Source organism: Helicoverpa zea, chromosome 22 (assembly GCF_022581195.2).
Source record: "Helicoverpa zea isolate HzStark_Cry1AcR chromosome 22, ilHelZeax1.1, whole genome shotgun sequence".
In the NCBI taxonomy this organism is placed as follows: domain Eukaryota; kingdom Metazoa; phylum Arthropoda; class Insecta; order Lepidoptera; family Noctuidae; genus Helicoverpa; species Helicoverpa zea.
The window spans coordinates 1,397,098-1,469,186 of NC_061473.1; the positions used below are offsets into that span (position 1 = coordinate 1,397,098).

The 72,089-nt window shown below is 38.2% G+C and overlaps 2 protein-coding genes across 4 annotated transcripts; both read right to left on the reverse strand.

Annotated features, from left to right (window-relative positions):
• Positions 1 to 25,454: 25,454 nt before the first annotated feature.
• Positions 25,455 to 27,842, reverse strand: LOC124641597. The gene is made up of 3 exons (XM_047179740.1): positions 27,128 to 27,842; positions 26,810 to 26,960; positions 25,455 to 25,853 (listed from the first exon to the last, which is right to left on the reverse strand). The coding sequence occupies exons 1-3, from the start codon at positions 27,326 to 27,328 to the stop codon at positions 25,690 to 25,692; spliced, it is 516 nt and encodes a 171-aa protein (XP_047035696.1). The 5' UTR covers positions 27,329 to 27,842; the 3' UTR covers positions 25,455 to 25,689.
• Positions 27,843 to 28,532: 690 nt separating this feature from the next.
• Positions 28,533 to 33,970, reverse strand: LOC124641639. 3 transcript variants are annotated; one of them, XM_047179801.1, is made up of 9 exons: positions 33,803 to 33,970; positions 33,559 to 33,666; positions 32,534 to 33,071; positions 32,108 to 32,203; positions 31,883 to 32,033; positions 30,267 to 31,717; positions 29,858 to 29,953; positions 29,626 to 29,776; positions 28,533 to 29,041 (listed from the first exon to the last, which is right to left on the reverse strand). In XM_047179801.1, exons 6-9 carry the CDS (start codon positions 31,026 to 31,028, stop codon positions 28,878 to 28,880), a joined length of 1,173 nt encoding a protein of 390 aa, XP_047035757.1. In that variant the 5' UTR covers positions 31,029 to 31,717; positions 31,883 to 32,033; positions 32,108 to 32,203; positions 32,534 to 33,071; positions 33,559 to 33,666; positions 33,803 to 33,970; the 3' UTR covers positions 28,533 to 28,877. The 3 variants fall into 3 exon arrangements, with proteins under 3 accessions (XP_047035757.1, XP_047035758.1, XP_047035755.1); XM_047179802.1 differs by having other exon boundaries at positions 32,108 to 32,811; XM_047179799.1 differs by having other exon boundaries at positions 32,108 to 33,071.
• Positions 33,971 to 72,089: the final 38,119 nt, after the last annotated feature.

The window sequence follows — 72,089 nt, forward strand, 5'->3', positions numbered from 1 at the left end:
GTCATTAGCAATATCATCAAGCTAAGTAGTATCATAACTAACTTGGTGTCATTCAATAATAGCTATTATCTTGTTAATTTCCGCTCTAGTACATCGAGTTTTCTTACGTTATTCGTCGTTCATGTTCACTAATGTGGCGACCGTCCCTTTTAGCATCGGATGCATCATTAACTTTTTTATCAGCATCATCAAGACCCATGATTATATCATTTGCGTCCTCACTATTCAACGCATTTACAGATTTCTGGATAACACTACTATCTATTATTTAAACTTGGATTTATGTCAAATTACGGAATCAGGCGCTACTTTGCAAAAATCCATGACATTAAATTTAAGATAAAATATTTAGTTCTGCGATTCGTTACGGGTTCGATTCCCGGGTTGGGCTGCAGTCGCTTTCTTACATTTTTAGCCTTAGTTGGAAAAAGAAATAGCAAAGGAAGAGGAAATTAAACAAAATATAAAGCGAAAATCTCTGTTTTACAGTGCACACAATTATGATATTTTGGTCAAGAATAAAAAATCATAAACATTCTTGCATAAGATTAGCCAAAACTTTACGGGCAAATATAATATCTTATCACACATATTTACACGAACCTACCTATTTACCTACAATTAAAAGCAATAATAATTTCTTCTTCGCCATCATGAATACATATTATGAGTAGGGAAGTTTTGGTAGTTTTTTTTCCGGATTTTAGAAAGAAGACGGATCACAATCCATACAAAATTGCCCCACGTCCTATAACAATGTGACATATCTCAAAAAAAAGATAAAAATTTAAAAAAAAATATGGCATACTCTCTAATTTATTTTTTTCACACCTTCATACGAAAAAACTGCTTTAAAAATTGTTCAGGCGCTGTTATGAAAACGTCGTTCGTAGGACTATTAATGGACCATCTTATTAAATATTTTTTTTGTTTGATAGGGTATACCACACAGGTGGTCCCATAATCATCAGGTCAGGATCTGATGATGGAAACCCTGAGAAACCCAGGGCAACTTTTAAAAGTTGTAGGCATGCGCAGGATATAAACTTGACTATGAGGTGTATGTCTGGTAACACTATGCAACAGTGAAGGTTTGGAACTGTTTGGGCTTATATTATTCGAATTGATGAGAACCTTCTACTAAAACGAAAAAAATACTATTCTTAGGTGCATCGGCCTAGAAGTCAGTGTCTAAGTCCCCAGCGACTTCTAGGCCGATGCACCTAAGAATAGTTTTATCTTGATTTTAAGTGTTTTTGGGAGTCGGTTTTATTTTATTGTAAAAAGTTTTTTTTTTGGCTTTTCTGTGACAAGCATAGTTGTCACTATCCGGATTTGTAGAAAGTTCTCATCAATACGAATAATAAAAGACCAAATACGAAGTAGTTTATATATTCAGTTGTCGAGTTCCCTCGATCTTTTTTCGTCACCATCATCAGGTCAGTTCCAAACCTTCACTGTTGCATAGTGTTACCAGACATACACCTCATAGTCAAGTTTATATCCTGCGCATGCCTACAACTTTTAAAAGTTGCCCTGGGTTTCTCAGGGTTTCCATCATCAGATCCTGACCTGATGATTATGGGACCACCTGTGTGGTATACCCTATCAAACAAAAAAAATATTTAATAAGATGGTCCATTAATAGTCCTACGAACGACGTTTTCATAACAGCGCCTGAACAATTTTTAAAGCAGTTTTTTCGTATGAAGGTGTGAAAAAAATAAATTAGAGAGTATGCCATATTTTTTTTAAAATTTTTATCTTTTTTTGAGATATGTCACATTGTTATAGGACGTGGGGCAATTTTGATCCATCTTCTTTACAGGAAAGCGAATTGAAGTAAGACAATAGTATGCATTGTGAGGACCATACAAAAGTTAACCATCGTCAATGCATTTACAGTAAATAATCCACAGGCGCTCAGTTTTTGGAAATCTGTATCTATCACTCTTTGTATATTCTTCCAAATCCTTTTCGATGATGCTGAAAGAAAGGATGATTTATAACGACTGACTAAAACCTTTATGATATCACTTCTTAATCGTCTTCAATCGTTAATGAATTTTGTAGTATTGATAAAAATATTTTCAAAATCCATTCAGTGGCAGATCCAGGGATTACTCTCTACTTCATCACAAATTTCAACTACTTTTAATTTTAGTATAGAAGTTTGGATTGAACATAATGTGGATCTAAAGCCGCGTACGCACGTACGAACAAATTTGTTGCGTTACATGATATGCAACAACTTGGTTCGCACGTGCGTACCACTATCGAACATCGAACACTCTGTTCGTCAAACATGTTCGCGGCGATCCTTGTAGTGTGTTCTGTATGGACGGTGTTCGAAGCGCTTTAATAACTTCACAATCGACCACTTCCAACGGCGCCGTCATGGCTACTAAGATAGAGTTTACGACTGTTGTTCGCGAACTCGACTCGAACTATGTTTGCGTTCGTGTTCGAATATGCCGTCCATACGTACGAACCAAATGTTCGGGTCTGGTGTTTGTGTTCGCTATGTTCGTGTTCGTACGTGCGTACGCGCCTTAAGAATAGTCAAACAATAAAACCTCATATGCTAGATGCTTATGGCCTTACTACAAAAACTTTAACAACTGTTTTACACTTGTCTAAAAAAAAATGTCTCCAAAATGAACCTTATGTCAACGTCATAATTTGACATTTTTTTAGACAAGTCTTAAACTGACGTTAAAAAGTTTTTGTGCTAAGACGGTTAATGTTTTTACTTACAGTCATTTGATGCTTTCAATATGACAATGCACCTCGTTTGTGCGGTTACTTTGTAAAATGCCTCAGAGGCGAGGCATAGCGGTATTTCCACCACAAATATCTTGGATAGACACGTTATTGTTCCAAAAAAGTGACTGATTATTATGTAGCCGGACATCTGAAAGAAAATGGTAATTAGGACTGTTTCAAAATTAATATTATTTCCTATGCCATTGTGACATCCTAGCCTTTTCACAACTTTATTCTAAAGAGCTCGAGACACTAGTACATCAAGTTTATCCAGCTGAATAATTTTATATCGAGGATCTGCCTATTAGACCTGCTCAACTCCGTTTACTCGGGAAGCACTTTAGTAAGACTGGCTGTCAGACACTCTGGTTTCAATAGAAAATATATATTCAAATAGCCGAGTTGAGACTAGCAATTTAACCATTTGGGCCAAATATCGGCCAACAGTTTAGTTTAATAGCTTACTTGCTCATCATCCTCCGAGCCTTTTCCCAACTATGTTTTGGGCGGCTTCCAGTCTAACCCAGTCTAACCGGATGTAGCTGAGTATCAGTGCTTTACAAGGAGCGACTGCCCTATCTGACCCCCTCAACCCAGATACCCGGGCAACCCAATACCCCTTGGTTAGACTGGTTGGTTCGACTGGTACGACTGCCAAGGATGATAATAGCTTACTTACTACGAAGCTAAATATAACTTAATTACCTTATTAATATGTGCATGTATCAATACCATAGAAACGTATGTCAAGAACTGCACAAATGTTGCGATGAAATGAAACAGAATCTGGAAGCAAGTGGTCGGAAGCATATTAGATTGTACAAGTACTAATTCGGTCTTCTGTTATGTACCTATAGCTTTATATATGACAAAGTTGTTTACTTTGAGCTCAAAAATCGTATTTGTCATTTTCCAAATTTTGCCTATCGACGCAATCATGGCATACAAATCTTTCATTTTCCTCTCTTTGTCTACTACTATTCCACTATCTTCATTATCACCAGGATTAACCTTTTCTGCAATTATGTTCCACTTTTCCATTTTTCTACTCAGAATGTAAATAATGATTGTGACACGAGCCATTTCTAAGTCGCACAAAATAGTTACCGAAGCGAACACACATTTTTGCCAAGTCCAGTGCTTGTCGAAATAAAGTTTGCCCGCAACGTTGATAGCCCAATTATTTACAATAACAAAAAAGAACGTAAAAAATATGACTTTAAACCTTATTAAATCCCTGGAGCAGTAAAGAAATTGATTGAGTTTTTGGAGATTTCTCATCAAATATGTGTTTAGTGAACCCCAATATACGTTGATACAACATATAGCAACTAAGAATAAATAAAATATTAAATACAAACAAAAGTAAAACATTCGGAATTGTTGAGAATAGAAGGGGCTGAATTTCAGAGTCGCGTAAAGAAATACTGCATATACGCAAAACCCGATCAAAGAGAAGATAATTTTCCTTTTACTGATTAGTTTTTGCATCTTCTTATTCCCATTGAAGGAGTCATTGAATAGGATGAAACTAAGAAAAAAGTATGGAACGAAAACACTTATCAAGTCATGAAACTTGAATTTTTTTCTATTCATCTTTATCCTGTTAGCCAAACTACACGAACAACTAAACAACTAAACTAGACGACCTCATCAAAGAAAGTTTAATGTAATTATGTTTTTAATATATTTTAAGTGTCCCGTGAATTAATGGTGTCATCCTCAGTTTATATTACGTCGTATTTTGTAACAAATGTATTAAGTTCCGTAGTAAATACACCAACAAAATATGAGGCTTATTTATCATCACAATTATGGGCTACGAGGTAAATGGCCTCACTTATGTCTTGATCCCATGAATTTTAGATTACATTTGATTTCAAACGGCTGAACATTAACATACATCCTTGCTAATGTCTTCTTATATTGTATAATGTATTGTCTACAAAATTGAAGTCAATTATCGTTCCATCAAACAGTAGTTATGAATTTGAATATAAACACCTCGTTTACTTAAAATGATAAATTGTCGATGTATAAATAGCTGTCTTATTTAAAAGGTCTAAAGCAATAATTTTGTCTTATTAGTTTTATAATATGTATTCATCAATGTGTGGTAGACGTTATGAAATGAGAAATACAAGAAAAATAATTATTTCTAGAAAAATTACAGTACGCAATTCTAAAGACAAGCTAATTGATCAGGACATGAAATGGATGCTTTTTCCTCTGAATTTAATGCAAATGATAACATTCTTTCCAAAATACTTCATCAGGAGCAATATTATCAAGACAAATGGTCTCATATCGAACTTCGTTTCGTTAACTGCTACAATCTTATTCATTTCTGCTTTCATACATCGTCACTTTACCCTTCTTTCTAGTAGCAACATACATCGTTCGTCGTTACTATCCACTTATGCAGCGACTGTCGCTTTCTGCCTCTTATGTATTGTTAACTTTATCTTCAGCGTCATCAAGACCCGTGACCAGATAATTTTTGTCCTCACTATCCAACGCATTCACAGATTTCTGAACAACAGGAATATCTACAAGCATTTTGTTATTTGGAATTGGATTTATGTTATTGGCTTATTTACCTTCTACATTAGTGCTGTCACTTACTTCACTATAATGCTAAATTTACCTATTCACTCTATCTACTCCAGTGTTATTTTGATCTGCCATGATGTAAACCTGATCTGTGCCATCAGATTAATGAAGCTGTTGCAGGATAAAGCTATTCTTTATAATAATAAAATGTTGTTCCAAGATAATGAAAATCGACACCACAATAATGTTTGTAGAAGGTCATTCAAGGTGTATGTTGATATACTGAAAAGCTTTAATGTTTACAGGACAGTTTTTCAGATACCTGTAAGTTTATGTTGAATTTATGGGACTAGAAACTATTGGCCCGATGATTGGTGAACAGTTTTTTACGGTACCTAATCGTGAACACAATCAATCTTTTCAGATGGTAAACAATCAGCCGACTAAACGTTTACAGTCTCAGAAAAGTCCATATTCGCATACGTGTTTTCTTTTTCAGATATTAACCCTTTAAGACAAATTTTGCAAGTGAGAGTAACTTTCTCATATTGATATTCATAACTTTCAGATCCTGTACGGCCTTGTGCAATTTGTTTTCAATGCAATTTTTCAAATTCAAGGAGTGTTAGTGTTGTTATACAGGAGTCATACAAGCTTTGTAAGCATTTTTACTAATATGTTTATCTGACTAGACTTTTTATCTAGGCAACTAGATACCACTTAGTATGACTGATTGTTGGACTTTCTGATTATTCCAAACCAGAAAGGACCCACAAATTTAATGTGTTTTCCGAAGCACATTCACCATTATACGGACCGACCGCAATTACTGTTAATATATATTTTTGTGTTTTTGCAGTTCAACATGTTATTATTGCAATCTCTTTGTGTGTGGGTGTCAAAGAGTTTGATACTGCAGGTTATATTATACAGGGGTTGCGAGAACTTTTCCTCTGCCATGAACAGTATACAAGACTCCTGCAAGCTGCTGTTGGTAGCAGGATGTTCAGGTAATCACACTAATATTCATTATCACACTGGTCTGCACCCAAAGATGCCTATACATACACCAATGAATTTTATTCAGTGCGCAAACTTTGTCAACTTATAGTTAAATAAGTTTTATAGATACATACTTATATTTTTATTTTGTTCTGTTTTAGTACAAAAAGAATAGTTATTGATATCGAAATATATATGTTTATTTTGTAACCGATTGTACCGTCATAGTCGTCACAGTAGGCACGGCGGTAACGCGAAACCGGTTTACTGACGCGAGCGCTGCATGTCGATTCTATAAAATATCACAACTCACTTCGACATCACTCTCACTTCGACTTCGATCTAAAGGTAGAATTCCGTGGACGCGACAATAGTCAACCTTTGAAAATGTATGGCACCGTTGTCGAGGCCCGTGACAGTCGCGCGCGGCCGACGAATTTCGTAAGCTGCTCGCGGCATTGTCAAAAATTTAATTCTGGTTTTACTAAAATTCTATAGATGTTATTAAGCGCTAGACCATGTTGAGAAGCGTACGGCCGCGAGCGGCTCACGAAATTCGTCGTCCGCGCGCGACTGTCGCAGCCCTCGGCAGCGGTGCCATACATTTTCATAGGTTGACTTTTGTCGCGCGCGGCTGCGACAATCGCGACCCACGGAATTCTACCTTAAAGTTTCGTGATTGACATTGTCAAACTACACTAGCGCTTCACTATCGAGCGTGTTGACAAGTTGAACTAAATCAAAGTCGAGATTTTGACAGATTTGTCAAAATCTGTCTATCTATAGGGGAGGTAGGGGAGAGATGGGCAGTTGGGAGACATGATCAAATCAGAATAAAAGGGGGGTCCTTTTATTCTGATTTCTGATCATAGTTTTGTTTTTTTTTAATTGGGTAGTTTACGTTACCGACTGGTAACGGTGTTCATCCATAGACTATCTGTCATTTCTGTGAGTTGTCAAGAACAAACACTCGTAAAAGTACTTAAATATTTTGTTGCGGTTTCGGATCGTTATAAAGAGAAAACTAATGAAAGGTATGTGTATTTTCTATTATTAATTATTGATTGTCAAAATCTCCAGTTACAATTATAGTAAGTCGATGCAATCCACACCTATTATACCTTTAGAAGAGAGTACTACAGCAATAGTTAATGGGCCCCACGTTTTTATTTTAGTCTAATATGACCGGGACCACCTACGTAGGTTGACAGGTAAGTAACTATTTTTTATTTTCTAGTTTTCAGTGCACATAAGATAAAACCGTTTAACTTAAAAGTTTTTTTACCGATTTTTTTTTCATAAACTAAGTCAAAAGTGTCCAATGCTCTCTATGGTAGGGAGGCTTTTCTTCGTCAGTGAAAATTTGTGAGGTTATAAATCTGCGCGAAAAATCCTTTATAGAATCTTGTTTCAGGTACCGTTGCCAACTTGATCTAGAGACTATTATATTTAAAATAGTGTTTAAATAAAGTTCTAAGTGTTTTAAAGTGATTAAGTGCCTACATTTAACGATGGCTAGAATGTTTTTGCTTAAATCTTTATTAGAAGAAGCTCATGCTTTAGATAATTTAGAAAAGCGTCAACAATCTGCTAGAATTCGTAGTTTACCTTCATTAACTCGCGATGATGACTATGTGAGCATATATAGATTGTCAAAGGAGCTAATTGACCAACTGGAGTCTGATTTACTGCCCCTGATAAAGCCCACAAAACGTCGAGGCAAAGGACTTACAACTCGTGTAAAAGTAAGTATTGACACAGTTTATAGTTGAAAAATTGTAATCAAGCACACAATAATAAGAAAAACACTTAGTTCTTAATAAGGAGTATTCCCTTTATGTGGTTTCCCCGCCAGCTGATATGTTTTCAAAAGCCTCTGTACTTCAGTTATAATATTGGTATTCTCTTAAGCATGAAAATAACCAAATTGGTCTCAATTTTGTTTTCACTAAATCCAGATAAAGTAGGTATTACATTTTTTATTGATTTATTGTTTCACAGATACTATGTACTTTATCATTCTTGGCTAGTGGCAGTTACCAGAAGGTTATTAAAGAGGGCATCAGAACTTATTACAGAATGCAAAATCAAGGTCGTTCTGAATCGAATGCGAAGTGAGAGTGAATAGCGAAGTGAAATGCGAGTTGTTGTTCGAATTTTATAGAATCGACGTGCAGGCAGGCCTTGGCCCTGTTGCGCCCCGCTGGGGTTGCTGACAGTATTCTACTTGTGTAGCCCTTTCATTTGATACCCATATTGAGGGGGCTGTGCCATTTTGTGCCGGCGGCCATATTGGATTTAATTAAAGGTGTATACAAAATTTCAGACCAATCGGTTGACAGGAAGAGGGTGAAATTTGAATTACTAAATTTGATCCAAGAATAAATAATAAAACAAACGGGGTGAGCTAAATAAAACCGTTTAAATATCTCGTAATGTTGAAACTGATTGTAATTTTTAGGAAAGCTCTTTCATTATATCTAGCCGAATATAAGAAATGGCAATAAAAGTTGATAATGATCTGTAAAATCTGATTTTTTATGCAATAAATTGTGAAAAAGTGCCCATCCCTCCCCTACCTCCCCTAAAGTATGAAATGACATTACGAATCGAAGTGAAATGCGAGTTGTTGATCGAGTTTTATAGAATCCCAGTACTGCTCCAAGCGCGTAAGAATAGTTAGTATCCATATTTTGCTGATTTTAGGGCGGATAAAAAAAGTTTTTTTTTGTGATTATGCAGATGTTCTGTTAATATATATAAATAATTTATTTTATTGAAGCTACATAGGCTCACTTGTTAGTAATGCTTATACCTAAGGGTTAGTAAATTAAAATTATTTAGGGTTAATGATCCTGGACTACCAGTTTTTTTTGTGCACTGCTTAAAATTCATTCCTGTATATGTTTTCTGTAGGTGCTTTCCACGGGACGTGGATGAAACCACGGAAAACACTCTTTCACCGCAAACATTATGTACAGATTTGGATTTAAAAAAGTCCATATAAGACCTAAGAAATGGCTTTTTATCAGAGTACACAAATATCCTTGGGAGACAAGTGCAGGGGAAGCTATACTAAATAAAAAATTGTGTCTACTTTTTAGTTGAAGAGAAAAGATTCTACAAGAATATCCAGCGGCTTCACAGATCATCTTTCATCAAGATGAACATATTTCGTCTATTTAACGTGGACTTGAAGTTACTCTTAATGACGACCAGTCTGATTGCCCATTACACCATTATTCTGTTACAGTTTCAACTTTTGTAACTTATGAAATGATTTAGCGACAAGAGGCTTACACTACACGTCATCTTAATTAAGAAGCCTTATACAAGTAGACTCTACGATGAACCTTTTCACACTACGATATATTTATATATATATTCATTTTAGTCTTCATCTCAGCCGAAACGGTGCCGGGTGGGAAAACGCCTGACATTTGAGCTATGTAATGCCTAACCTTTAGTCTCAATTGGTATATATCAAATATCACTTTGTTTGCAGTCTGTGTAACTTATAAATAAACCTTGAGCTTACTTATTGAAATATTTTCCATTAACCAAATATGAAGGTATTCCCAGTTATTAATGTGATTACTTTTGGTTTGTGTCTCTTATACATGAAGTACTTACTTTACTTACATTGAAGTCGGTTATTTGCATTAGGTGGAAAACATAGTGAGGCTAAGGTTTCTTATAACATGTATCAAAGCATTTGAAATTCTTAACCTTCACGATTTTTTTAAATGATAGAATTCACTCAAGCCTTGATAAAGCTGTATACGACGGTTGTGTGATCACACAAGACTACTACTCACTAAGGAAAAATACTCCACTGGCTACTGCCTTACTTTCACATTTGTATAACATTAGCCTTATAGTCATTATCAAAAGGCCAGACACTACCCTTTGGTGACCATCATATCACTATTATGGAGCCCATGGGTCGTATTAAACGTATTTTCCGTAGCTACATAGACAAAGATATCCAAAAAATGATTCTGCCATTGAAAATGATGCAAACTATTTGTTTAAATCCAAAATTTTACTTAAAAAATAATTTTATAAAGCCAAATAATTTTACAAATAATCTTTTAGCGATAGTTGGAATTATTTTTTTTGTTTCTCTTTTGACTTATCGCATATGTGATATGATATTAGACGAAAACTTGCGGAGATACCAAACAGTGACTTTTCTGTATTTCGCTACTTGTGTTGACTCCTTCTTCTACGGTTGCGGTTTTATCATGAATTTCATCCTTCACTTTGTTCACACCAAGAACAGTGTTAACATGATCTTGATCTTCCAAGAGATACATAGACACATTAATGATAAGGCCAGTAGTAACATGGCCATCTTCAGAAACTATGTTATTGTATCAATGGTTTTCGCCTTCCAAACAGCTGCTAGTATTTACGTTTATATCGTTTATATGCATCCGCCATGGTACGTTGTTTGCTATGTTTTAGTTTTAATATCTCTTGATTCCAATATTGCTTATTCTGTATGCTTCATGAAGTTGATAGCAGATAAACTTGAATTGTGGAACGCGAAGCTCTTATGGTCGTTACAACATGGGAGTCATGTGATGCGATGTAAGAAAATGACAAGGGCCTATGTTCAAATTTTGAATTGCTTTGATGTTTACAAAAATATTTTTGAACTGCCTGTAAGTATTCTTCAAATATTTTTAGACATTTCCTTACTTAAAGATAAGGTGCCTAATGTAACTGAGTTAAATAATTTGTATAAAATATTTCAGATACTCCATCACACGGCTGAGACATTTCTTATTGGCTTGGTAAAAGTCCAGATATTAATTGATTTTCTGCACAACTTTTACGCAAAGAATCCTGAATTTGTAAGTTTATCCGTTAACTTAGTATTGGATCTGTTTCTTTAGCTTGATTGTTTCCTATGATGCTTTGTAAATTGGTAGGCGTAACTGTGCATGTGGATGGTATTTCTAAATTCTAATATCTATCTTATTTCATTTCAGCAATTGCCTATCGTACAGTTGATGCTGTACGCATTCATGATCAAGTGTTTGGTCACACACATCACTATTTGCTGTTATGCTGCTGGCTTCTACAATTCTGTGAGGAGAGCTCAGGATTTATGCGTTCTCATTTTGGCTTCTAATTCTACAGGTATAGATGATTCTATAATGTCTAATCTTGTAAAAGAATTGATAGAGATCAATAATTACACCTACGGTGAAGGCCAAGGCCTAATAGAAGTTCCAAATTGATTGTATCAGTAGAAGTTTTTGACTTTAACCTTGAAGGTGCTTATGATGAGCCATATTTGAACTTTTTATCATTTACAGCCAGTTTCTTCATCAAAAGTTAAAGCCAAAGTAAAAGTCAAAGTAATGTCTAAAGTAAAAGTAACGGTCAAATTCAATTTTTCTATTAGTTTTGCTGTCACTTTAGCCTTGAAAAAACGTATTTGACCGTTACTTTTACTTTAGACATTACTTTAACTTTAACTTTTGATGAAGAAACTGGCCGTTAGTCATATCTTAGATAGTAGGCAGCTATCATAGATACTAGACTGATGATAGACTGGAAAGAAAGATACTTTTGTCCACCAACGCGACAATTTAGAGAATGAACATAAAGGACCATGAGTCAAATTGGGCTCATTGTCCAACAGAGTTATAGCATATGCCATTGTGAAGGTTTTTGTTTGTACTAAAATTGTTACTATGGGCACTATCTTCAATTCCATGGCAAAAAAAAGATATGCACCTAAATAGGTTTTGTAGAAAAAGACAATTGTTAAGAGTCGTAGTGCGCTTGGTTATACATGACATAAAACCTAATTCGCAGGATTTGATTATGCTAGGATTATGGGACCACCTTCATCACCAGGCCAGGATCTGATGATGGAAACCCTGAGAAATCGAGGGCAACTTTCGAAAATTGTAGATATGCATAATCCACCGGCAGGATATTTAGACGACATTATTATTGGTATTGATTGAAATGTTAACAAAAATAATTTTAACTGCTAGCAGCTGTTTTATTGTTCATTAAACCTGGACTTAAAACTTGTTAAAGGTGTTCAATAACAAAACCTACAATGCCATAACAGCACTACTTTTTGCAGAATATTAGTTTATTTATGGTCGGAGAAAAATATTTATAGCAAAAGAACCCCATGGATTCTTCGCAAAAATTAGTTTAAATCTTTATATTTAGTGCTTTACAAGTATATTCAAAGTGGTCTCATCTCTGTTGGTGGGTGAGCCCAGGCTTCATACATTTTTGCCCATGGTCCTTTTGTCATGCGAATGTGTGTATTATATATATTTGACTGAATACGTGAGTGGAAATCTCATGAAACTTATTAAGATACAAAAATATTTTTCAGACGAAGAAAGAAAGCTATGTAAGAACATACAACGTTTACATCGGGCAACGTTCAGTGAGATGAATGTTTGCGGTTTATTCTATGTCGACGCCCGCCAACCAGTACTTTTGATGAAGCTGATAACGGAATATATTATTGTTTTATTGCAGTTTGCACTTTTGTAATGATTTGGGAAATAAATGATAGTATTGTCTCGAATGATTTTTATTGATCTTCAAGCGTTCCCTAAGTCCCTATTCGCTGGAGGGCAGGGATGTCTTCAATGAATTACTTTATTGTTATTTTCACAATTAAACGTATTGTATTGCAATTAAATTTACAATAAAGTTTGTTAAAACGACCGCACCGTCTTACAATTGTCAAGCGAAGTGAAGTTGTTAACGACAACGACAGGGAGCCGCCACTCGCGGTACGCACGATGTTCACGCCGTATGTTCGTTGTCGCCATTCGCCACTAGATGGCGGTGTAATAGTATTGAACATGCCGGCCGCCTTGGAAGCACCTGGATGTCTTCCAACATGAAGTAGCAGTTGTCGCTGAAGCCTCTTGATTATTGTGGATGTAAAGGGCAGATTTTAGCGAACGATCGCCGTATGATGCCGTGCGCTGTACGGATTTCAGCTACACGAGATATTTTATCAGCTCCCGGGAATACTTGCGTGACTCGACCCAACTTCCATTTGAGTGGTGGAACATTCTCCTCCTTTATAAGAACTAAGCTGTCTGGTGTTATGTTCCCACTGTTGACCTTCCACTTTGTTCGAGTTTGGAGCTCCGAAACATATTCCTTTGACCATGAGGACTATAAGGTGGTATAAACGTTAAACGAATTTGATTATTACTAAGGAAATCGCAAATATCATTAGTATTATTAAAAATTATTGACAACTCTTTTTCAGCACCAACGAAATTTTTCCGTTGTCTGAAAATATTTGATATGGCTTGCCACGACGCGCTATGAAACGTTTTAATGCTAAAATATAATCCTGTGTGCTTAAACTGCCTACTAATTCTAAGTGAATAGCTCTGGTCGTGAAACAAACAAATAAACAAATATATGCTTTAATAAGCTTGGCACCTCTGCCTTTGCGGTCCAATATGTTCAGTGGTCCGGCATAGTCTACTCCACACTGCATGTAAGGAAAACTAGGCTCTAATCTTTCAGAAGGTAAATTACCCATCAGAGGGGTCAACGTCTGCCCTCTCATGCGTTTACATATGACACAATTATGTACTACCTGTCTAGCTAAGTTGCGAGCTCCTAAAATCCACCACCTTTCACGCATGGAATACACTAAAAGTTGAGGTCCAGCATGCAGTAGTCGTTTGTGTTCATATTCACACAACAACCTTGAAAAACGATGTTTGCTACTTAACAATACGGGATGTTTTTTATCATAATTAAATTCAACCGCGTTAGATAGCCTACCACCTGTACGGATTATATTTGACTTACATATCTAAGAAAATATTTAAACCCGATATTTTATTGTACAATAATTTGTTTGTACTATTTTTATTAATATTTAACGGTATCTTATGTACTTATTTATAATATTGCTCACTAAATGATTCTTGTTGAACAAAACGCGTCAACGTATCGAGCGATCGCTGCAGCTCGTCCACTGATAACGGACCGGTTTTACGCATACGCGTGCCGCCGCGCGTCGCCGCTCGCGCATTATCTAAAAAGCGCAATAAATATGCACAAACTCTTTATAACTTAATAAATTCTTTATATAAATTCAAATATAAATTCTTTATAACTTAATTAATCGACTCAGATTTAGTTTCAGGTAAGTCAACGGATGATAATTCGTTATTGTTAGGTTTTGGCCACATAACGCTAGGTTCTCGTAAAAACGCAGGGCCACACCACCATCATCCTCCGAGCCTTTTTCCCAATCATGTTGGGGTCGGCTTCCAGTCTAACCGGATTCAGCTGAGTACCAGTGCTTTACAAGGAGCGACTGCCTATCTGACCTCCTCAACCCAGTTAACCGGGCAACCCGATACCCCTTGGTTAGACTGGTGTCAGACTTACTGGCTTCTGACTACCCGTAACGACTGCCAAGGATGTTCAATGACAGCCGGGACCTACAGTTTAACGTGCCATCCGAAACACAGTCAGTGGTGTCTAAGATATACTTAGAAAGTACATACAGACTTAGTAAAGTTGCATTGGTACTTGCCTGACCTGGGATCGAACCCGCGCCCTCATACTTGAGAGGTTGGTCCTATACCCACTAGGCCACCCCACACCACCAAGTATTATTATTACCATACTTTAAAGTGTCTAGCGTAGTACCTCGCGTTATAGTATCCGCGGGGTTCTCGGTACCCTTAACATGCCGCCAAATTGTATCACACGTTAATTCATTAATTTGTACAACGCGATTTTGTACAAAAGGTTTTAGTAGATGCGGTGACATACGCAACCACCCTTGAACGATAGTTGAGTCAGTCCAAAAATAAACTCTATTAAAATTTAAACGTAAAGACCTTTTTATTTTGATATATAGTTTTGCACCTAAAAAGGCTCCGCATAGCTCAAGCCTAGGGATGCTAACTGACTTTATCGGCGCCAATTTACTCTTCGCACATATTAAATGGACTGACGTAGGTGTAGTACTTTCACAATTATCATAACTCGACCTAACGTAGGCGCACGCTCCGTAGGCATTTTGCGACGCGTCTGTAAATATGTGAAGTTCTATGTAATTTCCACTAAACATGTAACGAGGTATTTTGATATCGCGTAAATGCTGTAAATCGGTAAGAAACTTATGCCATGTAATTGCAATGTTTTCGGGAACTTCATCGTCCCAATCTATTTTATGTAACCATAATTTTTGTAATAAATATTTAGCTCTAATTACTGCGGGAGCTAACAAACCTAAAGGATCGTATATTTGTGCGGTGGTTGATAACATTATACGTTTTGTAACTATTGTATCACTATGTGTAAATTTTGTTGTAAAATAAAACGTAATAAAACGTAAAGTTTTAGACAGATGATTATCACCGATGTTTATGTCTTTATAATTCTCAAGCGCCACGTCATGACTAAACGTCCATTTGTGTAACGGAAAACAACCCTGTTTTAATAAAGCGGAAATTTTATTACATAACAGCATTAATGAATTGAGGTCATTGCTCCCGGTGATAAGATCGTCGACGAAGAAGTCGTCATTGATCGTCCTAGCAACTAACAGCCTTACTTATAAAAATCAACTAATCATCTTCTAATCATTGTTTTAACTAATTACTACTTAAAGCCTTAAGTAATGATTTAATTATTTTGACCTATAAACTTTGCTTAAGCATGTCTTAAGTAGTGAACATACTAATTTCTCAACACTACCGGAATGTTGGTAGCTTAAAAACATATTTGTCATGAAAACGTTGTGTAAGGCAACAATGGCATCCGTAAAATATAAAATTAAAAAGTTAAGCTGTCAATAAACCGGAAATGAAAAATCAGCTGGTAAGAATCCAGCCATTTTGCTAATTAGCGGGTTAAACAAGGGTGTGAGGCTACTTAATTTGACAGCTCATTTAAGACATTGCTAAGAAAATGATTTATTTCAGCCACGTTTATAAGTAAGTTTTTTTCTTAAACACCCCTTAAGTATAACTTATTATTTAATTCACGTTTATAAGTAAGACTGTCTATCATCATCAGATTCTAACGCTAATTGTTTTAAGCATCGCATGCTGAGAAAAGGAGCCGACGCAGTACCATACGTCACTGTGTTTAAAATATACAATTGCAAAGGTAAGTCTCGATTTTCCCGCCATAATATTAACTGTAAGTTACGTTGATCCGGTTGTATTAAAATCTGTCGGTACATTTTTTGAATGTCCGCGCAAGCTACGTACGGAGGGGTCATTTGATGATTTTTGACGTCGTTAAAAAAAAAAAAAGCTACGTACTGATATTGCCTGAATCTAAGTAAAGTAGAAAAGATATCATTTTGTAACGGAGGTCCTACATACTGAATATTATTTAGCGATTTATTATTCGACGTACACGCGCTCGCGTCGAACACAACGCGTAATTTCGTAGTAACACTATCCTCTCGGTAAACACCGTGATGAGGTAGTATGTAATGCGGTTTACTTAAAATGTCAGGAATATCCTTTGATGCAACTGGGGTCATGTGACCAAGTGAATTTATTCGCGAATATGAGGATTCGCAAATAAATTCACAATAAAGTTTTTTATAGTTAGGTAAACGATCTAGCTTTCTTTCGAGCGATAAAAAACGATTTTTTGCCATAGTGTATGTATAACGAAATTGCATTGCACTTTTTTACATTTAAACGAATAATTATTACAAAGTGGGCCCGAGATAATCCATCCTATTTTCGAATCGTACAGATATGGACCACTGCTAAGCTTAATTTTATCATTATTCAACAGATCCCAAAATATGTCTGCTCCTAAAAGAACATCGATGTCCGAAGGAGCGCTACACGTGGGGTCCGCGAGCGAAATATGTTTAGGTATCTGTATGTGTTGACATTGAACGTCTAACGAAGGTAACTTTGATGTAATACGAGGCAGCACCCAACACTGTATGGTTGTATTAAAATCATTAACTTTAGAACGAAAGTTAACCCTGCAGGTGTGAGAACTATTCGAAACGCTTTGTCCTACACCCGTAATATGAAGCGTGGACTGTATCATAGATAATTGTAAACGGTTACATAACGATTCTGTGATAAAACAATTCTGACTACCGTTGTCAAGAAGTGCCTTAACTGTGTGATGATTATTACTCGAATCAGGAATCTCGATGAGTGCCGTCGACAACAAAACGGGTTGTACCGCGGCCGCGCTGCACGCGAGTACATTGCGCTCGGAATGTACTTGCGAATCAGCTGATTTGCTCGCGCTCGGCAACGGATACGAAATAGACGGGTTTACCGCACTGGAAGTATTATTTTTATGAAGTAACGTATTATGTTTATTTTTGCACAATTTACATGGACCATATGAACATTCAGTTGGCGAGTGATTATCAAAACGAATACAATTTTGACAAAGATTTTTATTTTGCACAATTACGTATCATCTTGCACGGATAAATTTAAAAATTTCGGACATGAATATAAATAATGATCTCCGCCGCACACGTTGTTTATTATTATTACCCGAGTTGTATTTATTGTGACTTGAATTACTTACGTATGAATGTATGACAGGTTGCGAATTTACATTGTTTGATTTATTAAAGAATCTTTTGTTTTGATTGGAATTCGACTTAATGGAATTATTATTATTGTGCTTAAACGAAGAAACACTTTTACTATTATTTGATTTTATCAATTCTAACATATCCGCACGGTTTCTGAGAAATTCTAATAGATCATCTAATTTAATGTTATTCGAATCGTTTTTAGATACGAGGGTACCCTTATGGGTTTCCCACTCGCGTTCCGTGGACTGATCGAGCTTAGAAACTATAAGATAAACGATTAACGTGTCCCAAGCATCGGTCGGTTCATTAAGAGATTTTAGTGCTCGTAAATAACGCAAAGTTGAATCTATTAGTTTTCTAATGTGAATATATGACTCGCTTTGAAGTGCTTGTATGGTAAATAATGCCTTAACGTGATTTTGTATTAATAAACGGTTGTTGTGATACCTATTCTCCAGTAAATCCCATGCGTGAGAGTAGTTCGGAGCAGTGAATTCTAATGCACTAATTACTTGAGAGGCAGAACCACCGAGAGACGATTTTAAATAATGAATCGTCTGTATATCGTTAAGATCTTCTCGAGTGTGTATCATAGTGAGGTACGAGTTTCTATACTCCAACCCCTGATCAAACGAACCGTCAAAGGCAGGAAGCTTTATTACTGGCAGCTTAATAGGTACAGGATTTATTTTAGGAGAAATAGATTCAGATTGATCATTAGTTTTAGGTTTCAAGCACTTCGCGTCAGCCATGATTGAAAAATATTGTTGTCAAAAGATTCGCGGTATTCTAATTGTTCAAATAAATTGGTTTCATCTACTAACTGCTCAATTTTATTTTGAATATCATTAAAATTTTGAAAAATAGTGCAAGTGGACTCTATTCGTAATTCTAATTCAGTTAAACTAGTTGAAGTTTACGATAATTTCTCTAATTTAGAAACATATTTCTCGAATAACGTAAGCCTGCCTTTCAACGTGCCTCGCTGCTTTTTCAAGTCAGCGATAACTTTATTTGCCTCATCGTTACTCATTTTGGACGGCTATGGAAAGCAAGAGTACTTACAGTTCCCGCTCAGCACCACCCCGGGCCGCGCCGCGCCGCGCCGCACAACACAACGACTAAAACACGAAAATAACGATATTGACGCAAACTGTTGGACAAGAAGTAGAAGGATGGGTTTTGCGATCTGACCGGATGCGACTTGCCGACAATCCTGGACAATCCTCTTCTCCAATGCCTTTTTCTACGACGCTCCACGTGGCCGCGTGGTTCTTCGCACATCCGACTCGTCAAGGATGAAAATCTTCAAGCGTTCCCTAAGTCCCTATTCGATGGAGGGCAGGGATGTCTTCAACCCCACCGAGGGGGTCCCCACGTTGTCGTCGTGGTGGGGCTTGCGTGCCTCAATGATCCTGAAGCTCTGCCGGTAGAGATACTCATGCCGGAAAGGTTCAGGGAGAGGCCAGACAAAGAGGGACCCAGGGAGGGGCCGCTCCTGACCAGTCGACGCTTGTGGACATGGCAAGGATGCGGCCATACCCGCGGAGGTGCAGGCGCACTAAGCGGTGCTCGTTTGCTCTTCGGACAACGAAGAGCAAACCTTTCGGCGGGTTTGCTGAGCCGGGATGGCTGGACAGCAGACGGAGGCATGTATAATGCCGCCGCCGAGGGCTTGGCTTAATCGCCCGGCCCAGAGGAAGGACACCTCTTAGATAAAAAACCACCCAATCCCAAGTTTCGGGAGCGCGGCGAGGGGATGAATGGCCGTGGGGGACACGGTCGTTAGCGCTCCCCCCTGTTGGGGCCAGCCGCCCCCAACAGTATGTAGGCTTGCCCCGGTATGAGGCCACTGCCGGGGTGGACGTATATTTGCTCTCTACTCGTGGGAACTATATGGAAACCGTAAATGAAAAAAACCAAAACAAAGATGAAAGGGAGTGGGATGAGGACTCGGCCTCCGAGTCTGCATCCAGTGATGGAGCAGCGGGAGACCTCAGGGCCCCTCAAAGCAAGAAGGACCACCGAGTCGACGCCTTCCTAAAGAGGAAGAAGGACGACTTGGGGTCTTCCTCCTGTGGCCGCGGGGCCCCGGCCAAAAAGGCCGACCGGAGGCCGGAGAAGGGGAGGGTCGCTGAGGCGCCCAAGGACAAGGGAGGAGCAGCTCAACAGAGCTCCTCCGAGGAGGACTCGGCGGCCGTCGGCTCTGACCAGGAGCGGAGGGCCAATTTCGCCAAGACGGTGGCGGCCGCGTTCAAGGGCGTGTCCCAAAAGCGCGTCAAGGCTAATAAACAGAGGGCGACTGACTCGGCCTCCGCCACAATCATTGCGGCAGCTGAAGAAAGCTTCGGCCAGGCTCCAAAGAGCGATCTGGCCAAGCTGCAAGAGGAAGTGGCTCGTCTCACGGCCGCCCTGAACTCGCTCCTGGAGGAGAACAGGAGTCTCCGGGCGGACCTTAGAAAGATGAGAGAGCAGGAGGCCGAACGCAGCGGGACCACTTCACAGCGGCCGCAGTCCTCCCCGGTGGAGAGCCAGGTCCTAGCCCTGGTTCGGCAGGAGATGGCGGCCTTCCAGGCCCGTTTCTCCGTCCTGGAGGGCAGGGTCCTACGGCCTCCCCTCGCGGCGCCGAAGCCCCCAGCGGCCCAAAGGGCCTCTTAAGCGGCTGCGGCTGCAGCGGCACCCCCGCCCAGAAGGGGACCGCCGAACAAGCCACCTGTGGCGGCACCGAGCGGGCCGCCTAGGAAGGCGGCTGCCCAGCCAAAGCCCAAGGCCGCAACAGCGGTCCAGGCGCAGAGGACCCCGGTGCCAACACCAGCACCGGTTCCGTCGTCGGCACCAGTAGCGAAACGCCCTCCGAAGCCGACTCCATCTGCGGCTCCTACCTCTCTTGCCACTCAGTCCGAGTGGCAGGTGGTGGGGGAAAAGAAAGAAAGACGGAGGGCGGCCAAGGCGGCCAGAAAGAAGGCCCAAAGGCAGCGTCGCAAGGAGCGAGCCGCCGCGGCGCAGCTCCGCGCCCCCAAGACCGCGGCTGTAGTAGTTACACTACAGCCGGACGCGGTCAAGAGGGGCGTGTCGTACCGCGACGTACTCGCCCAAGCTAAGGAGGCGGTGAACCTGCAGGAGCTAGGTATCACCTCCGGCCTCCGGCTCAGGGTGACCGCAACGGGCGCCCGAATGCTGGAGGTCCCAGGAGCGGCCAGTGGGCCCGCCGCAGACGCTCTAGCCGAGAGGCTCAGGGCGTCCATAAGTGCGGACGATGCCCGAGTCTCCAGGCCCCACAAGTGCGCGGATCTGCGCATCATGGGCCTGGACGACTCAGTTACTGCGGAGGAGGTGGTGGCCGCCGTCGCTAGGACGGGTGGGTGCTCCGCCGACGAAGTGAAGGCGGGCACCATACGTCCCGACTTCAGGGGCACGTGCACCATCACGGTGAGCTGCCCCGTGACGGCGGCCAAGAACATCGTCGACGGCCGAAGATTGCTGGTTGGCTGGGTGTCGGCGCAGGTCAAGCTGCTAGACCCCCGACCGCTGAGGTGCTTCCGATGCCACGTCGGGCATCATGTGGGTGTCCGTTGCACCTCGGAGGTCGATCGCAGCGCCCTCTGCTTCCGCTGCGGTCAGCCCGGTCACAAGGCCGTGGCTTGTAGTGCCGCGCCGCACTGCACTGCATGCGCGGCTGCTGGCAAGCCGGCCGAACACCGGGCAGGGAGCAAGTTCTGTGCCCCACCTGCCAAGACCAAGGGTAAGGGCAAGGGCCGGCCGTCCGTCGCCGCCACCGCCACCACCTCCGCAGTGGCCACCACCGCAGCTCCTGCGGCCGCCGCCGCCTCCAACGCTGCCGCCGCTGCCGACGCCGTCGCCACTGCTGCTGTCGCAGCGCCCGTCTCTGCGTCTCAAGAGGAGGAAGACGTGATGGAGTGCTAGTCTGGCTCCATTACGCTTCCTCCAGGCGAACATCAACCACTGCGCCCGTGCCCAGGATCTGTTGCTCCAAAGCATGGCACAGTGGTCGATCAACATCGCCGTGGTCGCTGAGCCGTACTTTGTCCTTCCCAGGGATGACTGGGTTAAGGACCTTAGCGGCTCAGTGACCATCATATCGTCGGTCGCCGCTGGTACTCCTTCCCTCGAAGGGGTGAAGAGTGGAAGGGGTTGCATCGCAGCACGGTTCGGGGAGATAGTCGTCGTGGGGGTGTACTTCTCCCCGAGCCGAACTCTCGCCGAGTTCCACAACTCCCTCCTGGAGTTGTCCGTCGTCGTCGGAAGTTATTCCCTCCCCGTGATAGTGTTAGGGGACTTCAACGCCAAGAACTTGGCCTGGGGTTCCCGACGCACAGATGCACGGGGTAGGATGGTGGAGGACTGGGCGCTGGAAGCAGGCCTGGTCGTCCTCAATCGGGGTTCTGTCCCCACGTGTGTACGGATGCGGGGCGAGTCAGTGGTGGACATCTCGTTCGCCAGCCCCGCTCTGCTGCCGCGTGTCTTTGACTGGCGTGTGGAGGAGAGGGTGGAGACCTACTCCGATCACCGGTACATCCGGTTTGACGTCTCCGCCCAGAACCCTAGCGCGCCGGTCCTGCAGACCCCGAGTGGTCCACGTTGGGCGCTGAGGCACCTTGACCGGGAGCTTCTCCTGGAAGCCTCAGTCGTGCAGGCCTGGGTGTCATCACCGGACAGGCCCGCCGACATCAACGACGAGGCGGAGTGGTTCCGGGAGACCATGTCCGAGATTTGTGACGTGGCCATGCCCCGAGCCCCGCCAGGACGCGCCCGACGCCAGGTGTACTGGTGGTCTTGCGAGATCGCCGCCCTTCGAGAGGCGTGCGTCGCTGCGAGGCACCTGTACACCAGACACCGCAGGCTGCGCATCCGCCCTCCGGATGCAGAAGCCAGGGAAGCAGAGCTGTACGAGGGATACAGAGCTGCGAAGACCGCCCTCCAATTGGCCATCATCCAGGCCAAGGAGGTGGCCAATGCGGAGTTGCTGGGGTCTCTGGACAGGGACCCGTGGGGGCGCCCGTACAAAATGGTGCGGGGCAAGCTCCGCCCATGGGCTCCCCCGCTGACCCAGAGCCTTCGGCCTCAGCTGGTGGAGGAGGTGGTGAGCGCTCTGTTCCCTTCGCGCGGGGAACACTCTCCCCCGCCCATGTCTCTGCAATCCACGGTGTCAAGTACGGACCACACTTCCGACGACGACGATGTCCCCGAGGTGACTGGGGTGGACCTGAGAGTGGTGGTGGCTAGGCTGAAAGCCAAAAACACCGCCCCAGGGCCTGATGGCCTGCCTGGCAAGGCCTGGGTCCTGGCCCTTGAGGCTCTCGGGCCTCGACTTAGAGGGCTTCTCAGCGCATGTTTGGAGAGGGGCCAGTTGCCACTTCGTTGGAAGACAGGGAAACTGGTCCTCATACGGAAGCCGGGGCGCCCTGCGGACTCTCCGTCCGCATACCGGCCCATCGTGTTGACGAGGCGGTGTGCGAGTTGTCGCACACCGCCTCGTCGCGCACCTTGGGGGGATAGGGCCGGACCTTGCGGACCACCAGTTCGGTTTCCGCAAGGGGCGCTCAACGGTGGACGCCATCATGCGCGTGAGAGCTCTCACGACGGGGGATGCTGTGTCCCGGGGGGGGGTCGTCTTGGCGGTGTCTCTTGACATCGCCAACGCCTTCAACACCCTTCCCTGGAGTTGCATTAGGGAGGCACTCCGGTATCACCGGGTGCCGACCTACCTTCGTCGCGTGGTCGAGGCCTATCTGTCGGATAGGTCCATCATCTATCCTGGTCACAACGGGGAATGGAACCGGCGAGAGATGTCGTGCGGTGTTCCGCAGGGGTCGGTTCTGGGGCCGCTCTTGTGGAACATCGGCTACGACTGGGTGCTGCGCGCCGACCTCCCTAGCGGCGTCAGCGTGGTCTGCTACGCTGACGACACGCTGGTTCTGGCACAAGGGAGGTCGCACCAGGAGGCGGCCGACATAATGACGCGCGGGGTTGCGACAGTCATCGAGAGGATCCAGCTGCTGGGCCTGGAGGTGGCCTTGCACAAATCCGAGGCCATGTGCTTTCATGGGCTTCGGAACGCGCCACCTTCAGGCTCCCAAGTCACGGTGGGGGGGGTTACCATCGGCGTCGAGAGGGCGATGAAATACCTGGGACTCGTCCTCGACGGCCGGTGGAACTTCGTCGAGCATTTCCGACGTTTGGGCCCCAAACTGGAGAAGGCAGGTGCTGCATTTAAGCGGCTCCTGCCCAACCTGGGAGGCCCTGCCGTAAACTCTACGCGGGGGTCATGCGGTCCATGGCCCTTTACGGGGCCCCGGTATGGGCACGTTCGGTACGGCCGCGGGCTGTACTCTACCTGAACGTGCCCCAAAGGGTGATAGCCATTAGGCTAATCCGGGGGTACCGCACGATCTCCCGCGAAGCAGCTGGCCTACTTGCTGGACTGCCACCGTGGGATCTGGAGGCGAGGGTCTTCTTGCGCCTGTACGACTGGCGCGAGGAGGCTCAGCGCCGGGGGGAAACCCCGTTGCCGCGGCAAGTTGTCGTGCAGCGGGCGGAGCTCCGGCGCGATCTCATGGTGGCCTGGAGGGAGCGACTGTCGCAACCCAGTGCAGGGCACGCCACCATCGTGGCGGTAAGTCCCCTCTTTGAGGAGTGGCTCGGGAGGAGTCACGGCGCCCTCACGTACCGCATGACGCAGGTCCTCACCGGACACGGTTGTTTCGGGAGGTACCTGCACCGCATCGGTCGTGAGGAGGCGCCCGGGTGTCACCATTGTGCGGACAGCCCCGAGGACACGGTGGACCACACAGTCCAGGTGTACCCCGCATGGGAAGGGCACCGCCGGGTCCTCGTCGAGGCTTTGGGCGGCGGCGACCTCTCGCGTCCGGCCCTGGTTCAGGCCATGGTCCGGGGCGAGAGGGAATGGGATGCCGTCGCCTCCTTCTGCGAAGCGGTCATGCTCGAGAAGGAGGAGGCGGAACGCCAGAGAGTTCGCACCTCTCATCCCGGCCGCCGCGCTGGACCAGGTAGACACCATGGGCGCCGGGTGTCGCGAGATGACTCCCGGCCACTGTAGGCGTGGGTCTGTGGGCGGTGAGTTCGGGTGGCTCATCGTCCCTGTCTGCTTAGACGACAGACCCGTGTCGACGGCGCGCGTTGTTCCACGCGCTCCTCAAAGAGATGTCAGCAACCCCAGCGGGGCCCAGCAGGGCCAAGGCCTGCCGGGGCTGCGGGTTGTTCGAAAGAGATACCGCGGCCCTGGTACATAAAAGGCCTATGACGGAACACGACGGTTTTAGTCACCCACAGCGGGAGGGGTCATTTGATGATTTTTGACGTCGGAAAAAAAAAGGGATGTCTTCAATGAATTACTTTATTGTTATTTTCACAATTAAACGTATTATATTGCAAATGAATTTACAATAAAGTTTGTTAAAACGACCGCACCGTCTTACAATTGTCAAGCGAAGTGAAGTTGTTAACGACAACGACAGGGAGCCGCCACTCGCGGTACGCACGGTGTTCACGCCGTATGTTCGTTGTCGCCATTCGCCACTAGATGGCGGTGTAATAGTATTGAACAATTGAATACATTCTGATAGGACTGATTAAGTCCGACAATATACAGGATAAACTCGAGATGGACACTGCAGACGGAGGAGATGATGGGATGACCTGAAATCCTACTGTAGTGATCTTTATTGAAGTGTTTAAAGATACTTTAATTGATACTATTGCAATACCGCACCTAATAAAAGTTAATGATGTAAGTATTAGAACTACAGAAACTCAAACTGTAGCGTAACTACAGTGTAACCAGTGACCAGGCCACAAAATGACAGAAGTATCTTAGCATCTACATCATAAAGTTGATAGGCATTCAACTTCTCGAATACCGTGGTATGAATTCTTTCGATATTCTTGCAGATTATTTTCTGGATATCTGAAAAATAATTAAAGAAAATAAAATATATAGAGTGGGTGAATAGAATAGCTAAGGAAAATAGAATAGGTTATAAAATATTTAAAAAATAAGATCCATTGGTTTATTTAAAAAGTTACAAAGTTTAATTAAGGATGATCTTGAACTTGATTTATGTTTATACAGTCTATCTAGTAAATTAACCTTATCAAGATGAAAAATGATAGTCATCATCATCCTCCGAGCCTTTTCCCAACTACGTTGGGGTCGGCTTCCAGTGTAACCGGATGCAGCTGAGTACCAGTGCTTTACAAGGAGCGACTGCCTATTTGACCTCCTCAACCCAACCGGGCAACCCAATAAGGGGAATTGGGTTATATTTGGTTAGTCTATACTAATATTATAAAGAGGAAACTTTGTTTTTTTGTTTGGTTGTAATGGATAAACTCAAAAACTACTGGACCGATTTTAAATATTCTTTCACCATTAGAAAGCTATACAGGAATGAATTTTATCCAGTGCGCAAACTTTGTCAACTTATAGTTAAATAAGTTTGATAGATACGTATATTTTTATTTTGTAGTGTTTTAGTACAAAAAAGAAAAGTTATTGATATCGAAAGATGTTTATTTTGTAACCGATAGTACGGTCACAGTCGTCAAGTATGCACGGCGGCAACGCGAAACCGGTTTACTGACGGAGCTCCGCTCGGCGCGCGTACGAATAGTTGGTATCCATATTTTACTGATTTTAGGGCGGACAAAAGAATGAAAAAATTTTTTTTACTGATGATGCAGATATGTTCTGTTAACGATTCTGGACCACCAGTTTTTTTTTTGTGCACTGCTTAAAATTCATTCCTGTATTATCTGCGAGTAACATAGGCTAAATTTTATCCCGGTGCGGGCAGTAGGTCCCACACACCCGGGTGAAACCGCGGGAAAACGGCTAGTACTTTAATATTTAAATAATCTCACCTGAAGACTGTCTGGACACAGTGAGTCTTAAGCAGGTATTTCGAATTTCGGTCATATCTGAATAGAATTTCTCGCATTCAAAGACAAGGTATATAAACAAAACCATATTTTTAATCAGCCAGGATAATGATACTGCTGCTAGTGGTACAAACTGAAATAAAAAGGTAACGATTATTATTGAACTACATAATACATTAAAGTATGCTCTTAACGACAGTAATTGGAATCCATATTTTCTTAAATCAAAGTGTCATGAACTAATTCGGGCACAAACATAATATTATTCAAAACATAATCTGTATCTAAGTTTCTACTTACTGTATCCACACTCATAGCAGTCCTTTTTCCGATTTCTATATGTTCTGCGATAGAATTAATGGCAAAACCAAATGTGCCAACTGTGAACAACAGAACCTGTAACAAATGTGATATAATAAACAACAATGTTTTAAAATCATCATCATGGCCATCAGTTTTATTATCTTTTGTATAGCAGTAGTAGTAGTATTTATATAGCATTGATCATATTTAAAAACAAATAAGACTTACCCCTGGTTGAATAGTCCTTGCAGCAACTTGATAAGCATCCGATGTCTCCAAATAAATTCTCAACATTTTGTTCCAATAACAGGCCTTTTCTTCATCATCAACATGTTGGACATTTCTAACATCATCAAGCCATAAACGGAGCGGTTCTCTAATGATTCTCATAATTCTTAGGCAAAATAAACCAGTCAGATCAAAAATGACATAAACATAATTAGCGATCACCTCATAGTATTCGTAATTGGACGAAAATCCGATAGTAAAAAACAGTATCCAAAGTAGTTGATACGAGGCCACAACAACGACGCCAATCCCGTTGTATTTGATAAAATTCTTGACAAATACTCCTCTAGTTTTCATGATTTTGTAAATATTCTGGATTTTGTACACGAGCAACACGTTTCTATTACTCACAATGACATGTGTGTAGTAGATTAACGTGTAGCCAGAAAAAAATAAGGCGCACACTGTGGTATTGTAGCAGAATTTAGAATAATTGATACCTTCCAATTTAATTATGGAGATTTTAATGAAAACGCAGACGCAGTAGCCAATGAAAATCACAAGACAACAGATACCTGAGACAACTTTGTAGAACAAACTATTTGTGTGGATCACATCATTACGTATTCTATATTTGGAACAAAAAAATAGAGCAAACATTATATTGAATGGTTTAAATAAAGATTGAACATCTTTTTCAATAATTTGTTTGTTTCTATTTACTGGTATAACCTCTACTGTCACCATTTTTATTTATTTAAGGGCTCTAGTTTGTTTTATTCGGTCGGACGTTTTTATTAAATAGAGTTTTAACAAATATTAAGCGTTCAGTTTAATGAGATTTCAGTAGGCTTGCTGCGTGTAGACTTGTTATTTATGTACCGGTTAATGTAATTACGTTTCTTAATGCATTAATAAATGTTGAAATTAGATATTACGAATTCATTGTTTTAAATGATAATTGATTCGAGCACTATTATGAACCTGTTTTCTTTATCTAGGTCATGCATGTCATGACAACTTAAAGAAAACAATAGTTATTGACCACGTGATAGGCTGTAACAAGGCCCAAGAATCTAATTAACGACCTTCTGAAGATCAGCTTATTACTAGTCACTTAATTCTATACTACAATATTTTGTATAAGGGGAGTTGGCAAGAAAACACTAAAATAGAATATTATTATTAATATTTTAATGCCAAGAATCAGTATTCTCATAGCAAATAAACAAAAATTCACTGCTAGAATTATCCGAATAATGTAGAATCTACTTTGCAGAGATGAGGACAGATATGTAACATTTGTAATAGAAATAAAAGTAGCCACATTAAATAAGACGGTAGTGTTAACTGGTGATGATGATGACGCTGTTATAGAGAAAGATGTACATGACAGTCTTGAATATAAGGATATAAGGATTGAATATAAGGATAAGGAATGACAGCGGTAGTAAAACAAAATGCGATACAGGAGTCAGTTGGCATAAAAGAGCACTTAGATGTTGATCTACAGATAAGACTATAGAAACTCGAACTGTAAAGTAACTATAGTATAACTAGTGATGAGTCCACACAAGGTCAGAGGGAACTTTGAATCGATGATGAATAATCCGCACGCATTCATCTTTTTGAAAGTAGTTGTTTGTAGTCTCTGGATGTTCTTGCAGATTAACTTTTGAGTATCTGAAAAAATGAAGACTACACTAAATCTATCGCATCTAACATGTCACTTAATTTTGACCATTTTTTTAACGACGTCAAAAATCATCAAATGACCCGTTCCGCTGTGGGTTAGCAGCGGTGAGGGAGTGTCGGACTCTTACTGACTGAAAACCGTCCTGTTCCGTCGTAGGCCTTTTATGTGCCAGGGCCGCGGTATCTCTTTCGAACAACCCACGGCCCCGGCAGGCCTTGGCCCTATTGGACCCCGCTGGGGTTGCTGACATCTCTTTGAGGAGCGCGTGGAACAACACGCACCATCGACACGGGTCGTCTAAGCAGACAGAGGGACGATGAGCCAACTGAACTCTCCGCCCACAGTCCCACGCCTACGGTGGCCGGGGATTTTAACCCCTAATTTTGACCCTCAGTCGAGGAAAGTAGATGATAGAAAAGTGTGATATCCAGTTCATTACATTAGTCCAAGACAATGTATAACTGGGCCATGGAAGTCAGATTTGTAGTTATTCTATGCAAAATACAGATACTCAATTATATCAAATTAGTCTAGCAAGGAAGGAAAAAAAAAACTTGGCAGATAACTTTACCTGAAGAGGTTTTTGATGAAGTTTGTTGCAAACAGACCATTGAGACGTCGGTCATGGCTGCGTAGAATCTCTCACATTCTGACACCAGCGTTGTTATTATTAACATGTTCTTTATCACCCAGATCAAGGATAATAGTGTAAGGAGTATAAACTGCAATAATTAAAAGATTTTGTTATATTAATTCACGGTATGTAGAAGCTTCTTATCAATTTATAAATCTCAATGACTTACTGAACCCATGTTAACGTTACTTGATTTCCCAATCTCTGTTCGCAAAGCTATAGAAATCACGACGTTACCAAAAGTTTTCACTGTATAATAAAGAATCTGAAATAAAAATACAATATCAACGGCCTTTTATGACAATTTAATTTAGAGTTATGTCATATCATCTTTTCTACTTTTCTATATAATTCCACCACATAAGTAACATCATTACACTGGTCTTATCCACATTCCCAGTATTTCATATCGATTATAATTTTCTTTCTATCCTCAACATCAGCATTCATAATTAATGATCCACTCATTAGCAAGGCTAAAGGTTTTTTTAAGGTTTGTGCTTAGTTTCTTGGTTGCACTGCCAATAGCTTATGCAATTCATCCCTATTAAATAATAAGAAAAGTACTAATATCTTACCACCGGTTGAATCGTCTTCGTCAAAATTTGATACGTATCTAATATTTCTTCATAAATCCTAAACATGTTGTTCCAAAAATATTCATTGTCTTCATCAAGGACATTGTCTGAATTGCGCATTTCTCGAATCCATAGTTTAAGTGGTTGTCTGAGAACTTTCAGAAATCTCGTGCCATGTAAGACACTCATATCAAACAAAATATAGACATAATTTGTCAGAAACTCATAATATTCGTAAGTATCAGAGAAAGTGATGGTAAAAAATACTATCCAGAAGACATGATAAACGTTTAAGATAGTAAAATATACCCAGTTGAATTTTATAAAATCGTTCAAAGAAATACCTTTGACTTTGAGTATTTCACAAATATTCTGGATTTTGAAGACAAGTATGACGTTGATTTTACTACAAACGATATTCGTGTGGTAGTTAATGACGCAACACATAAAATAAATAGCGTATATGAAGACATTGCACCACTGCTTGGTGAAGTTGATACCTTCCCATTTATATATGAAAGCGGTTCTGAAAATGGAGTAGAAGTACCCGGCGATCAGGACGGTGTAGCTGATGCCTGATAAGATCTTGTACAGTAAAGTGTTCTGATAAATGACGTCGTTTTGTATTTTGTACTTGGAAGAGATGAATAAGGCAAAAATCACATTAAATGGTTTCAATAAAGCTTGAACATCTTTTTCTATGACATTGTTTGAACTCAGTTCACTGTTCTCGAAACTTGGTACAGAATCGATTTTAACCATTTTTCAATTTATTTTATAACATGTTCAGCATTTGTTGGTATAATAGGTTAAACTGCTTTTAGTTACTAACACTATAATATAACCGTAGACGTGTAAAATGTATGAATGTTTGAAGATCATTTAGTTTAATGAGTTTAATTTCTTTAATGCGTGTTCTGTTAATGTTATGAAATTATTTGCGTCCTCTTTAACGTCGACTTGATGATGATGTTATGTTATTTATTATTTTGACACGTGTAATATCATCATTATCCATCATCAAAAATGATGATGATATTGTCTCCATTCCATACGCTATTGAGATCATTAGAATAGAAGACAAGACTTTTAGTAGAAAGTCATCACTATTATTAGTAACAAAGTATCTAGGTCAGATGATTTTGGCAGTGCTTGTGCAGTAGAAGGCAAGGTATTAAAAAAGCAAGGGTCGAAATGTATGCGGATTTTTATTTATTTGTCATGTAATTAATTAATCTACCAATTCACCAAAGTAGTACTAGGAGTTGGCCCAGCTGGGTACCAGGACTACAGAAGTTCGAACTGTAATGTAACAACAGTATAACAGGTAATAAGGCCACATAGGGCCAGCGGGAACTTGGCATCGACGAGGAATAGTCCACAGGCATTTGTCTTTCTGAAGGAAGTAGTTTGAATCCTTCGGATGTTTTTGAAGATATTTTTTCGGATATCTAAAAGAAAAAGAAAGAGTGAAAAGGTATTGATGAATATAAAGAAGGAGCCACTGGTCTGATTACAGATGAAATAAATTTATAAATAAGAAAATTTTATTTAAAGGAAAAATAAATAAAACTAATGACATAGATAAAGCCAATACCATGGATTAAAATTATTACCTGAAGATGTTTCGGTTGACGTCTGCAGTAAGCAGATGGTCCAAACTTCCGTCATGGCTGAATAAAATCTCTCACACTCTACTACTAAGGAAATAATCATAATCATGTTCTTGACTAACCAGACTAAAGATATACACGTAAGAATAGCAAACTGAAAAGAAAAGAAACATTTGTTTGTGTCATTTCGGTTTCACCTATTCTGATATGCATATCTAAATGACTTACCGTGCCCATGCTTCTGTCAGTTGTTTTTCCAATTTCAGTTCTCAAAACTATAGATATTAAGATGTTACCAAATGTATTGATTGTATAATAAAGAATCTGAAATGAACTTGAAGTAATAAAGGTTATTTGAAACAATATTGTAGAAGTTTCAGTCAGGTCCTCTTCTTTTTCTTTCTGCCCTGTTCCCAATTTTGTTTGGGGTCGGCCCGATATGTCTTCCACTTCCATTCCTCCCTATCACTCGTCCTACTGACAGACAGACAGTCAGATCCTCAAGATAGAAAATATTAATTTCCTACAGCCTGTGGTTTATCTGTCTGTAATGTTATGTTTTGTTTATTCTGCTTTTTTGCATCCATGTTTGAGTCCATTGTCAGGTATTGATATCACTTCAAAAATTGTATTGTATGTTACTCCATTACTTACCACTGTCTGAAAAGTCTTCGCAAAAATGAGATAAGCTTCTAAAGTTTCTCAACACTTTACTTGATAAGTTCTCAACATTTTATTCCAAAAATATACATCATCTTCATCGTCATCCACATTATAATTTTTCACATCATCTAACCATATCTTTAGAGGTCGTCTGAAGAGTTTCATAACTCTTGTACCGTGTAATAGATGCACGTCAAACAAAATATAAATATAGGTGCTTGCAACCTCATAATATTCGTAAATAGTAGCATAGGTTGAAGCAAAAAATACTGTAAACCAAATACGATAAACATTTAAAGCAATGACATAAAACCAGTTGAATTTAATAAAACCCTTCAAACACACTCCTTTTGTTTTTAGAATTTCACAGATATTTTGAATTTTAAAGACAAGTAAGACGTTAAGATTTCTACAAGTGATATTCGTGCAGAAAACGATCACAAAACATATGCCATCAATGGCGTAACTAAAAATATTGCTGCACTGCTTAGTGAAGTTGATGCCTTCCCACTTATATAAAAAAGCAGTTCTGAAAAGGGAGTAAAAGTAGACAGTCAGCAAAACTGAGGATCCAATAGTTGAGATAACATAATATAACACAGAATTCGCAGAGATCAAGCCATCATAGATCTTGTACTTAGAACAGATAAATAGAGCAAACATAATATTAAAAGGCTTCAATAAGGACTGGACATCTTTTTCGATGGCACTGTTCGAATGTATTTGAAGGTTTCCAACATTTGATATATTGAATAACCATCTTCTATTTATTTCAGAACGGCCTTCGTGCGCTGAGCTACTTTCCATAACTAACGGTTTTTGGTTCACAATTATCGTAATTATGGAAATGTCTGGAAGGCTTTGAGTATTAATTTTTCCTATAGCTTTAATGAGGGCACTTTGACGTCGTACTTTAATTAAATTTAGATTAATATTACAACAATAAAAACTTTTAAATTCCATCTAAAAAATAAATTATTACTCGAGCAATTTTCTCAATAATAATATTCACATACCTTATGAAACCACAGTCCTTGGGGGTTCCCCAGCAGTGTTGTGGAGTGGTTTGGCTGCCTTCTGTCTGCTTCACTCCATATTCATCCAAAGTAGTATCACTTCTGGACCTGTTCATAGGCAAAAGATGGTATCACAATAAATTCTTTCTTTTAAACTCAGCTTCATATTATTTTATTTTCACAATATTTGTTTCAATTGTCTTGACATTGTTTCCCATTATTTCAGATTCTATTTTGTTCTTACCTTGAATTATCCTTGGAAAGCATTTCACACATATGTATCGCATGGTCATCCGCTACGGGTTAGCTTTAACATGTTTGCCCTACACCACACTAATACTTATGATTCACACAATAAACATATCCACTCACAACATCACAACACAATACACTTATTACATCACTCGATACAATTTCCGCCATCATAATGAGGGTTTTCTAAAATGGCGTCCACCAGGTGGCAGCACCGAGTCGTCAGGTCCAGGTAACTGTCAAAGTGCTTATCTTTACTATGAATAGTGAACGATTTTAGTGTTTTTTTTATTTTATAATTAAAGTACTGCATTATTGTTTTACTATTGAGGTTGAGTAAATAAAAAAAACTAAATCATATTGTGTTAACAAATTTTTCAACAAGCTTTTCCTTAGTACCAGTGACTTTTGCACCCTCTCTCTTAGCTCAATTTTTAGTTCGGAAACCTTATTCTGACCGTAGTCCATAATAAAATCAATAACACTTCCAATATAACAGAATTTCAATAAACAATAAGTTCGGACCCTACAATTCCATACTATTTGACAGCTGTTTGGACCTGACGCATACGAAGCGCCGCCTGGCGGCAGAAAAAGTATCGAAAACCCTCATTGCATAACAAAATATCTCTCGTGCAATTGGCCGGTTAACCTAGATCTTTGACACATTTCTGACATTTTACTTGCCGCGCTGTCTATGGTCTGAGACGCTCACTTCCTATTATTCACAAGTTTTTGTCTATGTCTTTTCTTGATATTCTCGTATTGTGTTTTGCTTTGTCTATGGTTTGTTTTGTATTCATTGTTACTATTAACTTTTTACTACGTTTCTGTTATTGATATCGTATATATATATATATATATATATGTTGAAGGATACTCCTTGTGGCCCTTACTGGCCACATACAATAATAATCTGCCACATGTATTGGCTTGTTCGAATTACTGTCTTTGATGTCAAATGTCTGTGACATTGTGTTTGTGCTATATTTTAATATATACGTTATTATCGGCACCCTGCAACTCTGTTTCTGCAACCCTGATACCCTGATATATATATATGTCGGAAGGCGCCGAAACATCAGGATGGCACTATCGTCCGACATCAGTTAGGGTAATCAAGCAAAGAGATAATTCAAAGAAACTCAAAACTCAAACGTTTATTCAAATTAGTCAGAACAAAAGACAGCCCCCAAAACGCCCGCCCTTCGCCACTTCCTATGTGTTTTGGCTGGGGAGAAGAAGTGGCGGAACAAACTCCCCAGCAACACATGTCTGTCTGTTAGGTTAGAAGAACCATTACAATACAAAAATCACAAGACTACAATAAGTTTAGGTACTACAATACAACGCTAAGCAATAACATTAGGTACACTACACGTAACGAAAGGCAGTAACGCGACAACTCCACGAAGACTCGACGAAGCCTCGACCAAGACTGAACCATGACTGAGCACCGCGGACGCCACGCTGACCGCCACGACTCTGCCAAGCGCGCCAAAATGTTGTTTCACCGGTAACGCCACCAGAGGGCGCGCTTGCGTGACGTTTAGTGTCCGTACTAATGACAGTCTCCGACACGGCCATCTTGACAACTCACACGTCCTCGTGTGAGGTAGCTATCTGGAACAAGAATTCACGGAAAGTAAGACGTCCTTTGTTCGGCCTTCCTGACCAAACGTTGGGAAATGAAATCGTAAAATGAAAACCACAAAATTTATTCTCATTCACATTTACATTGTCATAACACAAGAATCTCAGCATTTAAATTACAAAATCAACATTCGAACCAACTTAAAAATCGTTTGATCAAATTTAGTATGCAGTACTCTGTTCGTAACTCCACCTCGTCTAACAACTCATTGCCTCAATCCGGCAAAACCAGCGGGACCTCCATCCGGTACCCGAATTCAACACACACAACATATCACATTGCCTCTGTCCGGCAACTATGGGACCTGCTCAATAATTCAAAGTTACAACATTTTCTAATTGGTTATCGTGAAGTTTGTCTGGTCAATTTAAACATTTTCAATGAAATAGAATGCTTTCACCTTGTGTGATGACATGCGATGTCCTGGCCTGTCGCAACTGATACGGCCTCCACGACAAATCCGGGGGAGGATGACGCTCCAAACAGCAACTGCAGCGCACCTCGCCCGCCGCTTGACTAGTAGACCTCGTCCTGTTCTCCAGGCTCGGTTCACCTTAGATTATATCTGTAAAGCTAGAAATAAAAAGTGCTTAGGCAACCGATAAATATTGACAACATTTGGGTCAGCAACAAACCTTCTCGTTATGTAAGATAGTAAGACCTACACACATGTTACAGATTTAAAGAATAGCAATCACTATTCAAATGAAGAAACTAGATACATTAAATGCTAAGCACGAAATCAAAGAAAGATCGAATTGCTAGTCAGACTCAACTTGTAAATTACAAAATCATTACAGCTACGGTTGTCATTCACATCAACGCCTTCTACTCGATAGGCTTCACATAACTGTCGTGTCCCTTAGCAGAGCTCACAGCCCATCCTGGCCTCCTAGGGACCACAACCACAACCACAGCGACATGACACCAACTGTACCACTGATGTATACGGGTCTCTTCCTGGTCATCCCGATGCCGTCACACAGGCCAACGAGTCTCTTCCAGGTCACCCCGATACCCATCATAGGTACAGCTTAACACAATGAAATTACTGAGAAGGTGAATGTAACACCTTACCAAAAATCTCTAGTCTGATGCACAATTCAATCAAATGACGCAAAACTGAAATATTCTAATTCGAGGTTTTAATTGAGAAACAGAAACCAGGTAATCCCTATGACCAAACATAAGATACACACTTCAGCCATCCCTGTGACAAGTGTTCAACGGCAGTCATCTCTGTGACTTCCAACTTAACAGTCAATCAACCCTGTGATTGAAGCGCAACACACAAGCATACACACATTTACGTGCTCTCCGATGCACGAGTGAATCAATCATCAACATCCAGACTGTTTTGTGAAAGTTTCTAAAACTCAAAGCGATTTCGTCCCGACCCGGGAATCGAACCCAAGACCTCGTGTATAGCAGTCACGCTTGCGACCACTAGGCCAACGAGTCAGTTAAACAGTACAATGTACAATGACAAGCCACAATAAAATTGGATTGATCTCACCAGGTTTATCATTCAGGCGTCGTAACATCTCTGTGCATAGCGTCTCGTGTATGTTCATGCTGAAATCCGGCGCGCAGTAGAATCCAGGCGTCGCGCTCGCGGACGTCACAGCGACGAACTAGCAGACTAGACTCCTTTCACTCGAAGCAGGAGAGGCTCACGGGATTATCACATGCAAAAGAAATCGGAAATCGGTTAATTTTATCACAACATTTTCATAACAACGATGACAATATTGCTGTCATGGCATAAATCTAATTTCACTGATTGACGATTTTCCCAACAATGCAATTCATGAAGGTCACGTGAACAGTATGTCAGAACATTATCACATTCGGATTAAAACAAACCTAACAGCAGCTTAATAACGAAGCTTGTGGCAATGAATGCTCCCTGAACCCAGGCGGTTCATAACCAACAATAATCAGCGAGACAGACTGCCTCTCAAGTTTAAAAATGTCGTAAAACAAATAACGTCAACATAAAGTAAAAATGGATCGGTCTCACCGGGTTTCCATTCAACGTGCGTGACGATGCGCACATCGCTATGGCGCGCAGTACAGTGGCTTTCGCGAACGTGAAGAAGCCACGGAGATGCACGAGCACCAACACTCCGAACTCACGATGACACGTTGGGCTCCTGGCAGGCAACTGGGATGCTCCGCAGTAATTTTGTCGCCATATTGCACAATAACCACCGTCTTTGTTGAAACATGAAAAAAAGACAAATTCGGTTAATTTTCTAGCATACCCTCAATAACTAGCTTGACATGTAACAATGGAAAACGATACCATTACCATAACCGTGGTTACCATACTTCTACCTTCGCTGAAATTCTTAATAAATCTTCTACTACAAACTCCATTTCAAATTATCGACGTTAACATTATTTTTTTTGTTAGTGGGTAGAAATTTATCTTCGCATGGCGAATTCGAAACGCATGTGGGCATTCAGATTGCATCCCACTTCTGATGTCGGAAGGTGCCGAAACATCAGGATGGCACTATCGTCCGACATCAGTTAGGGTAATCAAGCAGAGAGATAATTCAAAGAAACTCAAAACTCAAACAAACTCAAAACTCAAACAAACTCAAACTTTATTCAAATTAGTCAGAACAAAAGACAGCCCCCAAAACGCCCGCCCTTCGCCACTTCCTATGTGTTTTGGCTGGGGAGAAGAAGTGGCGGAACAAACTCCCCAGCAACACATGTCTGTCTGTTAGGTTAGAAGAACCATTACAATACAAAAATCACAAGACTACAATAAGTTTAGGTACTACAATACAACGCTAAGCAATAACACTAGGTACACTACACGTAACGAAAGGCAGTAACGCGACAACTCCACGAAGACTCGACGAAGCCTCGACCAAGACTGAACCATGACTGAGCACCGCGGACGCCACGCTGACCGCCACGACTCTGCCAAGCGCGCCAAAATGTTGTTTCACCGGTAACGCCACCAGAGGGCGCGCTTGCGTGACGTTTAGTGTCCGTACTAATGACAGTCTCCGACATATATATATATTTATTTACTGGATTCGTGCCGAAACGGCGTCTGAATTGTATAGTCCCGAGGCAAGTCATGTGGTGGGTCAGCGCTGAAAACCAGCGCTGTTGTCTCGTGCCTGCGTGTGCGAGACACAGCATTATGCTGAGCGCTGCCCCTTTTCACGCATAAGTGACGCAGCTGCAGCTCTTTTCTTTTTTTGTTTCACTGTTTCTTTTGTTCATTGTTTTATTTGTTTGTATTTGTGTGTGTTTGTTTTCTGCGTCATTTGTGTGTTAAATAAATGGTTTTTCTTTCTTTCTTTCTTCTTCTATTAACGTAATATTATCCAGAAGTAGGTATGAGAATAACAGCCAATTACTGAAATTGAATTCTGAAGGTTTGTTAACGAGTTTACCTTCCCATATTACATTATTTCCTTAACCGATGATTGAAGTAAGGATTATCAAAGAAAACACACCTTTCCTAAAGAGATATACTTTTAATTATCTAAAATAGCTATGACGTGACTGAGATCATCTGCAAGAACTCATACTTAAGCTAAGCACAAAGTTAGCCGTATGGTCACTGGAACTACGAGTAGCTTTCTAGAAGCTGAGTCACAAGAACAAGTGTTAAAACTACAGAAACTCAAATTGTAAAGTAACAATGATATAACTAGTGATGATGCTACACAAGGTCAGAGGGAACTTCGCGTCAACGAAGAATATGCCACAAGCATTTATCTTGCTGAAAGAAGTAGTTTGAATTCTTTGAATGTTCTTGCAAATTATTCTTTGGGTATCTGAAAAAATAGACATGAGTTCTAAACAAAAAACAATAGGATAAATATTACAGACTAGCCGTTTTCAAATCAAATCAAATCAAAATATATTTATTATTTCAGTATAGATGAAGTATCCTTAGAAAAGATGACATTAGGTAATTAAATAATACAAGTTTTACTAATCATATTGGTTGGGATTAAATCTCATAAGATAAATATAGTATAGAATAAAAGTGGCACAGTGATATTACCTGATGAAGATTTTGATGACGACTGTATTAAGCATAAGTTTTGAATATCGATTGTGTCTGAATAAAATTTCTCACATTCAACTACTGCACCTGTTATTATAAGCACATTCTTTATCATCCAGACTAAGGAAATAGACGTCAGAACAGCAAACTGAAAATCAATGAAACTTATTAGTAGCATTCTTATTTTTCTTAGTGGAATTGTCCGATTTGCATATACGTATGTTAACGACTTGAGACTTACTTTATTCATACTTATGTCAGTTGTTTTTCCAATTTCTGTTCGCAAAGCTATGGAAATCACGGCGTTACCAAAGGTGTTGATAGTGTAGTAGAGAATCTGAAATGCAATTTTATTAAATCAACTTTCTAGACTTCAACGAAAATAAGTCCTAGAAGTTAATTTCAAACTACATGATAATAAGTAATTCCTCAAAATCAATTTCAAACGATTTCATAGGCTAACATTATCAACAGTCTCCATTAACTTTGCTTACCACTGATCGAAAAATCTTCGCAAATATTTGGTAAGTCTCTAAAGTTTCTTCATAGATCTTGAACATTTTATTCCAAAAATATTCATAGTCCTCGTCTATAACAGAATTAGAATTTCGCACTTCTTCAAGCCATATCTGAAGTGGTTGTCTGATAATCTTCATAACTCTCATTCCGTATAAGATATTCATGTCAAATATGATATAAAAATAGTTGGTCACAACCTCATAATATAGGTAACTAGATGAAAAAGCATAAGTGAAAAATACTATCCACCATATATGATACACATTTAACGTTATGACGTAAATCCAATTAATCATGATGAAATTCTTCAAAGACTTGCCCTTGATTTTGAGAATTTCACAAATACTCTGGATTTTGTAGACAAGTAGCACGTTGAAATCCTTATTTATGATATCTGAACAGAAGTTAATCATAGCGCCCATTAAATAGATGGCATAAATAAAAATATTGCAGACCTGTTTGGCTAAGTTCAAACCTTCCCATTTAAATACAAATGCGGTTTGGAAAATGGAGAAGAAGTAGAAGACAAGGATTGCAATAGAAGTAAAGCCCGACATACAAGTGTAAAATAAAGTATTAGCTGATATCACGTCGCCTTTTATTTTGTACTTAGCAGTGACGAATAGGGCATGCATCATACGAAATGGTTTAAATAAGGATAGTACTTCTTTTTCAACGACATTGTTTTGTGTCGAGATATCCTCTATATCTATAGCCATTTCACTGTCTTTTCAAAGATTCACCTAAAAGAAAAGGTAACATTTTCTTAACTTAGCCCAAAAAAAGCATTATAAATGTATGTTTGAGAGACAACAGCAAGCAATTTTGGTGAGATTTTACATTAAAAATAACTATCCGAAGAGAAAAGCATATAATTCCGTTAGGGTGTACCTCTGGGCAGCATACTCGGTCCAACATTAAATACATGAAAAGCGGCAGTATTGCGTTTACAATGTCTTCTATGGCGATGATCCATCAACTTCTAGTAAATGAGGTCATTCACAAAGATATATATCTCCAGACCAATTTAAACATGAAAGAATAGTTAATCGAGCTTGTAGTTGAACAAGCTTACAACCTCCCCCTCACCTTTTTAATGTCATTGTATACTATTACACGTATCTGTTTATGACATGGTTTTTTTGCTGTTGGAGTAAGCTTAAAACTTCGTAAAACGGCAGCAAAACCAATAAATAAATAATACATTTAACCGTTGCTGTGTATCTCTTTAGTACTTTTAGTAGCAAAACAGCAAAAACATATTTACTTTATGAAGAATTCAACAAAGTTGACCTAAGTCATGCCGTTGCCATCGTTCAGAACAATAACATAATTTACACTATTCGTTTAAAAGCAGACATTTAAGTGTTATTGGACATCTTTATCATTCATCAATTGATGAGTTCCAATGTTTGTGTTTGTGTCCAACTTAAATAACTACTCACTAATTTTGCTGTACTTAATTTTATGGCTATAATTTTTTTTTAATGCTTTGCACTTGTTGTTTACATTTTTAAATATTTTAATGAAAAAATAAGTATTAAAAAGAATGGTTTCCCACCGTTTGGGACTCCATAGAGAGAAACCAAACAATCTTATACCATCGATTGCCAGGTGGTTTCTCTTTTTATCTATCTTATTGCTAAGGTGTAATAAAATATCCATCATTTGCCATACAAACATTTCCTTCATTGCGTGCTTAATGGGATCAATCGAAATTTTAAAATGGTTATGTTTTTCAGACGCCTTTAATAGAATATTTTCATATACAAAAAAAATCACGGCAAATAACTTATAGGAACGCAAACTGCAGTATCACGATGGTATAGTCCCCAATCAATGCCAACATGTTCAAAGGGAAGCGAGCGTCTATGTAGAAGAGCCCGCAGACTTTCATCTTGTCAAACGTCACTTTGTGCAGCCTCATGACGTTTTTACACAATTGTCTCTCTGCATCTGTAATTAGAGTGTTATTGAATTCAGTATTACAATTTTCAACAGCTCCAAAACATTATATGGTTATATGTTTCCTCCAATTTCCCCAAATCACTAATTTTACTTTGATGAAAAAGCAGAAAAAAAAAGTAGAATACAGTACACGCCTGATTTAAACATCGTAATACTTAAATTGAAAATAACAGTTTAGTATTGGTCATTTTAAATTACCTGTATAGTTTCTCTTTAAAATGAGTGCGCAAGTGGTTTCGACATTATCCATAGCTATATAAAAGTTTTCGCAGTTAGTACTCAAGAAGACTTCGTACAAAAACGTTTTTATGGCCCAAGCATAAAGGCACATAGTTAGGATCGACGCTGCGTACTGTAAAATTAGTAATATTATGATCTTTATTACATACTCCTCCTTTATATACTCCTTTCAGTCATATGTTAATTAATTCTCGAAGTTCATCCGACAACTTGAAGGAATCAATTGTTACGTAAACTATTTCTAAGATTCTCTTTTCTTTTCTTGATCACTTAAATAACTAAGAATTGCATTGTTATAATAACCTGTTAAGCTTATTAGTCGAGTCTCCCTTACTCTTCCTAAAATACCTGTTTTGAAAAGATCCACACGCACAAACAATCTTCTTCTTAATCCCGTCTTGTGACGGGGTCCGCTTTCCGTATCTTCTTCTTCCACACGCACATACAATGATGTTAATATATTAGTTACTTACATAACCATCTCCCGGAGTAATATCAACGAGTTTAAATAATACAACTGATGTAAACAGCTTCACCATAACGTGGCAAAAATAATCTACCGTGTGATAGGCTATCTGAAAATAGACAGGGATTAGTACAAAAATGGATACTATATAAATAAATAATAAAGAATAAGTAAAGAAAATAGTAGTTAAGTAGGCGAAAATAACCAAAGTGGATAAATAGACTTAAGCAAAACAAAATTATCTGGCACTAGAGAGAGACATGATGATAGGTACCGTTAATTGAAAAGAGTCCTTGTACAAATCATAACACTTCAGAATATTAATGTAAGCTTCGAACATTTTCTCACAATAATCTTCAATGTCAATTCGATTCATTTGTTGCACATTAAGAGCTTTTCTGTTCCAAAGATCGACTTTATTATTGAGTAGTTTAATTAATCTGATGCAATAAATGGCGTTTAGATCAACAAACATCAAGGCATAGCCAACTAGCGTACCTTCTATGGGGATTCCAAAAGACACGATAGTAAAGATAATCATGTAAGTGTAAAAACCAATACCAGAGAAGATGCTGATCCAATTACAAATTGTGAAGTATTTAAAGTAAGTTTTCCCTTGTAGAAATCTGTGAACGTCTTGAATTTTCAAGACAAAGGACACGTTTCTCATAGTTTCAAGAACATTGATTTTAAAGTTGATGATCATTCCTATGGAAAGAATGACGAGATCAATGCAGGACGTGACATACATTACGTTAACGACCTCATCCTTAGGATTGATCAGATAATACACATATACGCTTTTACCGAAAACGAAAATAGACAGTATTAACCCAAATAATCCTAAAGTTATGGATAAGAAGCTGTTTGGATTTATGAAGTTATTTTTTATTCGATATTTGGGACATAATAGTATGTTATGAAATAGGTTTAGCGGTAGAAGCATTTTCTGCATATCTTTGTCAATGGTCTTGATTGTTGCAATGAGCACACTGCAACTTTTCGTTTTATTCATTGTCTTGTGTCTGAGACACTTCATTTTGTTCAAGTTTTATGACATCAAATGAGTAATTTATGTGTGAAATGACTTAATCACTAGTTGTCGCTGTTGGGGAGTCCATTTTGTCATTACTTATATCTTCATTTAAATTGTGACTATCACAATAATCATTCTAGTAATTTCTCATGATGTACCTAATAATATTTCTGTCGATTCTTCAAGGTTATTTGACTAAAAGTCTAATGATTGTGTTTGTCTGATTCGTAACTTTATATACTTGGTATTCTACAAACATATCCCCACGACCTTTCCTTATTTATTTACAGTAGTAATAACGATTATACTTAGTATTAACCAATCATAATTTTCACTTCAGTGGTCTGATAGTCACGTCCGTAGTTTGAACAAAGTCATTCGTGCCCTAAATTAATATGAACACTATGGTCAAAATTAAATCCATAACCAATAATTTCTTGGACAAGAGATTACAAATCTTGCTCTTCCCCTACCGTTGTCTCTCACATATACTTTTCACATCAAAGTTCTCCGTTGAGTACAATTGCATCAGACCCCATTGTTACTTCTACTATGTCTTTTCCTTCATCGGTGTTCTCTCATTTATACTTTACCATCTACAACGAATTTTCTATAGTAATTTTGCTATCAAAACCAATAACTTTGTCTCTTTTGCTGGCACTCTAAACGTCTACTTAGTTGTCATACCTTTTCCCATATTTTTCATCATCAACGTCCTTCAAAGGGAAGATAATGTTGAAATCATTTTAAAGATTCAAAATGCATTGAGGATTATCAAGTATAAACGCTATCGGATCAGGACGTTTTGGAATTGGTTTTACATTATAAGGCATTTAATCGCCTATTTAACTGTGGTGTGCATAACTCGGAATACTCAAATAGCAGTATATTATTATACGTTGATTTACTTTGATGTTAATGTCATGTATGGTGTGAGTATAATAGAATTGATAAGAGATGGGGTCGTAACATGGGTGTCTGAGGTAGAATATTACAGCAAACTATGCTTGGAACTTGATGAGGAGAAATACAATAACACGTTGCAGAAATTGTTTAATTCTTATATAAGTTTAATGGAAGCATTTGATGTTTTTAAAAGGGTGTTTCAATGTTCGGTAAGTAGTTACCTACCACTAACTGTCGATTGTCACTACTCGCATCAACCAGCTGACCAGACAACCAGTAGATTTCGCGTGGTAATGTTCTGGTTGGCTTGTCATTTACAAGGCAACCCGAACTTGCTGTAGTAAGCACACATCTACGCAAGTCCTTGTAAAAATGGTCACTCGTGTATCTCGCTATTGTAACTATAAGATTTCTTTTGTTTTCAGTTACTATTCCAAGTGATTGGCACATTCTTTCATACGCTATTATTTGTACAAGCAATGATATCGCTTTCACATTCGGAACTGCCCGATTTTGCTACCGTAAGTGATGATGGATTTCGGTTTTTATGTGCATTTATAGAAGCATTTCTTTCAAGTATTTTTTAAATTATTAATTTATTCTTATTTCAGTTCACAGTTGGAATATTCCAGTTTATAGTCTCCTGCTGGGTGATCAAGAATTTAGTTTTCGTCTGCATATTTAGTGCTCATTGCGAGAAATTCTACTTGAGTATATCTGAAGTGGACGCTACTTGCAGTAGACTGCTGAAAAGTCTTCAAAGTACTGGTAAGATTGCATACAAATTCTTAGGACTGTCCAAAGTTTGGAATTACTGTGGTTAGCTCGTTAATTGTGGTGTAAAGGTACTTTTACTTTCACGAGTGTCACAATTGTACTTTATGTTACCACGGCTGTACACGAAGGGCTGCAGAAAGAATATATGTGGGTTTTAATCAATAACAGTTTGACATTTGCTTTCACTGACTCAAAGTGGGTGGGAGTAGATTGGTGATTTTCCATATACCAAGAATTTATGTCATACTTGGTGGTACTTTTCATAATGAAGGCAAAAATTGTCTAATACATCTTAATGTTTTTTTTTTGTTTTCAGTGCAAGCTAAGAGACTATGTAAGAATGTTCGACGGCTGAATCGTGCGTCGTTTAGCAAAATGGTGGCTTGTGGGATTTTCACGATCGACAGCACGCTACCTCAAGACTTCGGATCTTTAGTCGGAGAGTACACAATTGTTTTGCTGCAATTTGCTTTTTGTAATAGTGACATTAAACCAATCGAGTGAATACCCTTTCTATCCCTACTTACATCCATTCTGGCGAATTCAGAACCTCCCTTAACGAAGTGGACTAAATAGAATATGATAGATAATGAAAGCTAAGCATCTGTGAAATTATGTCAGATTGTTAAGGTGTTACCAAATATCCAATCTCCATTGAATGTGATTTTTGCTTTGAACAGATCTAACTTATGTATGTAGAAATCTCAACTGATAAATGACAGAAGTGAAGTGTGATAAGCCTTATTATTTACGCTATTAATCGTAAATAATGTTCGGAAGTCAGTTAGAATTTTTGCTATATACACATTCCCTCTTAGGCATGATTAGTCAGGGATCAATTGAACGTTGATGAAGATTATGTTTTTCGGACGCCTTTAATAAACTCTATTAATACACAGAAGAATCTGTGATCATCAAATGAACTTATAGAAACGCAAACTGCAGTATCACGATGGTATAGTTCCCAATCAATGCCAACATGTTCAAAGGGAAGCGAGCGTCTATGTAGAAGAGCCCGCAGACTTTCATCTTGTCAAACGTCACTTTGTGCAGTCTCATGATGTTCTTGCACATTTTCCTTTCTGCATCTGTGAAAAGACACGGTTGTTAACACTGAGGGGCTTGTGTCAAACAGATGGTTCAGTTGCGTTATGGATAGTTCACTAATAAAGTTCTTTTTAATCATGATTATTTTGGGTACACACAAAATTACACCGAGTAAAGCGAGTTCCTTATAACGCACTGGTACTCAGCTACATCCGGTTAGACTGGAAGCCGACCCCAACATAGTTGGGCAAAGGGCTCGGACAATGATGATTAAAAACTGCACCGAGTCTTGGCTCAGAAAGTTTGGAAATGTTCTGACCTGTATTAGATTTGATCTATACTTTGAAGAAACTATGTATATACATAGTACACTAGCTAATGATGAAGATGAACCTTCTCAAACTGCAAAAGTTGAATAATGACCAAAGTACCTGTACAATTTCTCTTTAAAATGAGTGCGCAAGTGGTTTCAACATTATCCATAGCTATGTAGAAGTTTTCGCAGTTTAGACTCAAGAAGATTTCATAGAAGAACGTCTTTGTAGTCCAGGCATAGAGGCACGTAGTTATGATTGATGCTGTATACTGCAAAAGTAATATTAGGAGGCTTATCTCTTTATTCTTTCAGTCATATTCTAGCTTATTTGAGAACTTTCAACAACAGCTTTAGGGAATCCATTATTACGTCGGGTCAAAAAGTAATCTTTAACTACTTCTTCGATTATCCTTTCTCTTCCCGTTTAATTTCGCTCAGATCGATTTTCTCAAAACTACGTAAGAATTTGAGTTGCATTGTTAAAAACTGGTTTCCTTTACTCAATCTGAAATGTTTGTTTTGAAATGATTAATTAATATAACGACTATATTAGGAACTTACATAATAATCTCCATTAGTTATGTCGGCAAGTTTAAATAATACGATTGATGTAAACAGCTTCAACATAACGTTACAAAAATAATCTATCGAGTGATAAGTTATCTGAAAATAAATAGTGATTATTTTCAGATTAGCAGACGACTTACAGCTTTATCAGCATTGTCAACCAGAAGAGCTCTCTAGGGTTATTGGCGCCATCAATAATGATCTTGAAAGTATAAGTCAATGGGCTAAAAATTTTGGACTCCTAGTTAACCCGAACAAATCTCAAGCTCTCATTATTGGTGGCAGATATTTCATAAATAGGCTGCAAACTCCCCCCCCACTTCTGTATGACGATGTAGTAATAGCCTACTCATCGCACGTTAAAAATTTGGGTGTCTTTATGGACTGCAACTTATCTTGGGCTAAACACATTGCAGAAGTAAGCAGGAGGGTATATTGCTCGTTTCAATCACTCAAGCGTCTCCAGAAGTTCCTGCCTTTTCCAACAAAGATTACTCTCGCTCAGTCGCTCCTCCTTCCTCTGTTAGACTATGCTGATGTCTGTTTCCTTGATGCGACTGAGGAGCTACTTGATAAACTCGAACGTCTGCAGAATTTGTGCATCCGCTTCATTTTTGGCCTCCGAAAGTACGATCATGTGTCGGAATTTCGGAACCAGTTGAAGTGGCTGCCTATTCGGCGGCGTAGAGACGCTCACGTTCTTTCTTTTCTTTACTCTGTTCTTCACAATCCTGTCACTCCAAGTTACCTTCGTGAACGCTTTGAGTTCCTCGTTCCCAGAGGCAAACCTTGTCGCTCTTCCTTATCTCTTCTGCTTCGTGTCCCATCCCACACTTCAAGTCGCTATGATGGATCATTCACTGTTCGTGCTGTTAGGCTGTGGAATACCCTTCCGCATTCTATACGCGAGAGCTCATCATTGGATATGTTTAAGAGACGAGTTAAGGAACATTATTTATCATTATGACCTGTGTATATATTTGTATATATTATATTGTATATATTTTATATAATTATAAAAGGTATATATTTAATTTATTAAGATATTATACATATATATTATTGTTATTAGTATAACGTTGCACATTCGCCCTACCCCATCAAATCACTCTTTCACTCTAAGGTTGGCTGTAAGAGAACCCAACACTGGGTTAAGCTCGCCGTTGTACATAATGTCTCCGTTTTCAGTGTGTCAAATGTATTTATGTGTGCAATAAAGAATAATAATAATAAAGAATAATAATAATGATTAGTAAAAAATGGATAGTGATTATATAGAAAGTTATAATGAGGAAAATTGATTAAGTACCTGAAAAAACTGGGCGAAAAATCTAATTTGGAGATGAGCAATACAAAAATATCTCTCGCTTGAGAAAGACATATTTTTACGTACCATTAATTGAAAAGAGTCCTTGTACAAATCGTAGCACTCCAAAATATTAATGTAAGCTTCGAACATTTTCTCACAATAATGTTCATTATCAATTCGATTCATTTGTTGCATATTAAGAGCTCTTCTGTTCCAAAGATCGACTTTATTATTGAGTAGTTTAATTAATCTGATGCAATAAATGATGTTTACATCAATGAACATCAAGGTAAAGCCAAACAGCATACCGTCTATGTGCATTTCAAAAGTCAAGACGGTAAACATAAGCATGTAAGTGTAAAACCCAACACCAGAGAAGATGCTGATCCAATTCCAAATTGTGAAGCATTTAAAGTAGCTGTTCCCTTGTAGAAATCTGTGAATGTCTTGAATTTTCAAGGCAAAAGACACGTTTCTCACAGTTTCAAGGACATTAATTTTAAAGTTGATGATCGTTCCTATGGAAAAAATGACGAAATCAATGCAGGACGTGACATACATTACGTTAACGACCTCATCCTTAGGATTGATCAGATAATACACATATACGCTTTTACCGAAAACGAAAATAGACAGTATTAACCCAAATAATCCTAATGTTATGGATATGAAGCTGTTTGGATTTATGAAGTTATTTTTTATTCGATATTTGGGACATAATAGTGTGTTATGAAATAGGTTTAGTGGTAGAAGCATTCTCTGCATATCTTTGTCAATGATCTTAATTGTTCTGATGGACACACTGCAACTTTTTGTTTTATTCAGTGTCTTTTGTCTGGCAGACTCCATTTTGTTCAAGTTTTATGACATAAAATGAGTCGTATTTATGTAAATGACATTATAATTAGATGTCGCTGCTGGAGAGTCCATTTTTATTATTACTTATATTGCGTCTTTATTTACATTGTCACTATCACAATAATCTAGTAATGGCTGAATGTTGTTATACATATTTCTTTACACACTTCAAAGGTATTTTAATTATTGTGATTGTCTGAGTCGTAACTTCATATATTCGGTTATCTACCAAACATATCCCCATGACCTTTCCTTATTAATTTAAAGTGTTTATTTAAATTAATACCCAACAATTAACCAATCATTATTTTCACTTTAGTGGTCTGATAGTTACCTACGTTTGCAGTTTATACCAACTTCTAAGTTTATTAAATAATATGAAGACAACGGTCAAAATTAAATCCATTGCTAATAATTTCTTGGACAGTAGATTACAAATCTTGCTCTTCCCCTACCGTTGTCTCTCACATATGCTTTTCACATCTAAGTTCTCCATTGCGTACAATTGCATCAGGCCCCATCGTTTCTTTTACTACGTGTTTTCCTTCATTGGTGTTCTAACATTTATACTTTACCATCTACAACGCCTTTTTTATGGTAATTTTGCTACCTATAATTACGTCTCTTTTGCTGCCACTCTAAATGTATTCTTTGTTGTGATACCCTTTCCCATTTTTTATACTCTCAACGTCGTCCAAAGAGAAGATAATGTCGAAATCATTCTGAAGATTCAAAACGCTTTGAAGATTATGAACTACAAACGCTATCGGATCAGGACGTATTGGAATTGGTTTTACATTATAAGACATTTGATCGCCTATTTAATTATTGTGTGCATAACTCGGAATAGTCAAATAGCAATATATTATTTTACGTTGAATTACGTTGATGTAAATGTCATTTATGGTGTGATTATGATAGAATTGATAAGAGATGGGGTTGTAACATGGGTGTCCGAAGTAGAACATTACAGCAAACTGTGCTTGGATCTTAATGAGGAAAAATACAACGAGACTTTGAAGAAATTGTTTCATGCTTATATCAGTTTAATGGAATCTTTTGATATATTTGAGAGGTTGTTTCAATATTCGGTAAGTTTTTATGTAATTAGTTAGCAAATCTGCCTCACCCGAAATCACCTCGCCGGTTGGTCTCCACTCATTGTCAGAAAGGTGATGTACGCTTTGTCACCAGTTGAATCAACCAGCTGATCGGTATACCCAGGCTTCTCGAAGTCAGTTTGCCATGGGTAGCTAGCTGACCTGGTTTGTTCGGTAGCCCTTGCGAGTTCTTGCAAAGAATACTCATCGCTCAAAGCTAGACGATACGAGTCGGGTACTGAGTCGATAACTGTTAACTCAAGATTTCCTTCGTAATGAATCTTTATAAATCTTCGTGTGTTTTCAGGTTCTTTTCCTAGTAATTGACACATTCTTTCATACGCAATTTTATGTGCAAGCAGTGATAGCGCTTACACATTCGGAACTGACTGGTTATGCTACGGTAAGTAATGATGGAGCAGGAAGATATGAATTGGATCTTTTGGGTTTTATGTGCATTTATAAAATCTATCTATTTTTTCCTCAGTACAGTTCACAGCTGTAACATTCAAGTTTATAGTCTCCTTCTGGGTGATCAAAAATTTGGTCCTTGTCTGCATATTCAGTGCTCACTGCGAGAAATTCTACTTGAGCATATCTGAAGTGGATGCTACTTGCAGTAGACTGCTAAAAAGTCTTCAAAGTACTGGTAAGGTTAGATAATAGTTCTTTAGACTTTTCTAGGAATGCTAGTTCTGTTGGTGTTTTGTTACCCATGTTGCAAACCATACCATAATATCCATTTTTAACCCCCGACGCAAAAACGACGGGGTGTTATAAGTTTGACGTGTCTGTGTGTGTGTGTGTGTGTGTATGTGGCATCGTAGCTCCCAAACGGATGATCCGATTGTAATGCGGTTTTTTTTGTTTGAAAGGAATGTCATTCGGGAGTGTTCTTAGCTATGTTTGGTGGAAATCGGTTCAGGTCTTCAAGGTCATCAGCTCGTTTGTTAGGTGTGATAGGAATGTTACACGCTCAGTTTACTTGCAAGCATATGTGGGATCTGAAATTTGAAATACTAATGTCTTCTAGAACCACTGAGCTGGTCTGCTGTTAGGACATGAAGATAGGAGACGTAACCCTGAACTGCCTCTTAGTAAACCCATCGAGTTTGGGCTCGTTGAATTTGTCTTGACGAGTTCTCTTCATGTTTCTGATTGACGAGAACCTGATGCTGGAAATGGGACGTGGTGGATGAAACCCTGGAATGCCGGAATGAAACGGATAAACCGATTTATATTTTTGCTGAAAATCTAGAATGACCAAAGGTTAATCTTTGTTGTTTCTCAATCTGTGCAATTCTCCCAGAGCTAGTTTGTCATGAGGATTGTTAAACAGCTTCTTTTGGCCGAGATCGCATATAGCGACCCCATCTTAAAATAATAGTTATTTGTTATACAAGAGTGCAAAGTTGCTTTTTAACCGCGAGCTCAATTTTGATGACCGAGCAAGCGAAGGATTCTAAAATTGAAACACGAGCGTAGCGAGTGTTTCAATAATTAGAATCCTGAGCGATAGCGAGGGAATCAAAAGAGCACAAGGTGAAAAATCTTTGCACTCGAGTGCAACACGTAACTTTTCATCCCACCTCATCGAGGAAATTACTAAATGCAAAAAAACAAAATGGCGCGCACATACGAGTATCAAATTAAAAAGATGTACCTATTAAAGTTAACATATTTGAAAACTCACTTTAAAAATGAAACGACGTTAAAAATCTGTGTAAAATCAATAATAAAAAATACTTAATTAATTGAATAATTATTTTAAGCAGTATTTTATTTATTTAATATGTATTTGTTTGAAAAGTCTTATCAAGATTGTCACAAATGGAGTATTGCACACGATATTCTAAATTCAAATCACTTTGCCGCTCTAGAGGATAAAAACGACTTTTGCGTTCAGATATCAAAGGGTAAAACTACTCTTTCCGAGATGGTGGGATGAAAAATAAATTAAATGAAAGAAGGAAAAATTAAGGACCTCCTTCAAAAAGCATGAAATAAAATAAAATTATAAATTTAAAAAACCCCCGACCCAAAAAAAGCACTCAATTATTATGACAAAAGGCTAAAAACGCTAAACCCTATAAAAAGCAAAAAATAACTTTTAACACTACGTAAGTACCAACTAAAGCATGTCAGACTAAACTAAATTTTGACGTGTCGGGGGACCGCTTTTTACCTTTAAAATACTTACATAAATCAAATGATACCTACCTAATTACAACATTCGTATAAAAAAAATCACATATCTAAACAAAATTATATAAAAAGTTATAAGAAGTATATGTAATGTAGTAGTATATAATTACTTCTAACGTTAGGCTAATAAATTAGAGCGGTCCCCCGACACGACAAAATTTAGTTTAGTCTGACATGCTTTAGTTGGTACTTACGTAGTGTTAAAAGTTATTTTTTGCTTTTTATAGGGTTTAGCGTTTTTAGCCTTTTGTCATAATAATTGAGTGCTTTTTTTGGGTCGGGGGTTTTTTAATCTAAAGACCGTAGGAAGACTTACTAACATTACACTGTATATTCAAATACAATGAAGTGACATGTTTGACGCCTTGCACATGTTCAAATGTTCAGTATTATTTTGTTTCTCCATTTTGACTAAATTAAAGTTATCTATAATTTAATTTTACGGCTAATTAGTTACTAATAAATATATATACAACATACAACTAACTTATTACCTAATATATACACTTACTATAAATAAAAATATTTAAAAAATATTATAGATAATTGAATATATATATATATATATATAAAAAATAAAAAAATAAAATAAAGTCAACTTTGAAGTGGCAAAGCTATTTGACGATAACTGTAGATATAACTTGATGCAATGCTTAAATGCAATTATTTGAATCCTAAAGACCTGTGCTGAATCTTTTGTTTTCAGTGCAGGCTAAGAGATTGTGCAAGAATGTTCGGAGACTGAATCGTGCGTCGTTTAGCAAAATGGCGGCTTGTGGGATCTTCACGATCGACAGCACGTTACCTCAAGACTTCGGATCTCTGGTCGGAGAGTACACAATTGTTTTGCTACAGTTTGCTTTTTGTAATAGTGACATTAAACCAAACGAGTGAATACTCATTCTATCATTTTACTTCAGAGATTCTGACGAATTGAAATCCTCCTCCTTCTTTTTGGAAAGTCGGTTAAAAAGAGTATCACAGGTAAATTTCTGTGAAATTAGGTAAGATTTTTTATTCCTTTGGTCTTGAGGCACTCTTAGAATATCAGGATCAACTGTATCTGCAGTTTATTAGAAGACTAATATCATACTGCTTAGACCAATATTTCAGAACAAACATGCTTTCCGACAATTTGTACATAAACATGATGCAGCAAACTTTTAATTTATTTTTATGTCTTTTTTCTTCAAATTATAAGTTTACACTTTGAATCATCAATTACATTAACAATTATTATTATCGCTATCGCCTAATGTATGAAACTATTTCCTATAATTTATCATATTGAGGAACTTACACAATGATTATCATATTGTACCATCACTCATTTGGCTTGGTAATATCCACGTAAAATGAGATCCACTTCAAGAAAAATATCGAATAGAATTAGAATACTTCTCTCATCCAAAGAATTTTCAAACAACGAACTCGACAAAGATGTGCAATCGATATTTTTTCCATTGAATTTAATGCAACTTGTGGTCTTAGGCCAAAAATGTCGCATCAAAAACAAACGTATAAACCCTAACCACTGTTTAAATAAAGTCATTTTATTCTGTGGGATGGTCACCTACCTGATGACTTACATGAGTAGATTCTTAGAAATCATGCTTGATGAGAATTTTAGAACCTATGTTGAGAATCCTTTTTTGTTCCTTTCTGCTTATTTCGACCACTTTTTTTACATCAGTGGTTTTATATTAAACTTCATCATTAGCGTTACCAAAACGAAGGACGTGGTCAATTTGATTTTGACTTACCAAAAAGTTAATAGAATTCTTAAGGATGAAAGCAGTTTTAAAGACACTGTTACTAGAAGTTGGATTTATGTTGGAGCCATTTTTGGTTTTTATCTATTTACATTGTTCTTTTCACTACTAGCCTCCTTTAATGTTTTATTTAATACAGTTGTTGTAATAACTTTAGACGCTAATTTGATTTACACAATGGTCGTGATCAAATTGTTAACTGAGAATTAAACTTTGGAATGCACGAATCGTAGCAGATTCGGAAAATGATTGCAATGACAAAATGTTTGATGTCTATGTTGATCTTTTGAAGTGTTATGACCTATTGAAAAATGTGTTTCAACAGTCGGTAAGTCAAGCTACTCTATTTTAAAAATATATCTTTGACTAGCATTTACTTAATTATGTTGAGGTCTTCTTGAGGCTAACAGGCTGCACTAGAGCATACGTGTCTTACAAAGAGCGACTGATTATCTGACTTCCTCGTCATAGTAAACCGGTTAACTTGTGACTTAGCCACAATTTTCTCGGCTCTTATTTTTAAATTTGAGCGTATTTTATTCTTTGTAGTGTACTTCCTTTAATATTTCAGATTCTGTATCAGACCCTGGAGTCGTTTTTCCGTTCCTTGGTTAATGTTCAACTTGCAATTGAACTGCGCAGATTCTTTTTGGTAAGATTCCTCCATATTTTATATGTTTGGATCGTGACATCTTTTGATTCTTTATCCTCTATTTGCTAAGAGTATCTTCACAGTTTTCAATTCTGTGTAGTTGTTTAGTTCTGTTACCTTGTTCTAGAGTGTCAGTTTCTTATTTTCAATATCTTCGTGTCGTTTTTGTTTGTATGTGTATAAAAGTTTTGTCTGTTTATCATTAACTTAGTTACATATTATTGACTGATTTAATTTAAATATACATACATAATTGTTTCAATAATAATTGTATTTATATTACAGTTTCAGACTCCTAACGTTTCATTGTATTTATATTCTGGAATGATCAAAACTTTGACTATACATCTGGTTCTTAGCTTAAATAGTCAAGCTCTATATGATGCTGTGAAAAGTTCACAAGACTCCTGCGAATTTATTTTGGCATCTCCTTATAACGGTAAATATATTTGAAATTATGTATTTCTATTTAAACCAGGGCAACGTTATTACAGATCATTTATTTCACAAAGATAAAGAGATGACAATCTTTCATTCTTAATTGAGTTTATTACCCTCCTATGATAGAAAAAAAAGAAAGAAAGAAAATACATTTATTCACGCGTGTGACACATGGACTTACAAAAAAAGTACAAACATTAGACATAAAAAAAAGACGAATTACAATAAGAGACACAACACGAGAAGAAGGTACATAACGGGAAATATGTGTCACACCCACGTGAACGTGATAGCAAAACTGATTGGGTTTAAATTTGCCATTGATATAGGTTGACAAATAAAGAATATGATACCTGAATTAGAGAATAATGACAAATGAATATTGAATCATAGACTATCTATCATTGCCCTTTTACTAAAGGAAAATTATAAATACTTTAATATTATTTCAGATGATAATAAAAAGAGAGCTTGCAAAAACGTCCAACGTTTGATTTACTCGTCGTTCAGTAAGATCAGTGCTTGCGGTCTCTTCGACATCGATATCAATCAGCCTTTAAAATTGATAATACTCCTCACCAATTACGTTATTATGTTGTTGCAATTTGCATTCCTGAAGTAATCATTTTTGAAGGAGTCATGATCCTCAGCAGTGAGGGAAATGACTAAGAAGAGAGAAGTAATCATTCTATTAAATGTTCGACCACCATGATTAATATTGATTTCTTACTTACCTATCTTTTCTCCCTTAGGTATCCCATCCTTCCTGCCTTATTTATTTTTTATTGTTTTTCATCAACTATGATATCTTCAAACATAAAAATATTATTTTTGCTTACATAAACTTTAAACCTTGAATTGCACAAAACCTTATTAATCCAAATATAAAAAAAATCATAATGGCATTTATTCATTCCTCACATAATCACACAATGTCTTCTAGGCCTAAAATAAGCAGAGCCTATGCTATATACACTAGAGAACTGGCCTAAGCTATGGGCACATTTTAATTTCACATAGAAATACTCAGACTAAAACAAACGTCCATGATCAAGTACAGAAATGTTTGGCTCATGTGGAAGTCAAATATGATTAAACTTCCATAATTGTTACAGCCTTTTTATCGTCCCACTGCTGGGCACAGGCCTCCTCTCTCACGGAGAAGGACTGAGCATCCATAATAATTGACGTCTATATAAATTACTACTACGTCTTAACTTAATAATTTATCATACAGAATTTTGTGATTGTATTTACTCATACTCCATTTTTTTATTTTAAAAAAGGCTGCTTTCTAAATATATATTAATTCTAGATAAGATGATTTTAAATGAATTCTAGAAACACAATCGTATATACTAGTTGTACATGAAATAAATAAATGTAACACAAACAAAACAAGAGAAAAGCAAACTGCAGTAACACAATAGTGTAGTTTGAAATAAACTCCATCAGTTTGAGCGGTAATGCAGCATCAACGTTGAATATTCCACAAGCATCGATTTTATGGAAAATTGCTCGATGTAGGCGTTTTATGTTCTTTGATAATCTTCTCTCAGCATCTGCAAAAGAGTTAGGCTTCAATCTGCATCTCAGTTTATAACCATCCTTATAATATTGTCTTAACTCTTCAGCGTGATATACTCAAGCTATGACTGACGATATAGATGAAAAGGTATGCTTTTTATAACATGAATTGATTTCATTAGCTATGCCATAACGATTATCATAAAATTGTACATCTACTTGGTAATACTACCTACTGGTCTACTTGGTCACTTCCTAAGAAACCTATTGTCTCCAAAGATATGATAACACCTAAGAGTGATGATCACTGAAGCCTGATCTCTGACGTAAAATTATTAATTCTTAGAAAAAGCTTTGAACAAAACAATAACTTTTCCAAATACCTGTAGCATCTGAATGCAGATTGAGAGCACACGTGGTTTGAATGTTAACCATGCTAGTGTAAAAAGTCTCACAGTAAATGCTTAAATAGACTTGAAACAGCGAACTCTTCATCATGTAAAGGAATGCAGACGTTAGAGTGACAACTGCACGTTGCTGAAATAAATAAAGGAATTATTTCGATAAATGAAGATTACAATGAAGACAGAAAATAATATCAGAAGAAAAACTAAAAAAAAAGCGTCAAAAAGTTCTTCCTCATCGCTGTCGATTGGGAGCGTGCCCAAGAGGCTGGCAACAATGGCACGCTAGATAATTGCCATTCGTATCTATAATTCATAATTTGCAAATTATGTTTTTTTCTTATTTAAGCACAATAGCAAAAAAACCTACTTACATAATCGTAAACTGTTTTTGTTATCTCAATCCACACTTGAATATAAAATAGAAAGTGAAAAAGGAACTGAACATTATGAAACATGATCTGAAAATAAAAAAGTCAGCTATATTACAAACAAATAAGAATAATCATTTACGACATAATAAAAAAGATGGTTCTAGAAGATACAGAAAAAAACATCAGTGGTACATACTATTTGTTGGAAAGAACATTTAAACAGATTATAACATTCCAATATTTGCACGTAAGCTTTGAACATCTTTTGGCAATGTATGTCACTCTTGCTATGACGCAACAGCCTTAAATTTTGAGCTTCCATATTCCATACTTCTACTTTGTCGCTTAATAATTTCATCAGTCTTAAAGCGTAGTTCATGCTCACGTCAAAACTTATTGACATTAAGCAACAGAACAAATTATATAGCGGAAAATGTAATTTTACGTGGATATATATGAGCACAGCGACATCAAAAATTAAAAGTGCAGCCATTGTTATCCAATTCCAAAATATAAAACGTTTTCTTTTGCTGTCAGTCAAAAATCTGTGTACTTTCTGAAATTTTAAGACGAACGACACGTTGTTTTTCGAATGAAAAATGCAGATGAAGTAATAGAAGATGAAACCGATGCAGATGAGACAAATGTCGAAGAAGGAAGCGAAGTATTGTATATGTATTTAAATACAAAATCAGTGTCGAAACAAAATCTGAAGCCCTCATAGATATGAACAACTGTAGCTGCCATCGTGGCACACAACGACAAAGCATTTGATACACCACTATTGGGAGTTATGACATTATTCGAAATGCTATATTTTGGATACAACGCAATAGTTTGCATTAAATTCAAAGGCAGAAATGCATTGATTGTACATCTTTGTCAACGTAGTGGTTTTCAGCCATTGTGATACGTTCACTATTTCCTTGTTTATTTCGTGTTTTCAGTCAAGTGAATACTAGATGTGTAATTATGATGAAACGTTCTGTCGGTTTGACTTCCTCTATATCAGTTAATAATAAACGTCCATTAGCAATCTCATTACATAAGTTATCGTCGTCAAGTTGAAGTTTTATGAAAATGTTTGTTTTGTCTAAAAACTTGTCGTCGTTCAAGATACAGTAAAGTAAGAATGTATTTTTTCGCAATTTACTCTAGCTGTAATTTTCTAAAATCCCTTAGAACAACAACACTTAAACACCATTTTTATTTTTTCTTTGGCAAAGCGATTCAACGATTCTATGATCCATTTGCAGCAATAATTGAGCATTTTTTTGCGTTTTGCAGCAAAATTCCATAGTTTTACTTTATGTGCCAACAATTTTATCAGCCTTAAAGCGTGTATGATAATATATTAATGTTAAAGCAAAATGCGGCCAACTCACAGAAGAGATCAGGCAATGGTACTTCCATATTCAGAAAAAAAGATGACATTATAAAGATAACAAAAGAGAACAGCAAGGCCAAAATCAGCCAATTTATGAACACAATGCGATTGAAAAGATTTTCTTCGTTGAGAAATCTGTGCACTTTCTGCAATTTCAAAATGAACAACGCATTGGTTCAGTTTGATAGATAAACTGACGATTAAGTTAATGGCAAACCCGATGCAGCTGAGAATGATATCGAAGTAAGAAGTGATATGAAGGACGTATTGTCTAATAACTTGGTTATAATACATATTGCAGCTGCGGCATAAGTGAACAAACACAAACTCTGTCATGGAACACAGCGCCACGACGTTTGATAAAACATTGTTAGGAACAATACAATTATTCCAAATGCTATATTTTGGGTAGAACATAATATTTTGTGTGAGTTTTAAAAGCAAAAGAATGGATTGCAAATCTTTATCAACGTTTTTTTTTTTAATTTACTTCCAATGACGAGTGTTTAACTATGATAACGTGAACACTTTACAGCAGTTTTCGGTTTGTCCCCACTAGTACTACTATTAAACCAATTTAATTTATGAAATGAAAAAGTAATGAATATGATTATTTGTAAAACCAAAAAAATAATAATTAATAGAATAGTATTTTTACTATAATTAAATTATTAATTAATTTTATTATAATTAATAGTAATTTATATTGAATAATGTTAAGTAAATTGTAAGCACCTATAATTTGTATAATAACTAGTCGATTTAAAAAAAATGTTACTAATTAAATTATAATTTAAGTAAAAATATTTGCATGCCAAGTTGGGCAGAATATAGCTAGAACTTTTAGCCTCTGTAAAAACTGGTAACACATGTTCTATGCAAATAAATGTTTCTTACTTTCTTTTGTTCTTGGGGAAAATGGAAGAAATTGACATATTGCGCCGATCCCAAGTAAAATTTGGGAACGGGGCAGGAGAAAGAAAGAAGACTTTCTTTTGTTCTTACCTCATATCGTACTAGTGGAAAAAAAACATTAGTTCTACCTTAGAACTGAACAGTAGAACTAATGGAAATCAACCGAACCTATACCCATAACCGACCTATATACCGTAGCAGACAGATACCTAGATACGCCATCTGCTCATCAATATGATAAACTATATATGGATTGGAATACAAGATACCTAGATAAGTCCACCCTGTCAAAGATGCCTGATTAAACGTCATTCATCGTTATAATTTTAAAAAAGTTTCCCTGACGACGATATAACATCACGAAAAGTACTTGTTAATTACATTGATGATTCTATTAATCACATTGCAGTATTCGTTGGAGCAATAACATAATTTCGTAAAGTGCGGCAAAATACTCGGAGTCAATTTCATTTGCCATCGAATCATCCACAAAAAATGAGATCCCACACTAGACAAACATTTCGCCAGTATGGAATATTTTTTCCATTCGAAAGTATTTTGAACAATCAGCTCGACAAAGATGTGCAATCAATACTTTTTCCTTTGAATTTACTGCAGTTTATAGTGCTGAACCCGAAATATCATATCAAGAACAGTTTTATAAACCCGAACAATAGTTTTAATAAGGTCATATTATTTTTTGGGATGATCATTTACGTCTCCGCTTACATATACAGAGTGTTAGAAATCACTCTTGATGTCAACTTGAGAGCTTATGGAACGCTTTCGTTCCTATACATTGCTTCTTTCTTTGATTTCGCCTTCTACAGTACAGGTTTCATCCTGAACACCATTATAAATTTTTGCAAAACGAAAGATATGGTGAATTTGATTTTGACGTACCAAGATGTAAACAAATTTCTCAAAGATAAGAGCAATTTCAGGTGGTCTGTTATCAGATCTTGGATTTATGTTGCCCTTATTATTGGATTTTACGTCTTTACTATGTTTTTCATGTCAGTAGCACCCTTTCATATTGTTTTCAATTTGATAATTTTGATTAGCCTCGACAGTAATATTATTTACACTATCATTTTGTTGAAATTATTGACCGAGAAGGTTGTGGTTTGGAACTCGGCCATATTAAAGGTGCAGAAGAATGGTTGTAGTACATCTTATTGTTGTAAGATGTTCGATGTTTATGTTGATATTTTCAGTTGCTATAATTTAATTAAAGACATGTTTCAGCAACCGGTGAGTTTACTGAAGTTTCTCAGTACAACATTTCTAATACATTATTATGAAGCAAGTAAAATCTTTCATTAATGTTATTTTGGTTACAGATTCTGTACCAAACTATAGAGACGTTCTTTCGTTGCTTAGTCAATGTCCAAGTGATGATTGAATTCCGTAAAGTGTTTTTGGTGAGTTTCGAGAATATACCTTTAATTACTCTTATTCTACGTATACTACTGAACCGATTTAACACTATTTTCTGAACATTTTGGTACATAGGATTAACAGTAAGATATAGGAAATAGTCTAGTTTTTATATGGCAGTGAAAGGAAATTTTCTCGGGACGCGGATACTGCTAGTTGTTAAATAAGTTCTACTAAAATTGTAGGGTTTCTTTTCATAGTTCCTTATATTTTCAGGTGAAGACCCCATACGTTTCACTGTTCCTTTACTCCGGGATGGTGAAGACATTAATAATACAACTCACACTAAGCTTAACCAGTGAAGCTTTTTATGATGCTGTGAAACGTTCTAAAGAATCTTGCGAATATATTTTGGCTTCAGGTTATGAAGGTATAAAAATATTTTAATTGCTCAGTAGAAACATGATTTCATGATTTTAATATTTAAAAGTGAATATCTCAATCTTTTATCATTAGCTTCATTAATGTTAGTTGTCAATTCTATAGCTGTAATGGCGTTCAACCTGCTTTAATTCTTTATTTTCCAATCCTGTAGATTAAAATACTATTTATACCTCATCGGTTGTTGTTATACTATAATCAATATTTATTTTACACAAAGGTCGTTTATTCCTAAGATTTCTATAGTACTTATTTTCATCTGTTTTAGATGATAATAAGAAGCTCTGCAAGAATATTCTACGTTTGCAACACTCGTGCTTCAAAAAGATCAATGCTTGCGGCTTGTTCTACATGGACATCAACCAACCCCTGCAGTTGACGATACTTCTCACTAACTACACTGTTGTATTACTGCAATTTGCTTTTCTGTGATTCATTTTCATTAAATGGTCTTTGTACCAACTTTCTGTCATCTATGTCATTTCCTTTCATCCTAACTAATATTGTAAATGTGAAAGTAACTCTGTCTGTCTGTCTGTCTTTTCTTCACGCCTAAATAACTGAACCGATTTGTGTGAAATTTGGTACAGACATAGTTTGGAACTTGAGAAAGGACAAAGGATAATTTTTATTACAAAAAAAAATCCGGACATATAGCGCCATCTATTAGTAAAAAATCTTCCAGAAGTCACTATTCAACGCGAACGAACTTGCGGGCAAAAGCTAATTTGTTATATTATGTTCCTACATCACATCATCATCAGCCTATCGCAGTCCACTGCTGGACATAGGCCTCTCCAAGTGCACGCCACTGAGATCGATTTTCGGCTGCTTGCATCCAGGTCCTGCATCACAGTTCTAATCAAATAACTTTACCCGCTCTGAAGTCAGCCATTTGCACTAAGCATGAACAAAACTTGACAAGGACTCTATCGAAAAATAATCTTGTTCGTACTGGGTCAGACAGGTAGTCTTGTCAAATAGGTAGTTATCAAGTCGACTTTAAAGCTGTTCTGATGCTGTAACACAATCAAGTAGTTGGAAATTAAAAAACTAAAAGTATTGAAAACACTAATTGTAGTATCCAGAACCCAAAGGCCAACAAAACAAGATACAAGTGAAGTCATACCTAAAGAAACTAAGCTGACATTAAATAAACACCAACTAAAACTGATGAAAAACAAACATGAACATTAAACAAATTATAAGATTATTGAACGATATGTGTCAAGACCATTAATCAACCGTAAACCATTCGTGAACATGCTACCTTCACTAGAAAACAGTTTGGAATCGCCTGAAAATGTACATACAATTGAGAGTATATCACGAAATGTATATGAAGAAACAGTTAGTAATAAAATAGATAAAGACTTACAATCAGTACTAAGACCTTTAAATTTAATGCAAGCGATCGTCATCTGCTCAAAATATAGAATCAGTGATAATCGAATTAAGCCCCATAGTCGCCTTTATAACTGGCTTGGATTCACTTTAGTAATAGCGTTTCGAATGCTATCGATTTATAAATTACTTACTTCTAATTATCCTTGGAACGTCTCAAAATTGGTTGCCTTTCTTTACATGATCAATATATTTGACTTTGTTTTCAACGCTGTCGGGTTTTTTCTCAACAGCTATGTTAATATCATTCATAGATACAACAACGTTTGGCTAGTTCTCAAACTTCAGCACATCCACAGGATACTCAACATTAACAGCAAAAACTTACGAATGTTAATTATTTACAATTGGATTTCTGCCATTTCAATTTACGTCGTGTTTATCATGTATATGTGTTATATTTGTCTATTCTTCCCCGTATTCTCTGTTTTTGGTACCATAGTAACTTTTTCTACCATCTCTTTTGATATCAATATCATACATGCTTTGCTGCTCATAAAATTGTTGAGACAAACTTTAAGGATGTGGAGTCTAAAACTTCTAGACTTGAAAAATACAGATATAGTATCGGATGATGAATCTTTACGGACTCCAATATTTGAAGCATATCAAAATATATTGGATGTTTATAAAATGATAGAGAAGTTATTCAAATTGATGGTAAGTATAGTTTTGTGAATGGTAGGTACCATCAAACTTGTATCAAGTATATATTTATTTGTATCAGGCAAGACTAGAAAATAAAACCGTAAAGTCTGAAGGCGGTGATTATGTATCACGGCCACCCATGTGATAAAGACGAACTATTGAAAGCAAACAACATGCTGAAGTAGGGAAAAAAGCGGAGAATAAAGGCCACATTATTGGAACACAATAGTCTAATTCCAGTGTATATTTTGTCAAAGGCCCTAGGGCTGCAAACTTCTGATGATAGAAAAGATCAACACAGGATCTTAAAGGAGAAATTGGTTGGGGAAAAGAAGAAAAAGAGACATTGCTGTTGCTTCTGTTTAAAAATATATTTTAAGTGGTTAATTGAACAATATATTTTTTTCCAGATAGTATTCTACGTGATAAATACATCCATTCACAGCCTTCTGAATATCAATGCCATCTTATTCATTAAAAGCGTAATTATAAATCAAGGTTTCCAAGTAAGTATAATCATCGGCACGAATCTTGAGCGCTGACTTTCACCTGCGCAGAAGTAATTTATTGGGTCCCTTTTGTGGTATGAAGTGAGGCGCGGGGGCGGGCTTAAGTGGTGATTGGCCCGCAGCGCATCGCGTCATAGCCATCACTCGGGTTTGGTTCTTTGCTAATAAATCACTTCTGTGCAGGTGAAGGTCAGCGCTCAAGATTCGTGCCGATGATTCTATTCGTCTACTTTTAATGTGTTTGGTCTATAGAAGGCCTATACCAATATAGTTAAGAAAAGGTTGATGACCAGTGTGATTTTTTTTTCAGATTATCTTACAATCAGTATTGTCGCAGTTTCGGGTAGTAAAGAATGTATTCCTAATTACTTGTTTGAGTGTCCAGTGTGAGCGGTTTTACGCAGAAATGATGGAGAGCTATAATACTTGTATACAGCTGATAAGTTCTAATGAATGTTCAGGTAATCTATTGATATCTATACTAATATTATAAAGAGGAAAACTTTGTTTGTTTGTTTGGTTGTAATGAATAGGCTCAAAAACTACTGGACAGTTTTTTACAAATTCTTTCACCATTCGAAAGCTACATTATCCACGAGTAACTTAGGCTATATTTTATCCCGGTACGGGCAGTTTTTTATAATATTTATAAATAGCCCGGTCAAAATAGACATAAAAGTAGTGGTCAAACAACAAAAATTGCCGGAAAGCTGTATTTTGGTGGAGAGCTTAGGTTTATCAGTATAAATAAAATATTAAAAGTCCCCATCAATCCCATGTGTGCGTCAAAAGTTATTCGAGGTTAAATGTCAAAATTTTAGGTTTTTTGTTTTTTTTTTTTCAAAAACGGTAAGTTTTATCAAAAAAGAACATCAGACTAAAGTTCTAGATCTTAAAATTTTCTACAAAAATGGGATCAACAGTTTTCTCCTAAATGATACCATTCCTGAGATATCGCAATTCAAAGAGTCACACGACACATGATGTGCACATGTAAGCAACGTATATACGAGGGCTTTGATTGTCAGACTCTTACTGACTAAAAACCGTCGTGTTCCGTCGTAAGCCTTTTATGTACCAGGGCCGCGGTAACTCTTTCGAACAATCCCGCAGCCCCAGTAGGCGTTGGCCCTGTTGGGCCCCGCTGGGGTTGTTGACATCTCTTTGAGGAGCGCGTGGAACAACGCGCGCCGCCAACACGGGTCCTTTGTCTATTAACTAGATATGATAGATGAGCCACCCGAACTCACCGCCCACAGACCCACGCCTACGGTGGCCGGGAGTCGTCTCGCGACACCCGGCGTCCTTGGTGTCTACCTGGTTCAGCGCGGCGGCGGAGATGAGAGGTGCGAACTCTTTGACTATCCGCCTCCTTATTCTCGAGCATGACTGCTTCGCAAAAGGAGGCGACAGCATCCCATTCTCTATCGCCCCGGACCATGGCCAGAACCAGGGCTGGACGCGAGAGGTCGCCGCCGCCTAAAGCTTCGACGAAGACCCGACGGTGCTCTTTCCACGCACACCTGGACTGTGTGGTCCACCGTGCCCTTGGGGCTGTCCGCACAGTGGTGACACCCGGGCGCCTCCTCACGACCGATTCGATACAGGTACCTCCCGAAACGAACGTATCCGGTGAGGACCTGCGTCACGCGGTACGTGAGGGCGCCATGGCTCCTCCTGAGTCATTCCTCAAAGAGAGGCCTTACCGCCCCTATGGTGGCGTGCCCTAATTTGCAGTACCATGTGTAAAACAGAGATAAAGTTAGGAGTTTACAGTTTAACTTTCAGTTGCATTGTATAATTTTGTTAGCTTACTCTTGTTATATAATAGACTGTTTGTGAAAATATTACTTTTTAAAAGAGTGTCTATGGAGTTTCTTGCCGGCTCTTCTCCATGAGACCAACTTTTTGGAACCGTGCAAATAGTGTGACATTTCATAGGAGCCTGCCTTTTTGAAATAAAAAGATTTTGATTTTGATTTAGAATTTCAACGTAGGCGCTCTAGCCTCAGTGACAAGCCACGTAAAAACTCGCCATGACCCAAGATAACATCGAGGCTGTGCGGCAGTTAATTCTCGCAGACCAACATGTAACATACCGTGACATAGATCCGTGGGCATAACGATTTTTTTACATTCCCCAAAATTACGCAAAGTCTACGTGGTCAACGTTTCAGCACACCTGAAAAAGCTGTTGACTCATACAAATCGGCTATTTTGACTACCACTTCAGAATGGAATAAATGTTTCAAGAACTGGATTTAATGCATGCAAAAGTGCATTAAATATCGCGGAGAATTCTTTGAAAAACAATAAATAGTATTAACCTATTCAATTGTCTTTACTTATTTCAAACCACACAACTTAAAAGGTAGCCCTCGTATATATAGACCTCATTAAATGCAATTTGAGATCTATTGATGCATTATAAGGTTCAAATTCTTATTTAACAAATTTCAGTGCGAGTTGGACGCGGGTGGCGTGCGCTGGGCGTGCGTGTGTCGTGTGAACGCGCTCTTAGGAATCATTTTATTTAAAGTCTCACATATTATTTATGTATAGTGTGTACATTGTAGAAATAGATTATAAAAATAAATATTTAGAACATATTATTTTTGTTTCTGTGGCCTGATTGGCGAAATCATTGAATTTCTCAATATTTATAATTTCGCAGATGAACAAAAGAGAATATGTAAGAACGTCAGGCGTTTACAAGAAGTTTCGTTCAGGAAGATGTCTGGTTGTAGCTTGTTCGTCATCGACGCGAGGCTGCCTCTGCAACTGTGTGAATTTATCTCTACTTATACTATTGTTTTATTGCAATTTGCATTTCTATAATTTTGTTACCCTTGTTATTATTTGAGGCATTTGTAATGTTATTTGAATAAAAAAACATTTCATCCATACAATTGGTAACTGTTGTTTTGAATCCAACTAAATGCACATTTTCTGTTAAGAACTCACCATACTGGTCAGCGAGGAAAGTCGGTTATCGCAGCTGTGGTATCAATATGTATTTTGATATTATGTATTGATTTTGTATTTAATAAAATGGTTCATCATTATCTCCTGAGCCTTTCCCCAACTATGTTGGTGTCGGCTTCCAGTCTAACCGAATGCAGCTGAGTAGACGCTTTTCACAAGGAGCAACTGTTTACCTGACCTTCCAACCCCTTGCCTAGTGTCCCTTCGTAAGACTGGTGTCAGACTTATTGGTTTCTGATTACCCGTAATGACTGCCAGGAAAGTTAAATGACAGCCTGTCGGAGACAAAATAATACTTCTTCTTGATAGGTAAAGAAAGTAATTTAATTAAACTAAATAATTACAGGTGCAAGGACACGGATGACGCGACACTGTCTTCGCTTAATATTAATTTGTTGTATTTCGACAATGCTCTTGTGGCGTAATTCGCAATATGGCGGCGCGTGGCTCCAGCGCGCGCGTCTTGCGCCCGCGTCCCACTCTCCACCCCCTCGCGTCCCATAGAGCCGGGCACACATCCGGCCGGTTTTAGTAAGTTTTAGTGTGGGGCGCGAACATCCTCCCGGGGTTGAAAGGGTAGCTTTCAAGCTTCTTTATTCTCGGCAGCATCCTTGTCATCATTGATCAGTGTCGTGTCTGCTGGGGCTGAACTTGGTAGGATGCACATTTTATTCACAGCCCTTCGTACTGTGCCACTGGAAGACATGACATCGGCCACCCTGCTGACTCCATCCGTCCCAGGATACAAACGTGTGACACGGCCGAGTCTCCATTGCAGTGGGGGAACATTTTCTTCTTTTAGGATCACCAGATCACCCACACGAAGCTCATGCTGCCTGATTTTCCATTTCGTGCGTTGCTGCAGCTCCGCTACGAACTCCCGGCGCCATCTTTGCCAGAAGTCTTGTCTGATCTTCTCTATAAGTTGGTAACGATTTGGACTCTTCGTATTAATAGGTGCCGACGGTAACGACGTGAGAGGTCGCCCGACAAGAAAGTGCCCTGGGGTAAGTGGTGTAGGATCGGTAGGATCGGAAGATAGAGGAGACAGAGGACGGGAATTAAGTATGGCCTCGACTTGTGCTAATAACGTAGCAAGCTCCTCGAACGTCAAGGAAGCTTTACCGGCCGTGCGTTTTAAATGAAACTTTGCCGACTTGACTCCTGCTTCCCATATGCCCCCAAAGTGAGGCGAGTACGCCGGGCTAAATACGAATTTTATACCATTATCATTCGCGAAATTATCAGTACACTTACGATTGGACCTGAGCACTCTACACATTTCGTTATTTGCGCCTCTGAAATTAGTGCCATTATCGCAATAGATGATACTAGGTTTGCCTCTTCTTGATATGAACCTTTTTAAAGACAATATAAATGCATCAGAGCTCAAACTGCTTACTAATTCTAAATGAATCGCCTTAGTCGAGAGGCATACAAATAAACATAGATAACATTTTGAGGATTGACTTCCTCTACCTTTGCGACTTGAAATAGTAAAAGGACCAGCAAAATCTACACCGCATGTGTAGAAAGGAAACATTGAGTAAGTTCTTTCCGAAGGTAAGTTACCCATTATTGGTTGAATGGTTTTGCCTCGAAAGCGAGTACAGAGTAGACACTTCTTAGTCGTACTGCGAGCTAAATTTCTACCTCCTATGGCCCAAAATCGCTCTCTGATAGACGCTAGCAGATGTTGCGGTCCTGCATGAAATAAACGTTCATGTTCTTGCCTGAATAACAATTGAGTGAACTGATGTTTTGCATCTAAAATCATGGGGTGCTTCTTATCATAATCAAATTCAGAATTTTGAAGCCTACCACCAACTCTCAATATATTGTTGTCATCTAAGAAAGGATTCAACGACAGTAACTTAGACTTATAATTAAGAGTTTTCTTATCACTAATTAATTTAATTTCGTCAGAGTAACTATCCAACTGACTTAACCTAACTAAAGTTAATAATGACTTATCTAATTCCTTAACATCTAATGGTCCACTAATTCTACTATTTTTATTTAAGCAATTATGTACAAAACGTTGCACATATGCATAGATCCTAATAAGTTTATTAAAGTTAGAATATTTTTCAAATTCAATTATGTTATTTACAATTGTGGTGTGACATTCAATGTTGCGTGGGATTTTAAGTTCTGGTAAACTAGGGATTTGTTGTTGTGTAGGCCAACAAGTAGGGTCATTAGCGAGGAACGAAGGCCCTGCCCACCAAAGGCTAGAAGCTTTTAACTGCTTGGGAGACACACCTCTAGAACCCATGTCTGCAGGGTTTTGATCAGTTGGTACATATCTAAAGTCGAATCCCGGTGTCAGTTGATTTATTTCGTTCACTCTATTACAAACAAATACTTTAAGATCCCTGGGTGGAGTTTGCACCCATCCCGACACAACCATCGAATCAGACCATAGAACTTTTCGGGATATATTACATTGTAAGGAATCTAATACCTTTGAACATAGACGAGCCCCTAGGAGTGCGCCACACAACTCCAGCCTCGGTATAGTGGTTGGATTCATTGGGGCGACTCGTGCTTTAGCACACAACAACCTAACTGTTACTTTTCCAGTACAGTCTTCAGAGCGCAAGTAGATACATGCCGCGTAGGCTTGTTGTGAGGCATCGACAAAACAATGTCGTTTTAGGATTGTCACACAAAACCCAACGTTCTATATTAATATCAGACAAATATGAAAATTCTTTCAAAAGGTTAGACCAATCCTTACAAAAATTCAACTGGTACTGGGTCATCCCAGTCCAGTTTAGCAGACCATAATTGTTGTAGTAAAATTTTAGGTACTATAATACAAGGGCTTAATAGTCCCAAAGGATCAAATACTTTGGCCGTAGTAGAGATTACTGACCGTTTGGTTATTTGAGCAGAATGCTGTAAATCTGTGGAAAATAGTAAATTATCAGACTTAGGACACCAAATAAGACCTAACACACTAGATTCCTTATTAAAATCTACAAATTTTGTTGTATCATCATCATTTTCAAATAAGCTAGGACAATTTGTTCTGAATTTTCTTAAAGGCAAGAGTGCTGAATCAAGAGTAGCAACAACTTCCCTATAAATATATTTTAAACCCTCTACAGTTTCGGAACCAGTATTTAAATCATCAGCATAAAAATCATTTTCAATGACACATGCTATAGACTTATCATCACATTCTTTTGCTAACTGTAGCAAACATCGAGTGCTGAGAAATGGTGCGGACGCAGTACCATAAGTTACTGTGTTTAGCTGTAAGATATCTATCGGTTTTGTTTCGTCATCGCGCCATAATATTAGTTGTAGGTGGCGCTGCGGTTCCTTAATTTTAATCTGCCTAAACATCTTCTCTATATCTCCGGTGAGAACATATTTATGTTTACGAAAGCGAAGCAAAATTGATATTAAATCACTCTGTATAACTGGCCCGACCATCTGTATGTCATTAAGTGATTTTCCAGAACTAGTTTTACATGAGGCATTGAACACTACCCGCAGTTTAGTGGTTTCACTTTTTTCCCGTATTACTGCGTGGTGGGGCATATAATATCCGAACTCAGGTTTATTTTTTAAAACTCTTAAATGTCCTAAATTAGCATACTCATCTATGAACTCCTTGTATTTAATCTTAAGACTAGGATTCTTAGCAAGTTTTTTCTCTAGATTTAAAAAGCACTTCTTAGCTATATAATATGAGTTCCCAAGAGCTTCCTCAGGGGACTCCTTAAAAGGCATTGTCACAGCAAACCTACCATTTGGTAATCTAGAAAAATTCTCAATAAAATTGTTTTCACAAAGCTGTTCTTCTACAGAATATGTTTTAGTAACTGGAAGGTCATCAATTGTCCAAAACTTCTCTAAAGATTCCTTTATTTCTTGAGTGAAATTACAATAAACTTGTGAGGTTGGCTGTTGTGTACTTATTGGGCCACTCACTAGCCACCCAAACTTGGACTCCTGTAAAACAGGATTTTTATTACCAAACTTAATTAAATTAGAGCCTACTATGTCCCAGTAGACATCTGCCCCTAAGAGGATATCTACCTCAGAAGGGAAAAAGTAATTTGGATCAGCTAAATCAATGTTACTTGGTAATTTCAAATATTCAGTATTTATTAAAGAATTTGGTAAAATTCCAGTAATTCTGGGAACAACTAAACACTTAACTTTAATCTCAAAAGAATTACACCTAGACTTAAGCTTTAAATTACAACTTTGCTTAATACTACAATTAGAATTATTAATACCACAAACATTTACAGACCCTCCCGGGTTAATCACTAAACCTAATTTTTCTTTTAAACTGTCAGTAATGAAGGATGATTGGCTTCCTGTGTCTAACAGGGCTATGGCTGTGTATGTTTTCTTATCTTTCACAACCTGGATAAGAGCTGTACTTAATAACACCTGGT

Excerpts from the sequence above, each read along its gene's own strand:
- LOC124641597 (XM_047179740.1), bottom strand. The coding sequence starts at position 27,328 with ATGCTATATAAATACTACTACTACTGCTATACAAAAGATAATAAAACT. Across the intron at positions 26,961-27,127 it reads CTGCTATGAGTGTGGATACA|TTTGTACCACTAGCAGCAGT; the intron begins GTAAGTAGAAAC and ends TTTTTATTTCAG. Across the intron at positions 25,854-26,809 it reads TGTGTCCAGACAGTCTTCAG|ATATCCAGAAAATAATCTGC; the intron begins GTGAGATTATTT and ends ATTATTTTTCAG.
- LOC124641639 (XM_047179802.1), bottom strand. The coding sequence starts at position 31,028 with ATGGTTAAAATCGATTCTGTACCAAGTTTCGAGAACAGTGAACTGAGT. Across the intron at positions 29,777-29,857 it reads GTAACGTTAACATGGGTTCA|TTTATACTCCTTACACTATT; the intron begins GTAAGTCATTGA and ends TAATTATTGCAG. Across the intron at positions 29,042-29,625 it reads TTCATCAAAAACCTCTTCAG|ATACTCAAAAGTTAATCTGC; the intron begins GTAAAGTTATCT and ends TCATTTTTTCAG.